Below are 72089 nucleotides of genomic sequence, written 5' to 3' on the forward strand. Positions count from 1 at the left end.
GACTGCTAGTGTATGTTAATTAAAAGTATAGTTTTGCTCATGTATCATCAAACAATGTCTCTGAGAAATTATGTTCATATGCTATAAAACAGCGCTCTGTTGGAAACATAATGGTGCAACATTACTGTAACAGAATTATATAATGTTGTTGCAAAGTCCATCCGTCCATTTTCTGAACCGCTTCATCCTTGTGAGGGTTGTGGGTCGTGCCAAAGCCTTATCCTTTTCCCTATGGGGAAGGTGGAGTACACCCCGGACAGGTTGCCAGTTCATCGCAGGATTGACATATACAGATGAACAACCATCCACTCTCACTGCTCCCTAAATGAAAATGAAAATTGTTGTCAGACATAGTATTGTGTTCCATCAAAATTTCAAGAAGAATTCATAAATTTTTAGAATCAAGACCTGATATCTCATCATCATAACTTACAAAGTGAGACCATCCCCCCCCCCCTTTTTTTTTTTTTGTTAAATGATGTTTGATTATATATCAGATATACAAAAATGGATGTTGAGAAGTATTCAAGTCACTATTATTCATATTGTCTGTCAGTTATTATTATGTTATGTTATGTACTTTCACAGCTGTTTAAAAAATTCAGAGGTGGTCATGGGGGGGGTGGTTCTGTGGATTTGTGTTCAGGAGAGACTCACGCAATTATGTCAATTCATGTCGGAAAATATATGTAATGTGTTAATACCTTAATAAAGACGTGTTAAAAACAAACAAACAAAAAAACTTCAAGGAGAAGTTCGCAGTTATGGGTTGCTGTAATAATAAAAGCACTTCTAGTCTCCAGTTGTTCTTTGTTTTTCCTCCTCTAGCCCTCTCTCTTTAACCCCAACTGGTCAAGGCAGACATCCATCCTCCTGTGTCGGGGTCTGCTCCAGGTTTCTACCTGTTAAAAGAAAGTTTTTCCTCACTGCTGTCGCCAAGTTTTGCTCCTGGAGGATTCTGTTGGGTGTCTGTGAATCGGCTTAAGAGTCTGATTTAGACCTGCTCTAAATGGAATGTGTCATGAGATAACTTTTGTTTTGGTTTTCCGCTGTATTAATAAAACTTGATTGATTGATTGATTTGATTGAAGCTACTTTATATTATCTACTGGGTTTGACAATAATGTTTTCAATGTATGGTTAAGTTTAGGTAAAAAATACCAGAGCTTGGATTTATACAGAAAAAATGTGCCTTGAAATGTCAAACTCTGGTCTCAGGCGAGAAAGTTTTGGGTTTTAATAATTCACCATTCACCCCACCTACCTCCTATTCATCTAGGAAAGGCGAAACTCACTGATCCTTTAATGAATAATGAGATTTCCTTGCAAAAAAAAAAAAAAAAAAATCAAGCCACAGATTGTGTTTATTACAAAATGTAATTGGATGGATTGCGATTTAGTCTCACATTTCTGTCACAAGGTATTGCTATGTCTGTCCTTGTGCATTTATCCCTTTGTATCCCTGTTGAACATGTCGCTATATTGTTCTGTTCTTTGCAGACACACACAAAAGGTAATTGCGTTACACATGAAGCAGTGTATAAGCCGAATTCTCTGTGGATTTATACAAGCATCCTCTTTCATATTAATTATGTCATTTGATCCATTGTTGATATAAAAGAGAGATGGGGAATAACATCTACAAAAAGTCCCTAAAAAGGTAGTCAGACTGGAGACTGAGCTTTTCAGACATTCATACACCTAAAACATTTCGAGGGTAACATTTCATATATTGATAATTTTTTGACTTTTTTTTTTTTAATTCATTGCTAATGTGGTTCAGATAAGGTTGTACACTATCAGTTTGGCAACATTAGCCCACAAAGACCCTGTGCTACATTTTGTGGCAGTTTCCAATTTTTTTTTTTTTTTCTCTCTATTTAACCTTTTGTTAAGTAATTTATCACCATTTATTGTAATGTTATTCTCTGTATTTTGCATATTTTCAGTGAGAATATTAATATAAATATATTTAATTTTACTGATAATATAGATGTTCACAAAAGCTCAGAGTAAATTCAAAGATTATTAGATGAAATCAGACAAAAATGAAGAAATTTGACTTTTTCAACAAAATTTAACACTAACTGAACACGAACCACTGTCACTGATCCAACTCCATGGGTTTTACTGGTGAATCAATGCTGTAGAAGATGACAGTGTTTCCATGTTCACTATGGAGCCTCTGAACGTCCAAATGGGTCATATCTGATGACCAATGGAAACATGACAAACTGCATTTTATACACCAGTTATTTACATGTATTGATAGGATTAATGGATCAACAGGTATTAAACAGTTTAGATCAGTAGATGGTTTTAGTTGTCAGTAGTTGTTTGGGTCTTTTTGGGTTGATATCATCAGTGTGATAAATATTTTAATTGTAGAGTGTTTTTTGTTTATTATTGTAGATTTCACAACATCAAACTGGCAGAACAAATCAAACTTTCTGCTCAATGTGCCTCAAAGCAAATCACTTAAACACCACAGATACCACTGTAATTATAGCGAGTGGTTTCCAAGAGTGGATGACATTTCTACTGCGTGTTATTTTTTCATAACTGTGATCATTATAGCGTCAGATCAGAGGTGATTGGTGAGGTAGCAGGAAATGACTTCACCGTCTAATCACGGTTTTAAGAATTATACTGAATCTCGATGCATGTTCCTCAAAAAACATGCAAAACGCCAACAGATATCACATAGTGCAGTTGGCTTCTGCAGCACATTGATGTTACTTAGAAGCTGTTTTTTTTTTAGTTTGGGCTGTATTCTTTTGTGAGAACACAGACAGCAGGGAAAAACTGAGTCAAATTCTCAGTGTACACATATTTTTGACCCTTAAAACAGATCTAGAGTCAGATAATTGGCTTTTTAATTTGTGAAAAATCCAACCCCATCACTTCTGTTTTCTTCCAAAATACTGTGATGATCAGATAACTACAGTATAGAATGAGTTCATTTATCAACACAGGTATATTTTTGTATTTAATCCATGCATGGTCTTTTTTTTACCCTTTTATTTACTGACAGGAGGAAGAAGAAGAAAGGAATGCATGGAGGACAGTTTCACGGCAGAATCAAACCATGATGCGCTGTTATCATTTGGCTACACAGAAATACAAATAGGAGACAAATGAAGTGAAAAACCAACATGAAGTGATGTGGAAAGTCTGTTAACTCTAAAAGGAAGAAAGAAGAGCTTGAAGCTATTTCCCCATTTGGAGTTTTGATGATGTAGATGACCTTGAAGGCCAATGCACATGACGTCAAAGCAAAAGTGGAAGTAAACACAACACACTTGGTCGACAACAGCGGAATCAAAACCACTGCGAAAAACTCTGTAAAGAAATGTCATGTTTGTCCACTTTTGTTATTCATTTTTGCAACTAAGGTGTCGGTGAGGACCTGCAGCTCTCAGCTCTTGCATATGCTCACAATAAATGTTGCTTACAGTACACACGGCTGCAGAAGACAGGTCAAATTAAATAAAATAAAACTCATGCAGAGAAAAAGCAAAACAAAACCTGACATGCTGGTGTTTATGTTGTCCTGCTCTGACTCTTGTGACACTACATCTGACTAAACAAGCACTTATCTGACGTCTAAATGCAAGTCTTCTCTGCGACTAAATGTGGGCCTCCTTGAAAGTGGAGTGTTGCTTTTAACAACAAACATCCTAGGTGTAAGTTAAGGTTATAAGAAACATTCCAGCATTTTTAGTTTGTGTTTCCAGTCTCTGAACTTACAGTATAAACACCTGCAAGTTGCACCCCTCAATAATGATCAATGTGTCACTGTTTAAAGCGCAGTTTAACCGGTTCAGTTTTAATTAGATGATGGTGATAAGTCAAAAGATGCCGTGGGACATCTTTGCAGAAATAACAAATGCTCATGTTTTAACAAGACTTTATTATAAAGACACGAATGTACATCTTTCAAATTTCAATGGAATACTGACATTACGTGTCTAATTCACATTTTTATTTTCTCTCCTCTGCAAAGAACAAATAACAAAATCTTTCACCTTATAAACAAGTGCTGCAATTTAATCTCCAAAATACAACACCCACGGTCTGGACGATGAAGTTCTGAACAAGTTTCAAGTTGGAAATCAGATAGAAATGAACGTTAGCAACCTGAAAATCATAGCAGCATCATGTTTCTGAAAAAGTTCTTAGAAAAGCCTTCTCAAAGTGTCATTTTTTCGTATTATTTCAGGCAAATTTTATCTTTGTTTTTTGTTTTTTTTGTTTTGTTTTGCTGAATAATCCCCGAAGTCGAAATTCACAGATTAGTCACCAAGCCTCGGAGAATCTGCAGAAATTCAGATTCTATTAAAGGCCTTCAAAAAAAATGTGAATGGGTCAGTGTCTATCGAGTTCTGAAGTAGAAAATAATCCAGGATGAGCCGATCTGCTGGAAAGGAGCGAATGATCTGTGCATGAGTTTGTTCACAAATAAACTTTTTAAAAATGTCTCTACTATTAGTTTAATCTTCAAAAATAAACCACCAACAACAAAAAGAATACTTCTTTGAAAGCTGAGAGGAAAAAACAACACAGGAAGTCACAGCACTTGGAAACGCCATGATGCCTGGTCTTTGTAGTCCAAACAGTCGGAGGTGTTGAAGTTGAGTTTCCAGGCCGACGCCGCCGTCTGCTCTTTGTAATCCAGACAGTCCGTGGAGTTGAAGGCGAGGCCTGGCGCGCTGTAAGCCTGATGGTGGTGCGACGGGTGGTGGTGATGGTGGTGGTGCCCTGATGTCTGGCCAATGTGGTGGTGCGGGTGTCCCGACATGGAGCTGCCTGTCATGGGGCTGAGCTGGTGCGGGTGGTGATGGGAGTGCATGGGCAGGTATGAGCCACACTCCACACCGCCGAAGTATGAGCCCGATGCTGAGGTGGGGTAGCCCTGACTGTACGCTGCTGCTGTTTGGCTGTAGGACACCGGGTAGGAGGGCGTCCCACCGGTGGCAGAGGACGACACGGAGCGTTGCATGCAGGAGGCGCTGGTGGGGGCGACGGGGTCGGGTAGCGTGGCCGGAGCCAGGGCCGGAGAGACGGGCGCCGGGCTCCAGATGGATGACACCGGGGCCGTGACAGAGGTAGAGGTGCTGATGAGACCAGGACCACCGAGGCTGGAGGAGACAGAGGAAGAAGAGGAGGAGGAGGATGAAGAGGAGGAGGCTGAGGAGGAGGCTGAGGAGGAGGAACTGGACACGGCCGGAGGGGTGAACTGGCCACTGCTCTCTGAACCGGTGCTCTCTCTGGTCGGAGACGACTTCTTCTTCATGGGTTTGACCTTAGCGCTGCTGCTGCTCTGCTGCTGCTGCCTGCACTTCGCTCGCCGGTTCTTAAACCACACCTGAGGAGGAAGCAGAGGTCAAAGGTCACGTCACACATTGACTCAGTCAGAAATGAAAAAAACTGCAACACCTGAGCAAGGTGGCATGAACTCCTTCTGCAGAGTTTTCTCAACACTCACTCTCACATGATGGTTCTGACCTTTGACCTTTGAGCTGTATGTAAGAATGTTACCGAGTCTGGTACATGACTAAAGGTGAACAGATGGAACTCAGAGGTGTACTCTTATTTACCAGGACAGTTCATCAGAATTATAAGATATTTTCTTAAACTCCAACTATTTATTGTAAATAGTTACTGCTTTATTTGTCATAAATGTGATATTTCTGCACATTAGATTTCTTCGTACAACAATGAATAAAAACAATAAAAATAACAAGTAACAAAGTTATTCTGACATATTGCTGAAATAAGTAATTAAAAACTGATGAGTTGGCAGTTTACACTTGAGGATAGCTTATTTATTATGGTAAATGTAGGTGTTTAATTTCCACTTGGAATTTTTCACCTTATTGTTGTAGTTTTGAGGCAGAAATATCACACAGAGATATTAAAAACCAAAACTCTCCTCATGACACATAAGACATGAAAGAGGTACAAATGTGTGTATAAATTGACCTTTAACCTTTTAAGAATGATCTTTTAACAAGTCAAACTTCCATAATGTGGATCACATAATAAAATGTCTACCTGAATAAATTATTATATATAATATTCATTTTTAGGATGTGAATGTGTTATTAAGAAACTGCAACCAGTCGTTTATTTTCTTTGGATTTTCTCCTTTAAACTGACTTTTTGACTGATCAGCTTCTCTAGTTCTGGAGTTTCCTATTTTTTCTCTAGTTTACTTGAACAGAAATCAATAAAAAACTAATAGGAAAATGTGTATTTATTTGTCTTCTGTTTTTACACTCAATGTAAGGAACTACTGAGGCTTGTTTTCCTTTTCTTTTTGCTTTAACAACTTTCCAATTTATCTTTGGGGATATTTTCTTCCAGTTTATATTTGTAATTTTTCTTTGTTCTGACCTAAAAAAGACAAAGGCAATGGAAAGTCGATCCACCTCTGATATGTTGTATTTAATAAACACACCAAACACAAAATACACAAAGAAATTAAATATCACAAAAGTATAAACGGAAAGAATAAAAAACACACACATCTACTCTACTTGTTCATGCGTCAGTAAAAGGAAACAGAAGAAATGTGCTTGTAGACATTAGTAAAAGTCCGCGGGCCTGTTGGGGTAAAGCAGCCGCAGAAAGCAGAGAAGCAGCGGCCATAATAGCTGCGTTAAGCCCAGTAGAGGGCCGCTAAAGCCGGGGATGGACACTCTTTAAAGCCTTTTTCTAAAGACGGTTTACCGCAAATAAAGCTGGTCCTTCTGTGTGCCGGAGAGCTGCCAAACTCTCCCCTTTCACTCGGGACTTGTCTGTACTTGATCAATAATGGCTGAGCGGTTAAATCAAGCGGCTGCTGCTAACCATGCAGATAAACTCAGGTGAGGAAAAAGAAAAAGTCCAACAGTCTCAGGGGGAAAATGTTTCGGTGTGCGTAAACCGCCTATAGGCTACTGTCCGAGCGCACACCAGTAAAACCAAATGAACCTCGAAATGCGTCCTGGTCTCCACAGAAATGTAACTGGCACTTTTTTTTTCTTTATTGCCTTTCAAATTTTGTAATATGCTTGAAAAAACTTAAAGTCTTTGACTCAGTGAGAGAGTAAAAAACGATCATTAAAATAAAAACAAAGCTGAAATGGTTTTAACGTAAGGATAGAATGTATTTTGTGATGTTTATTTTCTACTTAATGACCTCAAGTTGCGTTCTAATTTCACTCCTGACACTGAAAATGCAGCCTGGTGGAGTTTCTGACCTGCACTCTGGACTCGGGCAGGTTGATTTTCAGCGCCACCTCCTCCCTCATGAAGATGTCCGGGTAGCGCGTCTTGGCGAACAGCGACTCCAGAATGTCCAGCTGCGTCCGGGTGAAGGTGGTCCGCTCCCTGCGCTGCTTCCGCGGGTTGGCTGTGGATTCACACCAGTGTTTATCAGTTAGAACTCTGGAGAAAACCGAGCCACACGACTTTTGAAAAAAGAAAAAAAAAAAGTTTCTGAAAACGCGTATATGCGCGCGCTCCGAGCCAGTGCGCATTCAGGCCAAAGTTTGTTTGGTTCTGTTAGAGAATACGTGCTTTTTAATTTGTAGTTTTTTAGCCCAAATTTTCATTCATTTCAATAGTGAGAATCTCGCTGAAATAAAACATTAACTGAAAACTTGATTTGGGTTTTAATATTTTCGTTTTAATATTTCTGCACATATGCAACATACGAAACGAAATTATGTAGCTATCAGAGTGACTTCTAACTGGAAAACTTCTCAGATTGAAGTGTGAAAAATAAAATCTTGCCTTATGTTTCATTTAGGACTGAGGAGGAATATTTGTTTTTCAGCTAAGCGTTTTGCTTGAACAAAATTCACCAAATGTCACTGTTGTAAGTTTTGCGTAAATCCAAGCAATAATTACTAATCAAAGTTATTGTTGAATGTTTTTTGAATTTCCTTTTTTTCTTTCTCTCTTTATCAACTTTTTATTTATTTATTTATTTAGGACAGCCAGTTAGGCTAAATCACTTCTACCTAATATTCCAATATTATTATAAAATAGACTGTCACTAAAAGACGCACAGACACATTCAAGTTTATCATGTTTACAAAAGACACAAGGCGATTCTCTGTTGGATTTTGTACTTTTAAAACTCTAAAAACGCGCTCTTCAGACACATAAATAAAAGACTAGCACTAAGTAGTTAGAAAACACCTATATTTCTCCACAGATATGAGGTTAAGACTGTTAAAATCCGTGCGTCGTGGACTGAAATACTGGCGTGATCCGTACCGGGGTAGCCCACAGACGGGTGCAGCAGGTCCATGGCGGCTCCGCTCAGGCCCAGTCCGTTCATCCCGTACGGGGCCTGTTTGAGATAAGACATCATGCTAGAAGCACGGAGGGGAGACCGGAGTCTGGACGGACGGAAAGGTGCGGATCTCCAAGGATTCGAATGCCACAGATCGAGTCCTGACAGAGACAAGGAGAAAATATAAAACAGATCCAATCAAATTTTATAACTCGAAAAACTCCACTTGTCAAATGCAAAACACGATTTTCTATTATTTAATTGATGAAAGTTCTCAGAAATTCAACTAGGCCTATTTATCATAATAATTTGAATTACCCCCCATAAACCACGAGTAATGTCTCTGCCACGGTCCTATATGAGCTCTTCACGCCACATTTCACAGTAGTACAAAAAAGTAAATAGAATATAAATGAAGAGATGAAATCGTGACTTTTACACGAACTTGATTTCACAATTTTTGCAGCTGTGTAAACGATAGATTCTGATTGAAATGGGTATTTTTCAATTCAACAATTCATGGCCTTTATAATAGTCTCGAATGAAATTGACTAAAAAGTGAATTAAGAAAATTATCAGTGAAATGCAAACAAGATTCTTATAATCGAAATGAGAATGGCTGAAGTTGAGACGAATACTTCCAGTCCAATTGAAAGCTGGAAAACTCCCAATAGCAGCAGTTTAATTATGTAACGTCAGCTTTATCAACGAGAGACTGATAAGAGGTAACACCAGGTACGAAATAATAAAAGATTTAAAATGTTTGGACTCCTTCTCATTCCATGGGAGAAAATTAAAAAAACGAGGCCCAACGTGACGCGGAACTGAACCATAAAGTTAAACCTATATATATTTTTTAAAAAAAAACTCCCTTCGATGATCCAGCAGCTCGTTTAATATCTTAAATAGCTTTCTGAGCTTCATTAATTAATTCAACAATCTCACAATTAAATCGAGCTGCCACGGATGCACGTGTGGATCACAGGCCGAGGCGCGTTTCTGCAGCGAACTAAAGTTTCGACTGCAATTTCAAAACACATGCAATATTATTATTTTTTTCTGTCTGGATTTACCTGTAAAAAAAAACAAAAAAACAATTAAATCACAAAGCGTTGAAACACAGGTCGGTCCTTGCATTTTCTCCCTCCTCTCATTTTTTGCACATGATATTTGCGCACACATTTACGTTTCTAATTACATTTGCCGTAAGTGAAATGTGCATTTATGCATTGACACAGTGATTGTAAAATAGCCTAGATTAATCTTCAGGGATTGAATTTAATGTATTTGTTAGCAATTTAAAAATAAAAAAAATAAAAAAAAAAAAAGCTGTAAGAAATGCACTTCCTCGCTGTCAAAAGTCCAATTTCAACCTGACATGAAATTTTATTCCAATTAAAAATCTTTCAAACCACGAAGTCAGAAATAACAGCCGTAAAAATCACCTACACCCAGTTTTTCCCATCTGACTAAACTGCCCCTAATTGTTAACATTTAGTATCAGTGTAAGACAATGTATTTATGTAAGGATTTCCATAATCCACGGGGTCCTTTTAGCAGGTAGAAGCTCTAATTTGGGACAAACAGCAGACTTCTGTGGTTTGAAAGGACCTCCTGATGGAGCTGAACTGAGACATTAACACTTAACATAAACCTCCACTATTTCCATAACCGCAGGAAGAAGCCGAACCACGCAATGTAAATGCGTCAAAACTGTGTGCAAATTAACTCCATTACAATTTAGATTAGATCTACAGGGAGACAATTAGCAGAAGGACTCTTATCAGGAAACTAAGTGAACTGAGCCCAGAAGGAAACACACCTAAAAATAAGAGTCATCTAATTAAAATAAACCTAACTAGGCTACATATTATCTTTTATTATGCAACGCCTTTAAAGAGTGCAGTTTGCAAAGGTAATTAGCCTCTTTTGTCCTCATAGGTTTGACTCACTTAGAGTACAAAATCAATTGCCAACGTTACACTTTATTATTTATTTTTATTTTTAAGAAAAATACTGGTTTGCAGAGGCAATCTTTCAAGACACTGCGAATTAAAGTTGATGAAGTACATTTTAACAACCTTTGCATTCGCGCAAACTAGTGTCTTTACGGCTTGTATATTAGCTATTTTTAAAAGAGTAAACCTTTAGCCGTTTCCTTACGTCATTGCATCTTTACTCTATTTTTTGGTTCTACTGTGATTTTATCTTTTTTGGTGTCGTAACTGAATGTAATTTTAAGAACAACATTATTTATCATTGATAAACTGACTGAAAATACATTCAATTGTATCTCACCTTCCTCAGAATCCTTTAAAATTCCTGTTAAATGTTAAACCAATCAGATCCAGAGTTAAATATCCACATGGAGGAAACTTTATTCTCGGAGATAACGTAGATCAGAGTTGTTTGTCAGCTAAAAAAAAAACAAAACAATATTTCACCAATAAAATAAAAATAAAAAACCACGTTGTTTTGTGGATCGGCTGTGTTCCGTCTGGTCCCTGCTGTCTGCTGTCGCTGTTGACGGATGGAGATTGATTCTTGTCTCGGCGGCTCGCGCCTCTATGAGTCAAGGGTTGTTGGGTTCTCAGCCAATCATGTCACTGTGTGGCATTACGGGCGACGCAGACGGCCAATCACATCCCGAGCTGGTCACTTAAAGTCCCGCCTTCCCCATTCCTAATACAACGCACCTCACGTGACTGAAGGGAAAAGTTTGGGTCATAAATTGGCGGAAGATCAACAAACATGTTAAACATTTAAGATGAAACTGGGAAAATATAGGCCCATGTTTTATGAGATATGGTGACATCAGAGTGATGACGTAATTAAATTTAAAGTCTTTATATTTCAAACTGTAAAAAAAAATGACTTTAAAAGACTGTTTAGATTTGTTCCTTCATCGTGGTTTAATTATTAGCTTAAAGTTACAATAAAGTAAATGTATGGGTCTGTTTGGATTTTAGGGTCATGTATGTCTTCTTTTTGCTTAATGTGTTGCCTTTCCCTCCTCTCCTGCATATAATAATGTAAATAGTTAAATAGGCTGTAGAAAAATACTTTAAAAAAGAATATGATCTTAAAATATGTGGAAAAATTCAATAAAGTTTCTGACTCGTTGCTAGCAGGTCAGTTTTAGTGTTTTTGTTTTTTTGTGCAGTTCCTGATTATTTTTTGTTCCATACAGGCTACATAATTGCTGAAATATTGTCACAAGAACAATTCTGTTAACTCATGCAAAAATATTTATGTCCTCAAACTGCAGAAGAAACTAGGCCTATTATAACATTTACCAGGTGATTCTGTTCATAGGCTAAAAGCAAATGAGTAAAAGCTGCTATACACGTCGTTGTCATTGTTTTTACAACCCTTAACCTTAATAAACACATTAATTAGGCCTACCCAATTATCTCTCAATCTTCTTTCATGCTGTCCTGCACATGCTGGCTACATAGGCTAATGATATCTTGAACTACTCATTTGGGTAATTTTACGACATACAGGCATAGACTCTAACTGAAATAAAAAGGGTTTAAAAAAAAAAAAAACACAAGTCATCATATGTATATCCCTTCTTTCTCTAATAATTCATTTAGAAGACATGCAGAGATTTCATTTCATTAAAGTGGACCAGACCACTGAGGCAGGATTTTAAAAAAAAATAAAGTCTTGAGTAAGGAGATGAATGTTGCTGAAGTCATTTCCTCTGTGCGTCCTTTTGGTTGTGGCCGGCAGCAACAAAGCCAGTGATTGATCACAAGTATCAAGATATCAAATGGACGGAGTCATTGTTGTTGTGAGGGTTTTTGGGGTCTAATCCCAAATTGCAGGAGTATTTTCTTAATACTAAGCTCGTAAATCCAGGGATCAGGAAGCCTAAAGCGGTGTGTGTGTGTGTGTGTGTGTGTGTGTGTGTGTGTGTGTGTGTGTGTGTGTGTGTGTGTGTAATGGAGGTGGTGGGGGTTAAGTTTGGAGAGGTTTCTTGTCTGTGTTGTCGGCGCTTATTAAAAGCATGATGCATAAAATCCCAGGTTGTCAGAAAGCATGCAGGAGGCTCTGGCCAGGCTGCTGCACAGACATTAGAACTTTATGGGGAAAAAAAAGGAAAACACAAAACCTGCCGTGCAGTCAGAGAACAGGGAAGAAAAACCCAGAATATCAGCTGACAGAAGTGAGTTTGGCTGCAGGCTGGAGGAAAAGTGCAGCAGCCAGGTGAAGAACAAACATACTTCTGTACTGTGTCTATCTTTTTGGACAATTTGTACAATTAAGATTTGGGTTTGACAAAAGGAAAAAGCCTCTACTGAGACTCCCAGGTAAGGACATTTCCTTTTCTTTTTATATTTTTGTCAGGTTAAAAGTAGCTATTGTGCAAGATGTTAAAAGGCAAAACTGTATTTGTTATTTTTAATATGTTAGGACAACATTTGTGGTGATAAAAAATATGGCTGAAATATTTTGTTGGATGACTATATTTTAATTGTATTCTGTTGGTGCATTTCCATATGTGTTTTTTTGAAAAGTAATTTAAATCCACATTTCATAATTGAGCTGAATATGTTATTAATGGACACTGATTAGTTGGGAGGTGCAAAATGTTAATGGGGGAGTTTCTTTCTTTCTTTCTTTCTTTTACATAGGCCTATATTTATTTAGGAAATCATGCAAAACACAGTTGACTTCTTGTATTGTCAGTACAAAAAAGAAATTAGTTAGTAAATAAATAAATGAAAATGAAAAGATGGAAGTAAGGCTGTATGTGATTATGTAACACACTGACCTGTAGAATTAGCAAATCAAAAGTTAGAAAAACTCTTATCTTTAGACAAAAATGACCATAATCATCGACAGTTATCATATTAATCATCCATAAACTCTGTAATTTAAGTTAAAATGAATACAAATCTGTATGAAAAAGTAACTGCAATGCAAAGTGGGTTGAAATCCCCTGGAACAAGTATGACATAATACATATTATAATGCTCTTCAGGTGTTAAAAATTAAATCATTTAAAATAGTAACAAATTATGGTGTTAAACACACTCGCAGATTTTAATTTGACCTGCTCTGATGTGTTGTTAAAGGGTTAAAGAGTGTTGAAGGAGATTCATGACTGGCCTGTACTTCAGATTTGAATCAAAAATGGCTCATTCTATGTCGGTTGGTCTGCAGAGTCAGTCTGTTTATCTACAGTGACAGGGTAGTGAGTAGATGAGGTTGTGTATTTCAGCATAAACAACTCCCATTAAAACAGTTCTGTGTTGACTTTAATTGTTGGCTGTCAACAGAAGAAAAAACATCACAACTTCAGACATTTTCATTTTCAAGTTGTGCATTCAGACCCTTACTTAAGTAGAAGTATAAGTTCAAGTATTTCTATTCTGAGAAGTCAAAGTGGACATTATGTAATATGATGGTCCCTGTAGGTGTATTACTCTTTTTTTTCTTCTTCTTCTTCTTCTTTTTTTTTTTTTAAACTTGTCTTGTTCAGCATCATAACAGCAGAATGGTAGTCTGGCTGCCTTTTGGTGCTGAACAAATTTGCTTTGCCAAGGGAAACTGCATAAAGTAAATGAAGCTTCCACTGATATTCTACTGTCTTTAGTATGAGTTTTCAGGTGTCTTACTCTTATATTTGATGGTTTGTTTTTTTTCTATAATATTCTTTCTGCATCAACATATGTGATATATTTTACTGCTATGCATGTTTTAGATTAAGGTCATTTGACCTACATCATAAACTCTTGTTAGTTTAATCTACAGCAGTGCATCATATTCTGTAATATCATATGTTTGTTGCATTGCTTTCCTGTATGAACAATGTATCTCCAAAGTCAACTTTCCTTCAGAACAACAGGTCTGTTTTCAGTTTTGTGACACTGCAATTTCTGTCTAATGTGATAGAGTTCTGAAAAAGTTTATTTAGTTAAAGGAGAACATTTTTCAGCACATGCAGAAAAAAACATGCTGCAGTTTATCACAGACAATTGGCAAAATAAAGTTTTTAGTTATCCACAAAAGAAAGTAAAGCTGATATTTAGGTGGAATAAAAAGTTCAATATTTACCTGTGAGATGTTTGAAACTGCAGAAAATATCCAAGTAGAGTACTGAGAGCTTGTACTTAAATAAGGTGCTTTTATTAGAAGTACTTAGTTACAGTCTCCCAAGTTAAAACTAAACTTTCTATATCATCTTCTCTGCTCATTTGCTTCTAGTTTTCAAGTTTTTGTATTTCAACATATGCTGTTGAGGGATTGAAAAACAAAAAAGTAAAAAAAAAAAAAAATCATCCTTTTAAAATTGTTGTTTTATTTATTTAACAGTTTAGCTTATTCAAAAACTTGTATTTTCACACTCCACAATCCTTCCACATGCGCAGACAGTGTGAATTATTTACAGTGTAAATGATCTGGATCAGCCGTAGACCTGCAGGTACTGTATGATGAGCGCCATGTGAACACGGCTGATAGGGAGGCGTTACTCTCTCTTTGCCGTGACATTTATGGAGTGGAGTGTACAGTCACTTGAACCTGCTACCTCATTCACCATCTCAGTAATGATGAGGTTTACTCAGTGGAGCAGATGGAGGAGATAACAGCAGCTTGCTCACATGGATGCTACAGATAGGAAAAACAACTTCAACATGAGCTGAAGTGGTTGAAAAAACACATGCAATAAGCAGGTGAAAAGGAGCCAAAAAACACATCATTGGTGCAATTATAGGACAAACCTGAAAAAAGATTGGGTTTATCTAGTTACCCTTAAAGTTCGACACACACATGTCCATCTAGTGTCTTCTCAAACTAAATAAATGCTTGAGCTTGGTCTGAAGAAAGAGGCAACAACTATGACTTGAAGTTAAAGTTAATGTGGAAGTATCTTAACCCATAAAGACCCAGTGCTACTTTTGTGGCAGTTTCTGAATGAATTTTTCTCTAGATTTAACCTTTCTTACGTGCTTTATTTCCATTTATTATAATATTATTCTTTAAATGTTGTGTTTTTTCAGTGAAAATCAGGTATTTTCCCATATTTAATTCACTGATCATGTAGATGTTCATAAAAGCTCAGAGTAGAGTTGAGGGTTATTATATCAGAAAGAGAGAAAACTGAAGAAAGAGTGACTTTTTCAGCAAAGATATCAATAACTGAATATAAAAACAAGCATCTCCATCCACTGTCATTTATCAAACTACATAGGATTTTACTGGTGAATCAATGTTGTAGAAGATGACAGTGTTTCCACAGTAACTATGGAGCCTCTGAACGTCCAAATGGGTCAAATCTGATGACCATGAAAGATGACAAACTGCATTTTACACCAGTTATTTACATGGATTGATAGGATTAATGGATCAACAGGTACTGAACATTTTAGATCAGTAGATGGTTTTAGTTGTCAGTAGTTGTTTGGGTCTTTTTGGGTTAAAGTACAATATCACTGATGTCTCCATTCTGGTCTGATCCATTTCATTTGGAGCCTCTAATGAAGTCCTTCTATAAATTGTTCCTTCAGGACATTTTTAAGGCTCTGATGTCCATGTTGGGCTTGGACTGGCAGGTGAGTCTGACTTCTCTTCACAGAATAAAAACATATTTTCTGTTGACAGATAGCTCTAAGTAATGATTTTGTTTTACAGGTTTGATGTTTTACAGTCAAAACCTTTGCACACCAAGTCTGTATTTTTGTACAAAATTGTTGCATGTTTCTAAAAATACAACCTTAACTGCAGAATGTATACATCCCATTTACACACTGACTCTAAAACTTTGGTCTGTCATTAAACTTTTCAGACCAGGTTGTGTTTTTCTTGAATTTTCACCTCATTCAGACCTGTTTGATCAATTAGACTGCATTCAAACAGCCTACTTTGACAAGACAAGACAAGACAAGACAAGACAAGACAAGACAAGACAAGATAAGATAAGATAAGATAAGATAAGATAAGATAAGATAAGATAAGATAAGATAAGATAAGATAAGATAAGATAAGATAAGATAAGATAAGATAAGATAAGATAAGATAAGATAAGATAAGATAAGATAAGATAAGCCTTTATTCGGTCTGGTCAAGTTCCTCTTGATGTGTTTTCCTCTTCATCTTGCTTAGTTTCAGAGAAAATAAACAAATGATTTTTTTAAAAAAAAGTTACTAAAAGTGAGATGAAGATTGCTCTGTCCTCCAGCTCATTAGGTCCATCTGAAGCACAATGAGACAGTAAACACAGAAAAAAAAGGTTGTGAAGAACATACAGTCTGCTCAAACATGAAGATGACAATGGATTCTGTAACTAATCATTTTAACCAGTTATGAAGAGATTGAGGACATAAAATTAACTGTCCTCGTTCTGTCGTCTCCTACTTTTGTACAGGATTTAAATGTGACAAACATGAATAATTCCAAATATAAGGAGAGTGGGCTGTTTTATTCACACACAGATCCACCACTTTACATTTTAAGATAATATCCCCCATTTATTAAGCATTTAATAAGTAACAATACCAACACAGAGTACAAACATAAAGGATAGATGATATTCTCAGTGACCTTTTCCACTCAACATCACACTGCTCCTCTTTAGTTCTGTGTTTTGTTTTGTTTTTTCATATGATTATTGTGTAATGAAAAAGTAATTAATTTTTCTAGTGATACCAGAAAAAAGGGTTTGGTTTAAGCTTTTACTTTATTCTCATAATCAATAAGCTTCCATTTGCAACTACTTTAATTACATATACTGTACATTTAGACAATTAATTCAATCTTCACAACAATTGCTTTCTCTCTCACACACACATGCACACACACACACACGGACGCACACACACACACACACACACACACACACACACACACACACACGAACGAACAAACAAACAACTTTACAAGTAAAGACAATTGAAAGTATTACTGAAAGTAGATGCCAGTAAGGCTTTAAAGTCTCTTGATTTGCTGAGCATTGCAGTTTCATTAATGAAATGTATAGTGGAAACCCAACACGTCCTCAAACCCAAACAATGGTATATGCAAGAAATTAAACAAAATAGCATTTAGAGCATTATAAATACTTGTTTAAATATTACACATATGTAAATGTTGTTTTAGGCTGTGACTATGTCATGGCAAAGGTTTGGTTAGGTTTAGGTTCAAAAACAGTATGATTAAGATTATGGAAAAGGTTGGAGAAACAGATAAAATAAGAAAGGGAAAAAATAAACAGAAATATACACACCATTTAAGTATGTTCATTTTGACATTTAGCACACACACTGTGTTGAAGTCCTCCATGGTTGTTGTTCCACCATATCTGTCCTTAACTGCCTTTTTATGTGGATTGAGTCTAATTAGCCATGTTAGCTTTCACCTTTTCTTCTTCACTTATTTATACAACTGCAAGAGGTGCAAAAACATGGGTCATTTTATGCCCTTTCAGAAATGACTCACAGTTCCATTTGTTTGGAACCCAGTGTGAAGAACTTGAAGCCAGTCTGTTCTTGATCTGAATATTTGACACTACTGAGGACACTCAGTGCAGCAATTATTACAATTATTACATCTGTGGAAAAGTAGAGCATTTGACCAGCGGTAATAAGAATGAAACTCTATCATCAGTAGTGGAACACTTGTCTTCTCAGCTGGTGTATTTTTACAGTTCCATTACCAAACCTTCAAGTGTGTCAGCTGCAACAGCGGCTGTGAGTGATGGACACCTGAGGAGGCCAGGTACAAACAGGAAATGAAAAACGACTCGTCACTGAGCGTCAAGTACAGTACAGACAGCAGCGAGTCTTCACAGAGACACAGTGAAGAGCTCTGAGAGGGGGAGCTGTCAATCACTTGCCCTGTGGCCCCGCCCCTCTCATTAGGAAGGCAAACAATGAAGAGGAGGAGGAGGAGGGTGAGGATGAGGAGGGAGAAATCAGACACCAGAGCCATGAAACCAACTGACCCCATCCAGTACCCATCACCCCCTGAAACACAGAGGTGTGTGTGTGAAGGGAATTACTCAGATGTGTGTATGGTGTTGGTGGTGAGGGGGGGGTTAACTTCCAATCCTTTTAGGATTATGCCCCCCCTCTCCTCTCCACTCTCTCTGGCTCTGTTCTTCACTCTTTCACTCTGCTGCCCCTCGGGCAATCACGTTAAAACTTGCATGGCCAGCGCTCATTCAGATATCTCTAACAATGCGTAGCAGCGGTAACCATGTGAGCACTGGCAAAGCTCACAGGAATGCACAGATTCAGGTCTCCGTCACCCTCCCAGTACACAGACCCGGAACATATCAAAGACGATAAAACATTTCCCAGATGCCCGGGAGGAAAATGGCAGTTTTTAAAGGACAATTAGGAAAGAAGCTTTTGGTAAAAAACACAGTCACGTGGTTGAAGTCACATGAATTCAGTCAGTTTCATGCCCTGTTCACACTGATATGATATTTTTCTAAACACATATATAGTTTTACACTATCCACACAATCTTCTTTGAGAAAAAAAATCTCGATAAACACTAGAGTGCAACAATGACTACAGACACTGCAGATGTAGACGTAGCAGATGCAGAGGCTTAAGTCATAAAGTTGAGCAGCAACAAAGTTACCTACTTTGAGTTAAATTAAAAATGACAGTTCAGGTCTTTCAGGTGTTTCCTTTTCACCATAACACCGGTACACTTGTACGTCTCTCATATGTGTGTATGCTGACCCTGTCTACAGCAGGTCATACACAGACTTATGCACCTGTTACCTGTGTTTGATGTTTCAGGTGCATGTTCATTATACGATAAGCAGCAACAAATTCAAGTTTGACACCGTTATTTTTTAGTCTCTTTTTTCCTACAAGTGAGGTTTTTAGCTGTAATTACATCGTAGAACATGGCTTATGCGTGAATAAGAGGTCCAAAAGTAGATTAGTGTGGGCAGTGAATTAATATGTTGAAAAATGTCTGCATTCTAATTTGAAAGATAGTGTTTGGATGTAATGTTAACATTTTCATATATTTAGAGACATATATTTAAATAAGGTCAGGAAACAAGTAGTATCATATCATATCATAGGTGAAAGGTAACTTAATACTTAGTTTCTGCTACTTGACTTGTGCTCTTCTAAACATCGCACTTTTTACTCCACTATATTTGTCTTACTTAACTTATTAGTTATGTATTAAATGAACATTATATATATATATATATATATATATATATATATATATATATATATATATATATATATATATATATATATATAACATAAATATTACTGTAACATAAATTTTAAAAGCTACCAAAATAAAACACATTGTCAAACATAATAGTCATCTGGTGTCTTACAAAAAGCAGTGTGTCCTATATTTCAGTCAACTCTAAAATTCAATTAGTTCATTAAAAGAAGATGACAGACAGGTCTATGTCATGCCAGAGGAACAATATTTACTCACTCATATTTTGCTCATTGCTTTTTAACAGTTGAGGTGTTTAACAATCCTTAAATCTTCCAGAATCTCCAACAATAAGGTAGTCTGAAACCCAGAGCAGCATCCTGTCACATAATGTTAAATTCACCCCGGACAAACATGCAGAAAGAATTGATTTATTCTAACCAGACAGAAACGATCGGATTAAGTGTTTACATGGTTATTAGGCGCTAATATTTTCCTATTGAACGGATAATCAAAGGTTTAAACCACCCGTCTGTATCACGTTGAAAATTTCTCCTGATTGGACCAGCCTCCTCTGATGTTTGATGTTTTGACACACAAATGAAAAGAAACATGATTTTTTTTTCTCATTAATTTCCTTCTATACTTTTTCTTATTCCTCTGTAAAGTCCCCAGGGATAGTACTATTCACAAGATGCCATACATCATCAAATGATTGAAGTCTTACTAAGTATTAATTTATGTTAATATTTAATTCACAAGTGGACTGGAAACTTTTTACAACTAATGAGTAAAACATTTCCATCATGCAACCACCAAATAATCAGCTATTTTGTATGGAATAATGTCACTGAAAAAAAAAACAAAAAAAAAAACAATACCAGATGACAATAACCATGAGATCAATGGACGGATGAGAAATGTAAAAGGTTTTATTTAAATCATGAGGATAATCTAAATGCTTTATAGAAGTTTACAAAGTGCAGCTATTAACCCTCTGGTATCCAGGTGGGCATGTTATGCACACCAAAGTGAGTAAAAAATGTGCATTGACACATTTTAGAACATTTGACCAAGCACAAAAAACAATAATACACATTAACCAATATTTCGGTTAATCATTGACATATGCCAGGCTGCAAAAATATATTTTCCAAATTTTATGTAGTATGTAGTTTTTGTGTAGTATACTGAACTTTTTTTTTTGTTTGTTTGTTTTTTTGTTTTGTTTTTTTTTTTTTTGGGGGGGGGGGGGGGTTTGCATTACATACATGGCACTTAAAGGGTTAAAAATTATGAGAATTTGGTATTTTTGTTTACAGCTCTCGTTGATGAAATATGACATTTTTTTAAAAAGTTCAACAACAACAACAACAACAACAAATCACATATTTAACCCCCTACCTGTCTGAAAGTGTGGATGTATGGCTGTGATTTCTATTTTGTGTAACTTTTGCTGCTGCTGTCTTGGCCAGAACACTCTTGAAAAGGAGATTTTTAATCTCAATGAGCTTTTTTCCTGGTTAAATTAAGGTTAAATTAAAGAAATAAACAAACTAGAAAAGCAGTCGGAGAGCGCAGACCTCTGCCAAGGCAGACTGCAGATTAGTTCCTTGTGCTAGTATCAACATTTCCTGAAAATTTCACCCAAATCCTTCCATAACTTTTTGAGTTATCTTACCAACAGACAGATAAAAAAACAACCCCCCCACACACACACAATCACCACCAAAATGTAATCATTTGTTCCTTGTGCCAGTATCAACATTTCCTGAAAATTTCCTGAAAATCCATCCATAACTTTTTGAGTTATCTTGCTAACTAACAAACAAACAAACAAACAAACAAACAAACAAACAAACAGACAAATCCCGATGAAATCATAAGCTCTTTGGTGGAGGTAAAAATACTGGTTATTAGACCAGATTTGCATCATGGGGTAGATATTTTACAACCTGAGAACACAAACAAGTCTTATGACCTCTTCAAAGGCATGAATGCCAAATGTGACACTACAACACCTTCAAGCACCACAGGTTTAATCAAAAGTATATGAGAATCATCATCAAAACATATTAAAGCCTATTATTTTTATTTACTTTCATTGTTTTGTTTTGGGTTTTTTTGTGAAACAAGCCTGTTTTTCATTTTACAGTTGTGAACTTTGTAGCTTGGATTTCGATACATGCTCTATGAATAAAGATTATCATTAAATGGAAAAAAAGAAAAGTTCAAAACAAATTGTATGGAAAATGTTTTGACATTACTTTGGCACGGCACAGGTTATCCGCCCTCAGTGGATATGAAGGGCTGGTCTGGGCCTGATACCAGAGAGTTAAATAATCTAATAACCTGTTCTGGAAACTTTGAAACTGCTTAGAATCACTTTAAGAAATGGCAACTTCTTGAATTTTCTGCATTTATCAGCTGTTTTTACACAGCATGTCTACAGAATAACACAGCTTCCTGGAGTGAAGCAGGGATAACAGAGTTTTACAGCTTGACCTGAAGATGGAATCTCAACCATGAAAATAAACTTCAACATAATGAAAAGTTTATGATGCCAACATGTTTTTTCAGTAACTTAAACTTTTGAAATGAAAACCACTTTTAAGATTTTTGAGGCATAAAAGCCAACTGCAAAAATGAAACATTAGTCTATAAATGACAATCACAAAGTTAAAATCACCTGTGATAAGTTTTCAACTTGTCATTTGGTGACATGTTCAATTCTAGTACAAAATCGGATCTGACTACTGAATTCAATGTAACAGGGCTGTAAAGGTGAGTAGATAAGGTTCTGAGTCAGGTGTGATGACATTGAAAAACTTCTGTGGTCCCATTTAGACACAGCATGAAAGATTCAAAATTAATTACCTGAGCCAAGGTTATGTTTTCATCTGGGTTCGTTTGACTGTTTGTTTGTCTGTTAGCAAGAGAACTCAAAAAGTTAGGGACAGATTTGGATGATTTTTTCAGGAAATGTTGATACTGGCACAAGGAACAAATGATTATTAGATATTTAATTCTTAAGTAAGTTTCAGAATTGTCGAAACAAGTCCTTTTGTTGCGTTGTTTTTTTTTATTATATATTTTTAACCCAATTTAACTATAATGGTGTCTCCAGATACAAATTTGATTTTCAAGACAAGAAAAGCACTCGAAGAGCGCAGACCTCCGCCAAGACAGATCTGCCGCCCCCCCCAATCCATAACTTTTTGAGTTATCTTCCTAACAAACAAACACGCAAACACACGAAGCAAAGTGATCACAATACCTCCTGGTGGAGGTAAAAATGTTCATGTGATTATAAGGAGTGAAAACAAGCGAGAAAAAGTTTAAAACCTAAAGAAAAAATAAAGAAACCACATTAAACCATTGAATAGCAAGATAACTCAAAAAGTTATGGACGGATTCAGATGAAATTTCCTGGAAATGTTGATCCTGGCACAAGGAGCAAATGATTACATTTTGGTGGTGATCGTGTGTGTGTGTGTGTGTGGGTGGATGGGTGGGGGGCTGATCTGCCTTGTCGGAGGTTTGCGCTCTCTGAGTGCTTTTCTAGTTAATTGATTCATTCATTTTCTGAACCAATTATTCTTTAAGAGGTTATTCTAAATTCACCACTTCCTTACATGTATGTTTTATGTCATAGACAAGAACGTGAAAATCTCTTAGACCTTATTTCATGCATTTAGCAAAGCCCTTCAGAAACCCACTGACTTTGAAACAAGGGAACCTGTTTGTGATCTGAGGTGGAGTCTTACTGTAGAGGTGAACGTACAGCTCCTGATCCGGATGCTGTTCTGAGCCTCAGAGGAGCAGAGGCCGGAGACGAGCGCCTCCTCACTGCATCACGGCGTGTAGGAGGGAGGGAATTGCCACCCGGCCTTATCTCCAGGTCCAGTCAACTAGAGGTGCTGAGAGTTTGCTCCATCATCAGAGTCGTCCATTTGATAGGATTCTGGCACTGCAGCTAATCAATCTGCAGCACAGAGCTGCCAGAAGACCTGTAACAAAGCTCAAAGAGCCTCACAAATGGCCTAGTCCTGGGGATAAGCCCCTGCACAGGATTACATATTGATTTTGAACGTCTAAAAAAGCTTATCATATAAAACCGCCGCAGACTACAAAAGTAGCGGAGTCTATGCATGAATCTCTTTTAGAGAGGAGCATCAACTTTCAAATACAGAGACCCTGAGCATGAACCAAAACAGAAATAAATGGTGGAGAAATCAATAGTGGGGATGAGGTACGGTGGCACATTGTTAACAGGGGAATCACAATTCGGCCTCGTTTCTCCATTATTGGGGGTGGGGTGGATGCCTGTTTGCTTTTTAGCGTTGTCTTGATTTATTTATTTTTATGCTTAAAGTTCTTTTCACACAGCCCTTTTTAATGGAAATTCAATGGTTTAATGTGGTTTCTTTTTTTTTTTTCAGCTTTTAAACTTTTTCTCACTTGGTTTCACTCCTTATATTCACATGGACAACATTTTCTTGAAGATCAAATGTGTATCTGGAGACACCATTATGGTTAAATTGGGTTGAAAATATTAAAAAAATAAAGCAACAAAAGGACTTGTTTCAACAATTCTAAAGCCAGTCAACTTACTTAAGAATTAAATATCTAAACTAGAAAAGCACTTGGTGAGTGCAGACTTCCGCCAAGGCAGATGAGTTTTGCATCACAGTGAACAATTTCGAAGTGTCATCCACCATAAACAAACCATGTGTTTACAAACAGAGCCGGGAGGTAACACGGGCATCTTCGGAATTTTGTCATGACGTGTACTGTGGGAAATGGAGGTTCGCGTAGCTGCCTGGCAGCGGCAGCGGCAGTACAACCATATGATATTATATGGTTGCAACAAACACGACACAAAAACGGCTGAAACGCGGAAACGGCTGGAGGAATATGCATAGAGGGAAGGGAGCTCCTGCCATTTACAGATCGTGTCTGTAGCAGCTGCCGCTGCCAGGCAGCTGCGCAAACCTCCGTTTCCCACAGTGCACATCACGACAACATTCTGAAAATGCACAAGTTATCTCCCGGCTCTGTTTGTAAACACATGGTTTGTTTATGGTGGATGGCACTTTGAAATCGTTCACTGTGATGCAAGAGATTCAGGTGAGTAATCACAAAAAAACTTACAGATGAGGGATACTGAGGATATGACTGAGGTTTTACAAATTTGATGAAAAATTGGTCATGAAAGTCTCCCACAGCTTTAAATATAAAGCACAGATAAACCTTCATATATAAAGGCATGTAAAATCACTGGCCAATGTAGTAGCCACACTAAAAATGAAACCTATACAGCATAATACATAAATCCACATCAACACATAAAAATACCTATACAAACCCCATGGCCTCTAAAAAAAACCACCACATACCTCATCTGCCACATTCTATATGATGGCCTTGGCTGTGAATGTGTCTAATTTTAGATGTTCTAGAAGATTACTCCATGCCAAAGGTGCATTGTTGGAATTACCTAATTCTACCTCTGATTAATAACACAAAACAAAAAGAAGATGCAGGAGGTTTTGGTAGATAAAACCAACTGATCACAGCCGCATTTAAGAGGAGCTCACTCAAAATAAAGGCTCCTATTTTAGAGCATCTCCACTCTCTGAAAGTGCTCACTTCACTTAAATCAAAGATGTTCTCCTGGGAAGACACATCGTTCTCTCATTCACTGTTTTTAATTTACAAGCTCTTGGTAGCACTTTTGTGAGAGGTGGATCTTTAGCGGAGAACCATCTTTGAATTTAATTATGAAACAGAGCTTTGCCTCCTCCTCAGTATCTGCAGCTGTTGTTTACATCAAACTCTCTTCAGAACATACATCCAGTAATAGAATGTTACTTAACCAGATTGTTTCAAAATTAGGTCTAGATAAGCTTTTTCTTATATCTGCAGGATACAGAATAGAATAGAATAGAATAGAATAGAATAGAATAGAATAGAATAGAATAGAATAGGGATGTTAAGTAAAAAAGATAGTATGTGGTTGTGGTGGCTCTGTACGGTGGCAGACAAGGGCCAAACACATTGCAACGGCCCAATGCATTTCATATAGAGAAAACAGCTGCAAGTACAGAAACGATGCAAATTCACAAACTCAAACATAAGTCTAAACAAGGTACAAAAAGAGGAATGTGGTGCAAATGAAAAAAAGTGCTGCAAGACACAAAAACAAATGTATAATCATCAAATGCTTTGCAAATAGAGAAACGATACAAAGCACAAAACGATTCAAACCAAGAAAACGAAACGAACAACACTGCATAACCAGTCAGTACAACAGTACAATGTAATGTTTTCTCTAACTGAGACACACTGGGCCATTATAATGTGTTTGGCCCTTGTTGGCCACCGTAGCTATGTTCAAGTACCAAAGTTTGTTAACTTACACACACACACACACACACACACACACACACAGGTGTGTTTTTGTGTTTTCCTTTTGTCTTTTGTATTTTACTCCCTTCCCCTTCCCCGCCTTCAATCCTTTTCTAACGTTATCCAAGTTATTTTTTGCCTAAACCAAACCATACGCATGAAAACGTCCAGATGTCATTATCAGTAGCCCATGTGTGTAAAAAAAATATATACCTAATGCGTGCATCGATTAATTTAGCTGATTCTACTGAAAATGCTCTATAGAGCAGGGGTGTCAAACTTATTTTAGATTAGGGGCCACATTCAGCCCGTTATGATTAAAAGTGGGTTGGACCAGTAAAATAATAACAGTGAGAAAAGTTAAATTGCTTTATGAAAATGCTTACATCTGCAAAGTTTCCTTAAAAGTATTAATAGCATATTCACTGCCCTGTGATGAACTGGCGACTTGTCCAGGGTGTACCCCGACTTCACCCCTATGTAGCTGGGATAGGCTCCAAGCGACCCCCATGACCCTATTGAGGATAAAGCGGGTTCAGAAAATGAATGAATGAATGAATATTCACTCCTGTTCTATAAACAGTAGGCATCAGGTGATTCAATTTAAGACTGTCCACCGTCTCCATGACTCCAAAGTCAGGCTGAACCACATTTATCCCTCAGTCTCCCCAGTGTGTAACAAGTGTAAATTGTTGGAAAGGATCTTGTCTCATTCCTTTTGGTTCTGTTCCTCACTGACAGGTTTCTGGTCTAAAATATTTGACTGGTTCTCCAGGGCCTATAAAAGGCGTCTTCAGCCTGAACCTGGACTTACTGTTTTTGGCTGTTCTCAGACTGTCAGGAATATTGACCCTTTGCGCCGACGTCATAGTTATCACATGACTAGGGGTGCAGCGCCATGGTGGACCGCAAAAGCAACACAACAAACAAACAAATGAGTGAAGGATTATGTCTACCAGCAGTGAAAATAAAGTTTTGGAGTTGTCCTGTGAAGTGACTAACCTTACTGGATGGCAGAAAGAACACTACCTGGAGAAGCTAGCGATAGCAGGGCTAGCTACTGACCCATACCTTCTCCCTCCTGATGTGTTTACAGATCTAGCAAAATCCTCCAGTCTACTGGAGTTTAAAGCACACGATCTGTACCATTCTGTTCTAAATGGAGTGTCCCCACACACAGGTGGTGATCTAAAAGCATACAAAAGTCTAGATGATACCAGTTCTTAGTCTCAGGTTAGATTACCGAGTCGCGGTACTGCGCTCACGGCAGAGAAATGTATCTCACAATGGTAAAGGAAAGATACAGCTAACGTTAGCTAGCTAGCTGCGTATGTTTTTAACATGTTTCCCCCAGCATGCCATCAAAACTCAAATAGACTGTGACCAAAAGCAGCTCTAATTAACTAACATTGTGTAATAATTAGGGCTGAGCAAGTTAACGCATTATTACTGCGTTAACATATTCATTAAATAACGCCGACAATTTTTTTTATCTCACGTTAATGTCGTTTTATTATAACTCATATTCTTCTGCCCCTGCTTGTGTGCGTGTAGTGATTAGCTCGGCAGATAGACAACAGGTTTCCCAAGAAAAGCCGGACGCTGACAACTTCTCTCCAAATATTTTACTTGAGACTCACTGTAAAACTGCAACATACATATAAAATATGTTTCAGTTATGTTCATTGCCTTAGTACATTTACATGGCATTATACATTTAAATGAATGGGAAAAAGATCACTAGCTCGATGCTAACTTGAATGGGAAAATCCATAGACATGCTAATGATTAGCATTTACAGATTAACTGAAGATTTACAACGTCTTTTTATCCAGCAACAAAGGTTCACATCAGAGATATTTAATACTATTCATTCTTACAACAACTGAACATAAAATACTCACACGCAAACGTTTTTCGGGCCATACAGAGTGAAAGAAACGTGTCTGTTAGTTCCTTCTTATGTCCAAACTGGCTACGGGAACACCGCAAGTGCAAAACATACGTTAGTGCAACTTATTCCGACCACTAGAGGGCCCCCTTTGCTTGCTTTTAACAACTGAACATCACATATTATTGGGCTTATTAGTATTAATACTTATTAGTGGGCTTAAGACTCCTTTCAGTCACTCACAACCAGAAATAAACTGGTGTGGACATAAACATGGAGAATAGTACAGGTCTTTTCCATGGACATTTTCATTTTAAATGTCTTCAGATGGTGGGGTTGAGAAGGACACACTTGTTTGTACGCACTGCAATGTGGAATTATTTTTTATCACCGGAATACTTCAAGTCTGAAATATCCCTTGATGCCAGCAAACACCCCCCCCCCCAATATAACTATGCGATTAATCGTGATTAATCGCAGAAATCCACGCGATTAATTACAATTAAAAATTTTAATCGCTGCCCAGCACTAGTAATAATGTTAGTGGCTGTCATATGTAGCCTACAGTATTAGCTCTGTTATTGAAGTGTCTGCCTTTCTACTATCTACACACAGTAATATGTACAGTTCCACCACTAGAACATATGGCACAGCATAATGACAATAACAGTATTTCATAGAACATAGTGAAGCTGGTAAAACAAAAAAACAAAAAAAAAAGCCAGCCACTACAACAGAGCTAATATTGAAGGCTACTTATGACAGCCACTGGAACATAGTGGCTCATAGTAGATAACCCAGTCTAGCCATCTAGCTAGGGTTTGGTGGAGCTAATGTGCTATGGCCACAAACAGAGCCAGCTCTATCTGTAATATCAGGTCCATCAGATCCAGGCTCTGTCTGGAACCAGCTGAAACCATGGGTGTCTGTGAAGAAGGATGGAACTGTTGTGTGCGACCACTGTACGTGTAAAGCAGGGATAAAAACGAACAAAAACGAGAACGTTCGGATCAAATTCGATATTAGCCAGTTTGCCGTCCAGTGTGCAGTCCGGCACTTCCACCGTCCGTCATGGCGCTTGTTTGCGGCGCAAACAGAGTGTGATGTAACGTGCAAAGGGTCAATACCTGCGTCCACTGGAACTTGGAATGATAATCGCTAAGAGGCTGATATTAAAAGAATGGAAGTCTCCAAATCCTCCTCCTTTTTAAATGTGGGTCAGTGATGTTATTGATACAGATGGAAAAGCTCAGGTCTTTGTGGATATGTTCTGTAAACACTTTTTCAAGTGCTTGGACTCCGTTTCTTGCATATTTGGAGGAAGTTAGATTGGGTTAAGGTTTATATCTGTATACCTGTGACTGTCCTCTGCCTCTGCTCCTTTAAGTAAGGACTGGCTAGTTAATTAATTAACTAGTTATTAATCAGAGCCTTCGTTTTTGTGTTTTAACATAACTGAAAAGACTAAAAAAAAAAAAAGAATAAAAAAAAAATGAATTGCATGAAAGTCCTGAAATGTCCTAAGAAAAATAAGTTCAATTTTAACAATATTATACCTCAGCTTATCATTTAGACATGTGCATTAGAGGTTACAGATCACAGTGGATCTACAAATACATTTAGTAACAGGCAGAATATTGTTAAAAATGCACCTTTTCCTCTTAGGATATTTCAGGTTTATACTTGTTCAGGTTATTCATATTTTTGTGAAAGGATAGTTTTCTTGCCATTTTACCCTTTTACACTAAAACAAAGAGAAAAATTGGGGTTGTCATTATTTATAGGTTATTATAATAGTACTTTTCTGGTCTGACCAACTTGAAATTGAATTGGTTTGTATGTGGAACCTGAACTAAAATGTTTTGACACCCTTGATTGTAATATCTTCAGGGTAATTTTTGCATTTCACAAATTGAACTCAGGGGCCACATTGGACCCTTTGGCGGGCCAGTTTCAGAATACAGGCTGTATGTTTGACACCTGTGCTATAAAGGAACAGCTTGACTCTGTGACTATAGATTCCATCACTTTTACACATCAGACTGACACAAAACCTCTATCAGGAGACATTTGAGGGCATGTCTTCCTCAAAAAGACACAAAATGTTACACAGCCTCCAAGCAAACAGCAGCAAGGAAACAAAAACCCACATGTCCTTGATACAAGAGACAGCGGCAAATACAGGCGCTTTCCTTCCATCAATAATCCACACTTAATAATCAGGAGATTAACTGATATCAGGTGTGCAGATGACTAGAGGCTGAAAACAACTAAGGATGATGGGAAGGGAGAGGGAGGAGGGTGGACAGCGAGTCCCCTAAGCAAAGTGCGGCCGTCCTCTTCCCTCCAAACATAAAACTAATTAGAATTGATTTATTATGGATCAGGTACCTTATCAGGTGAGAGAGGGAATTACCATGGTGAGCCAAAAGGCTGCGGCAGGTCGCTGCTGAATGGTAAAATCAATCTGAGTTGACTGCGTCGCATCCCAAAGAGAGCGCTGCAGAAAACCTGCCTCCTCAACAATGCACCGTGTAATAATATAATCTTTTTTTCATGTAAATTTCATTGACCAGGTGCTAATTTAGCTCCAGCTGTAGTTGTTACAGAGGCGTCAAGTGTGCTCGGTGTCAAGTGAAATTTGCTCTGACAAGAACCTGCGCTTTAATAAACAGAAGAAACTTTGCATCAGTGAGTGGAACGCCTGCAGAGCTCTTCTTTTTTTTCTCTTCTACTTCTTCTTCTTCTTCTTCAGCCTCTTGTCGGCGGTGGCTGGCGTCAGTTCAGCTGCTCGTCGAAACCTCTCCAGCTCCGACTCCTTTTCTCTCCCTGGGCAACTTTGAAAACTTCATCAATATGTTAATGACTTAATCTTTAAACACTTAAAGAAACCATTAATAAACATTGATTTGAACACTTGCCACCAGTGACTCACATTAATCCAGTGCAAATAGCTGATACACAAACTGCAATGTGGGGCAATTTGTGGGGGATTACCGATAGAAAATGGACGGACGAGACATTGATCACATTTTCGGTGACAGAGATGAAACGAGGCTGAGTCAACCTGTCGAATTCAACAAACCTTTGAAAAGCCCAGTATATTAGCTGGTTTCATTCTTTCTCAGGCCACCCACAGTCAGCAGATACACACAGTATGGTTTAATGGTCCTTCAACCTGCACAGAAAACAGCAATTAAATTCTATTTCACACCAACATATCTGTCCCAAAGGTAGAGACAACAGAAGAAAGGTGGTTTTATTTACATTTAAGAGGCTAGAAGAGCTACTGTTACTCAAGCAGCTTTAATGAAAAGATGAGCACTTAGTTTATAGAAAGGTTCAAAGAAACTGTCTTTCCTTTTTAGTGTTTTTCTTCCCCAGCATTTAAAAAATATATATTAATAGATGTATTGCAGACAGAAAAGAATAAAAAGACAGAGAGGAGGACCAGGGTTGGATTGGAAGCAGGATTAAAGCTTTACCAGGTGAGGTAGTGAATCAAGCATAATCAACTGATAATACCAAATATTTATTACCTCCGCCAAGTGTAACGACAGAGGTTATGTTTTCATCGGGGTTTGTCTGTCTGTCTGTTTGTTTGTCTGTTAGCTAGATAACTCAAAAATTTATGGACGGATTTGGATGAAATTTTCAGGAAATGTTGATACTGGCACAAGGAACAAATGATTATTAAATTTTGGTGGTGGTTGGGGGGGGTGTCTGCGCTCTGTGAGTGCTTTTCTAGTTGTTATTGTCATTTTCAGATGCATTTAGAAAACCTTTCAACTCAATTATCCGTATCATTATGAAGCCAAGGAAATTGACACATTCTTTATTTCTCCAGGACTGTAAACCTTCCCCTAACCCTCTATAAGATGACAAAAATAAGAAATTACAAATGAGAAAATGTTCTTCTTGTTGATAGTTCTTTCTGGGACTGAAGTATGCTTCAACAGAGTGCAGCGGCTCATTGATAAACAAGAATATTTAGCGTCGTAACAACAGCAAATTTCTGACTACAAAGAAAACAAAACAGGACAAAAATACACTATGATGTCACACATTGGCACAATATTTTTTTGTGTAATTGCTCATGGATAAAGTCAGTGGCGGCTAGTGAAATTATGTTTTGGTGGGGAGCACTGTCCAAGTCACTTTTCAGCTGCATTATATTACACATATCAGACTAGGATACACCAAAGCACATGCACCACTATTTTAAAATATGAATTTAAATTCAAATAAAAATACACAGTATGTGTTTTCTGTCATTTATTTTTTTATATGTAAATTTCACCCGTCTATCCTTCATACATGCACATTTTTCTATGACCCTACTGTTAAAATCAGGCATGTCCCTGACAAGTGTCTTTTCCACTGATGATATGACCAGAGGTGAAGATAGTGTGAGTAGGGCTGCACGATATTGGAAAAAAGTTATGTTTCAACCTTTTTTAACCCTGAGATATGAAAAAATGCTCAGGAGTATATAGTAGCTGTGTGGTGTAAATGGTCAAACTAATTAGGTGTGTTACCTCTTGTTGTGGCAACAGGTGCAAGACACTATCAACACAGAACACGTGTTTAAATATCATTCTTCTTGTAGCCGAAATAATTCCAGATAACTGACGTTGCTTATTTTTTGGTGCCAAGTCTTCGTTTACAGTGATTTTCTCTGGTTTGATGCCCATTTTTCATTATTGTTACCAGTGACTCACTCAAAACTGATAAAGAATGATTGTGATTGGTGTGCAGTGTGTGTCAGGTACCCTTGAAATTAGATGAGAACACGTTGAGTTCATTTTCCTCCTACATTGCAGGATCTGTGACGTGACTATTGCGCACACATACATCGTGATGATGATGCTCAAACGATATATTGTGCAGCTCTAAGTGTGAGTAGATCACACGGCATCAAAAAAAATAGAAATTCAACATAAGGATAATAACCAGTGTTGTGTAAGTTACTTCCAAACTGCAATACATAACAGAATATTTGTTACTGTTATTTAAAAAGTAATTCCTGACCTTACAGTATTACTGTCTCAGAATTGTAATGCGTTATATGACTCCTGTATTACTTTTGAGTTACACACAGACTCTCGTCATAAAAGGGGCATGCATAGTAAAAACACCCCCCCCACACACACACACACACACACACACACACACACACACACACACACACGCACGCATACACACTTCACCTCCCTAGTGGCTGCTAATATGAAAGGCCCTTGTTATAGCTGGTGTTTGTTTTGTCTGGTATGGGCTTTTTATTCAAAGTGATATTAACTCTGGTCCACATGCAGATATAGCAGATGGTGCACCTTCATAGTGGACAGTATAGACTCTGTTTAGGTCTACTGATTTAGACGTTGAATAACTTTTGATCCACTGATCTCATTATTGCAGTTAAATAATACAACTAATATGCAGTTTTTCATCTTTTCATGGTCATCAGATATGACCCATTTGTACGTTCAGAGGCTCCATGGTGAACGTGGAAACACTGTCATCTTCTACAATATTGATTCACCAGTAAAACCCATGGAGTTGGACCAGTGACAGTGGTTGAGACATTTCTTTGCATTCAGTCAATGACATATTTTGCTGAATCACTTTTTCTTCAGTTTTATCTGTTTTTACTGTGAATTTTTATGAACATCTACATTGTAAGTGAATTAAACAAGGAAAAATATCACTTTTTTTCTTTTACCAAAAAAAGCAAAGTGCTGAGGATAATTTTATAAAATTGGTGTTAAATCACTTAAAAAAAAAAAAAAAATATATATATATATATATATATATATATATATATATATATATATATATATATAAAAGGAATACCTCCAAATACTTGTAGCGCTTTAAGGTTAAAGTAACCACAGTTTTTACAGTCGTAAGCAAATCGCATCAAAGCGTCCAAGTATTGTGTATTTTTTATAATCTTGTTGCTTACTTTTAATGCAGATACTATCAAGGATCTGCTTGGGCAGAAATGTACAAGTAGAGGCTGGAATATGACACTGAGTAAATAAAGAAGAATTTCTTTTATAACTCACTGAATGTTAACAACAGAACATCAGTCAAATTAAAAAGAATCAAGTAAAAACAATGACAACACAATACCATGATTACGGATTAAATTAGACCTCACATGAGGTTCAACAGGGAGTTGTCTGAGGCCAGCAAGAGATTTTATTAAAGTTACTACAGAGAATTTAGCAAAAGAGCAGACCAAACAACTTTCACCTAAATTTACCCACCATAGGAACATTTGTGAATTCTTGGTCCAAAGCCTTCCAGTCCAACATAAACTTTAATTTCCAATTATAGTACAGTGGTCTTTTCTTCTAGGTATGGTTTGATACTTATATTTGAAATAATATAGTTAACTTCTTTATTTTGTGGCCAGTAGAAACAGAACCATTACAGCTAGACAAGTTTAGCAAGGCAGGTTTATTTACATAGCACATTTCATGTACAAGACAATTTTAAGTGCTTTACATAAAATGTAAAAACATTACAGCGGGGGGGGTGGGGGGGGGGGGGGGTGGGGAGGGTCCAGTCAAAAAGAATAAACAAAGCAAAACCCCAGATAAAACAGAGAAACAGATAAAACTGATAAAATAGATAAACAGATAAAAACTTTAAGTTTAAAAGAAACAGTGCAGATCTGAACTTCTGAATACAAACTCTTTTCAAATCCAGCTGAGAACAGGTGGGTCTTATATAGAGCTAATATAGAGCTAATACAGAGCCATGAGCGTTTATTTATCCAAAGACATTATTCAAGGGGAGGGGGAGCCGTCTATTCATGTGCTCAGCCCATTTTTACAGGTACCCCACTTACCCCACTGGTCAAATACTGTGTAGATGTACAGGATTGGTTGTTTTTTGTTTTTTTTTTCTCAAGGCTTATTTAAATGCAGCTATATTTTTTGAAGACACCGGTGAGGGTATCAAGCCAAAACCTCTCAATCCAGCTTTAATAAAACTTGTCTATATTACAAGTGCTACAGAAGTTTTTGAGCTGGCAATACAATCTTGCACAATGTTATCTCGTATTTCCATCATATTGTTCAGGCCTAGTGCATAATGTATCTCCACCTTACTCCTAACTAAGTGTCAATGAAATTAAAAGCTACATACATGATCATTTTGCTACTGGCGTTCATGCGCATGTAGGGCTGTTATATCTAGTTATTTTAATGCCAGAACATGGATAAAAGGCCTTCTTCCTAACTGCCGGAGACGCCTCTGACAGACTAAACTGCTTGTAATCTAAATGGGATTAAATAAACTTCTACAACAGTTTATTAAACATATTTTGATCATTCCTTAAATGCTTCAGATGTATTGTGGTTTGTGAAAATCTTGTTGCAACAAAGAGCCTTTAGGACGTGTCAGAGCTCGGTGAAGACAGAACAGGATGAAAACAAAGGCTGGAGTTTTTATGGATTGAAGCAGAAACGGGCAGCTGGCCAAGAGATTTAGGCCGTTTCGTCTCTGAGGCCAGTCAACTCGGCCTCTTGAACCGCGACCCCGAGAAACAAACCCAAAAGCCATCGGCGAAAACAAGGCGCTGAATTTGTGGAGGCTCAGGATTTGTTCCCCAAAGGTCTTTGTGCTCGTCGGAGTGAACGAAGCCTCCGTAACCAAATAAGATTAAGATCACAATCTGAGCCAGCGTTACATTAAAAAGATAAGGCTAATGAGAGTGGCCCGCTCTCTCAACACTGTTACCTCTCATCGTCTGCTGATTAAAAACATTTTCTCAAAAGTCAGTGCATTTGTTTCTCTTCTTTTGTCATGCTCTATTTTTGTTATCAAGATTACAAATGATCTGGAAACACCTTTTGCACATATTAGCATTTATTTACATTCCTTCCAAAAGATATCGTAGGCTGTTTTTTTGCTTTTTGATAGAAAACAACCTCATAGCTACAAAGATGCAATGCTTTGAATATATTTGTCGTCATCCAGATTGTCCTTAAAGAGTCTTCTGTCACTGCTCCACTAAATATCTCAGGGATAACACCTTCGTACAAAGCTAAAATCTCACAGAAGCCCCACAGACATGGATTTAAAGCTCTCGTTGTGTTGTTATAGTACATTTTTCCTGTTTGCTTTAGATAACAAATCTTTAGTTGACCCCGAGGGTTAGGGGAGCATTACAAATTAATCCCAGTTTTAATAAGTCTGTCTTAAGCCTGGGATCTTTACGCGAAAAGAAAGAAAGAAAAGGGGGAGGGAGAGAAGAAAGGGATCGGAGAGGAAAAGAAATATATTAAACCCTGTGATCACAGGCAGCTTTTCTTGTTTGTTATCCCTCCGTTTTACCTTTAATCCAATACTTGCTAATCCAATTTGTCTTTTGGGCTCCGACCTTAAGTTCTCCTCATCTTACGGCTTTCTCTTAAATATGCCTGAGCCTCCAGAGTCACTGACCGCTACTCATTTTGCAGTCGAAGACCTGCTTGAGCAAATTCTGGGATGTATATATGATGAAAAAAAAAAAACCAAACAAACGAAAAAACTTGAAGGGGGATAAAAGAAGGAGGGGGAAAAAAGAAAGAAGAAAACTGGTGCATGTTGGCTGCTCATGTGACGTGAGTGTAAAAAGTAAAAGGTTGTTCAAGACAAGTTGTAGCTTTAGCCTGAATATGCATGAAGAGCCATAATCAGATCTTGGGCAGTCACCCACTGAAGGGGAATATTGGGGAACACAAAGGGATTGATTTAATTACTTGGAGTGGGCCTATGCTTTGGAGCCGCCTTGTTAGGAGGGAGTGAAAAGGCTGGCAGTATCCTTGTGCTATTTTTGCGAGGGGGTAAAGGAGAGGGGGGCAGTTGCAGATGGTGGGGGTACGGAGGTAGTCTAGCTTCTTAAGTCACCAAAACTAATCCCGAGTATAAAGCTCTCCTGACTGAAAGGGCCTGCATTGATTGCAAAATTTGGACATTCTCTTTTTAACGTCAATCTGGCCAACATTCATCCTGTTCAGTCACTTTACATCAGGGTGGAAATCATAACATGCAATCTGGCTTTTATTTAATGCATAAAGAGCTCATTGGTTGCCCTTTTCAGAGATATTTTCACATGGGGATCTTGCTAAAACTGAATAACTGTGACAAAATTAGGTTGTTTTTTTTTCAAGAGAGTCAACTCAATTTATGTCACATTTTATTCAAAATACGATAAATCTGAGTTTAAGAAATTATGGCACATTAGTTAACAAAGATTAGTAGACATGTTCAAGAAAAGAAAGGAGAAAATGCTTTTCTTTGCAACAAAAAAAAAATCATATATTTTGTCATTTATTCTCTATTAAGTACCATGTTGTGAAAGGAACTTTTAAATTTTTTAATTTTACAAATCCTGTGAAAACTGCAGAAATAAGATGATTTTGTTGAAAAGAGTCACATTTTAAATCTCAATAAAGATAAAATAAAAACATTTTTATATTATGAATTATTAAAAAAAAAACATGTAGGGACACTTACTTCACAGTTAATTGAACAAATTAAGAACAGAAGTGTTGAATTATTCAGTAAATTTCAGCTCTCTGCTTTCTTCTGTGGTGTTGATTTAAAACACTGAAAGAACTCATTCGATGTCCTTTTCATAGATATTTTCTCATGGGGATTTGGATGAAATGTGGAACAAAAGTAAGGAGAGGTTGGTTTGTTGGAGCAAAAAGCATTCACCTTAATGATTCTGTTTCTGTCTGGTGTTTTCTACTGAATATTGCACCATATTGTATTGTTTTGTGAAGGAAGTTAGTGCCCTACTAATCTATTTACCAAATAAAATAAATTTTATTGGAAGAAAGCTGAGGGTTTTCTTGACCCAGTTAAAATATTTTTTAAAGTATTTATGCAATATGAGTTCTTAAAACAAATAGTATCTAATATGTCTCTGCCACTGGGGGTCTCAACCAAACAAATATGAAATGACAATGAGATGTAGCAAGGGATCATGGGAGTCGTGACCCATGTACAATATATGTTTACAGATGAGATAATGTATTAAAGTTCATAAGATTTCTTAGAATTTGAACATTATTTCTCGCATTTGATATGATGTAATTCATGCCAAAAGTAAGAACAAACCAGAACACTGGCCATGTTGTGTTGAGATAATTGAATGTAGGAATGTTACATAATGTAGCATTAAATCTATTAAAAAAAACTTAATGCACAGTTAATCACACACACATTATTACAGGTGTGAGTACATATTTTCTTTACTCAAGGACCACTATCAACAAATTTCATCTCTGGGATCCCCTCTGAGGTGTTTGGCTTTGTCTGAACACGATGACAGATTCAATGGTCTTTAGAGGAAAACAAAGCTCTTGACATATCTTGAAGGGGGCGTAGATGTGAGCCTCCAAAGCAGAGCTCACCTGATCCCTGAGAGGTGTTTTCATCAAAAGCCTCCCTTTCTAACACATAGACTCAGACAATAAGGCCGGCAGAGTGGATTCTAGTGCCTTGTGCTCAACAGGCACCAGTGACAACGAAGCCCTTAATCATCTCATGACAAAAGCCAAAAGGCATCATCCTATTAAGCATTGTGCTTCGCCGCTAATATGAGCTGCTGCCCAGGAACCTTTCATGGGGCGCTGTGCTATTAAAGTGCTTCTGAACCAGCCAGCGGGAACCTAGGCACATTCACCTTTCATCTGGGAGCCTGTTGTTTGGCTGCTTTAGCCGAGGCCGGCTCAAGATGTTAGTGATCTCATTACAGCGGTTGTGAGAAACCAGCCTCCAAATTTGAGCATCTCCCTTCCCTTTTCTCTTCTCTCCTTCTAATCTCCGAACCTGCGATTCTTCCAGCAGCAAAGGCTTCGCCCTTGTGAAGCCATAAATTGATTATTACTTCAGGTTCGCAAATATGCCATTTTCCTGAAAACTTTACTCATCCACACCCCCTGCGGCACTCTCTTTCTTATCTTTTCTTTTCGGGGAGGTACACTGAATGGGCGGCCAGGTTGAAAAGCGAAGAGGCCCCCGGCGTCACAAAAAAACGTTCAGATTTCTCATTTAGTTGTCTTTATGCTGCTAGCGCCATGTGGTCCTTGAAGGTGTTGAAAACATGGGAAGCACCGGAGGGATCAGAGCAATCTCATTAGCATTCGCTCAGAATTGGAGTGGCCCGGCTGTATGGGCGAGTCCTCTGTCAGGCCCGAGACGGTCAGCTCTGCTGCTGCGCCCTACGTTCCTTTGTGCCATTGTGTTCTTTCAAGATTTTTTTTGTCGTGTCAGGCTGCTTTCTTAGGTGGGACCTTGCCAAAAGGATCATGGGAAAAGACAATATCATCGCTGTCGTGTACTGTGAGAGCAGACTGACAAGTTCACATCAACATAAAAGTGAAATTATACAATGACATCAGATGAAAGCCAGGGTTAGTATTGGCAACAGAGATGAGCATTAGCAATAAAAAATTATTTTGTTAGCAATTTTCAATTTTCACAAACAAAAAAACTAAATACAAACTACAACTAACAATGCATCAAGAACTAAAAAAAATCTAGCCATTAATTAAGTTCCAGGTATGGTGTGGGTTGATAATGGTTTATGGTTCCATAAGAATAAAACTACTTGGTATAACACAGGACCTTTAATAAACAACGCTGATGCTCTTTCATTGTACCATTTGCTGTTTCTACAAATCAACACTTTTCTCATTCCAAATGAAAAACTAACCCTAATCCTAAGAAAAATTAAAACTAAATGAAAACTTACCAAGTCTTGAATATTCAACATATAAAGTGAAAAACATGATGGTCTAAAATCATAACTCATATGAAGGGATATTTTACTGAGGAAAAATCTATAGGACTTGCAGTATTTCACCTGTAACAGAATTTAATACAAAGTTGGTTTGGTGATATACTCAGATAAATCGTTCTCTCATTCTGTCATGTAGTGGTAAATCATTTCTCCAATGTTAACGAGTGGTGCCAGGCACAACAAACCCTGCCCCGTACACGTATCTGGCCTATTATAATTAAATGGGAAGATTTTTTTAAAATCATAAAAAATTTTAACTTTGATCTGCCTTTCCCAAAATGTAATGAGATCACTGGCTATCAATAAACCCAATTTGGTATGAACCGTACTAATAGTTTTGCTGCTAAAGTGTTAACAAACAAACAAACAAACAAACAGAACCAAAAACAATATCCCTTGCCTCCCCTTCAGGGGGCAAAGGGGTAATAAGGGAAACACTTTTATGGGTCATATCTGCAGGCAAACCTCCTCAGAAAACAACAGTTCTGGTCAAATGTTTAAGGAAGTTTAACTATTGATATTTATGAGGTTATCTTGACTTAAATGCAAGTGAAACAAAGGAACAAGATAAAGAAACACTAGCCTGGTGACATAAAATGACAGTGTGTGCACTTTCAAAGGTTTTAGCGCTAATTACTGCCTTTTCCTGGTCCTAAGATGATTTTTGTGCCTCAACGTTGACATGAGATTTTATACGTTGAATATCATCCATGGTCTTTTGTGACTGCAAATTTATTTACATCACTGAGGTTAAAAGTTATTGTTAATCACCCTGTTGTAGTGTTTTGTCATAGGACAGTACAGAAGATGCAGATTCATTGGTTCCACCATAATTCAAGAGATAATCCTCACTTTCTAAACCAGATACACAATCATTTCTTAATTTTACTCAAGTGTTTTAGTTGCTTCACTGTTTATTTACTACTATCATTTCTGTCTTTGTCACTGATACTTTTGTTCCTTTTACAGAGCATGTACTGTTAAATCTAATGTGTAGTGCAAGTGAGCAGCACTATATTGAAATTTTTACAGTGTTTACATTGCACCAGACTCATGTTACTAAAGTGGGCTGACAATATGTGACTACAGGAACAGATTCTTTACAGATGTAAGTAGATGAAAACAGTAAAACGGTGTGATATTTGTTCGCTAAAAAGCTGGAGACTGTTTTTGCTGATCTTTTATTTTCCACAGATTAGAATTAAAACCAGTTATCACAGAAAGAAATAAAGCACTTTTTTTGAAGATCATTTCCTACATGTCGAAGAGGTTCGGCATAAAAAAAAAAAAACTGTTAGATTAAAAAAGGCATCATAAAAGATTTGTAAATATTCAGAGTGTCTTCTGAGTTCAATACATGTACATACAAGACTATGCTAATATTTTCATTTTTTACACTTCTGAAGTGCATTTTGTTGCCTTGTAAATGTAAATTATGCTGACTATAAAAGTAGTCTTTTCATTCTAACAACGTAACCATATTCTCACACATTCACATGTAACTTTTTATAGTGCCTGTTAATTTTTCCTATTTTTATCGTAAATACATGTCTCTGTTGCATGTATTCTGTTACTGCCTTCATTGCAGATCATTAAAAAATTATTACTCATGGACTGTAAAATATGCAGAATTAAACCAGTTTGCTTAAGTAGTCCCTTGGTTTAATTAATAAATGAATACTTAGTGTTATCTTTTGAAAGCTGTTGTGTAAAATGACCTGCTGATGGGTTTGTGTTGTCATTCCTCCAGGGCCTGTTGCGATGCACTTACCCACAGTGACACCACAGACCCACCCAGAAACACCACAACCTTCAATGTCACCTCTGCAGAAGCTGCTGACCGGCCGACACCACCATCCCTGCCTCTCCTGTGAGGAAGAATTACTTTTTGTTTAATTTCCAGACATCCTGATTTGCCCATTTTCAATATATAGTGTGGTTTGTTTCATGCATTTATAACTGAGTCTTTTCCCGTGTTTGTGTCGATGGATCCGGGGCTCTGCAGGCCGGCATTAAGTGGCTAACTGATGTAGTGAAATGTGTAATGGATGGCGGTCTCAGTGGAAGGATTTATCTGCTAAATCCCAGCAGTTGGCCCTGCAATCATGGACAATGACCCCAAAGAATGTCAACAGCTCCTTTCCACCAGAGCCGAGTTTATGTGTTTGTGTTGTGGGGACGGGGAGGTGCTGTATGTACGCTGCTGCTGCTGCCGTGATGAGATTGATACAAGGCCGACAAATCAGCCGCTCAAGGTTTTAGGTAAAAGATGCCGAGTCAAGTTAATTTAAACGACTACAAAATGCACCGCTGTTTAATGTTAATGTAATTCAACAAGAAAACCAAAGTGAAGAAAAAGCTTGAACATTCAGGGGCATTTTACAACTAAATATATTATAGGTTAATGATCTTTGTAGTGACATGCATGTAGATTTTCACACATTAGCTACATATAACCATAGAAAACACAGAAGGAGAGCAGAAACAATTAGCCGGTTGCAAAAATCTACCAAGTTTTTGTCTTTTTCATCCTACATTATAGTAAATTCTAAAAAAACAAACATTAAAAGTTCTAATCTTGGACTCTTGAGGACATTATAAATTAAAAAAAAAGATTTTTTGATGCTGTAGCCACATTTCTTTGCTGTTTAAAGCAATATTTCAGTCTAAATTTACAGTTTCATAAATTTGTTTGAGTAACTGCATGTTTTGTGTTCACTCAGTGTTTGTACACTGCAGTTTTTTGGAAATGATTGAATAAAGTCAAATCAGCAAATCATTCAATCGATTTTTTTGCTTCACTGTGACTTCTGCTCCTCAGCAAAGATTAAAGTCAGGGATCAGAGAGAGCATGAGCCAAGGACAGGAGAGTGAGCAAATCCAAAACACTTCAAAATTTGTCATTAGTGCGGCGCTACATTCTTTCATTACCGAGTTTATCAGAGCAACCAGCCATAAGGCGCAGGTTCATGCACCCTTGAGCACAAAGACTCAAGTTGTTCTACATTTACAGAATCATTTAACTTCTTTAATTATTCTTTAAATTACAATTGCAAATAAAGGCGCTGCCCGCGGTGGTTATGCATGGCCTGCAAAAAGAGCAACATTTTTAATGATTACTTCTCACATCGTACCAAACTAATCTCCCATGGACAAGAAATGAATGAAAAAGGGAAGATTTTCTCTGCCATTCTACTTTAATGGAGGGAGCATCAGTCATCAGGCACAGTGACGGTTCTGGACCAGATGTTGCAGAACTAACCAACAATTGGGCTGAAAATAGAAAAGGAGCAGGGGCGGGGAGGTTGGAATAAATTAATTGCTAATTTCTCAGTCTTTGATGGAATTAGGCTCACTTCTTTCCCCCTATGTGTTGTGTGAATGTCCATGCGTTAAACGTTTTTTCTTCTCTCGCCTCCCCCTCTCCCCTCTTTGCTTTCCTGACGGTTAAGGGCCACCCAGAGGAGAGTGAGTGATGCAAAACCGAGGAGTAATCCCTCTGTTTATCTCGGCTTCGAGGCTCGGCCCCAACCTCTGCCTCTATTATCCAGAGGATTTAAGGCAAACTTTCATTTATTGGCCGGCCTCCGTTCTCTATCCGGGCTCCTGAGCTCAGGATACCCCCTCCCCAAGCCTCTGTCCCAGTGTGAGCGGATTTGCATAGAGCAACAATGCATGTTGCCGGGGCAGTGGCCAGTCAGCGGTGGGACAGGCCTGCTCTGAAGCGCCGTTTGCTCAGGCAGCACATGGCTATAGAAGAATGTGGCCTTCAGGGGGGAAGGAGCAGCACCTGCGTGGTGTGGCGGCCAGGCCTCACCACGCCGCCGAAAACAGCAGATGTACCGCAATCTGGACATCGGACCCCTTTCGCCTCATTCACACAGATGAACACACAAAGCAGGAAATGCTCTCGGCAAAAAATACCCACAAAATGTTTTTGAAAGAGGGGTTCAGCCTCCGAGATCACCTGCAGAACTGGTCTACCTGCTACCGTGGGTGTTTGTAGACTGGGAGGGACACCACCCCACTCACACTCTGATCATCTTTTACGTTCCAATTTGTGCACTTTCTGCCTCAGATTATGGTGGAAATCTCTGCACATGTAAAGGAAATGAGAAAATTAATAAAATTCAGGCAGAAGCTGACAATTGAGAAATGTAGTGGTTCAAACATCCTGTATTTATTTCTCATTTAATATGGTACTGCTTTTTTTCTCTTTAAATATCAGAATCAGAAGCAGCTTTAATAATTTGACTCTTGGCTTAACCTTAGCTCTCATGTTTTAGAATAAGTATATGTAAAAAAAATAAAAAAATAAAATAGGTATAGGTAAGAATAAGAATTAGAAAAAAAAAAGTTTAGATACTTTGACACCAAACAGTAAATAGAACAATAGTACAAGAATAAAATCCACCAGTATGAAAGGACAATAGTGCATATAACACCAACTCACATCACTGTTCATTTACTTACATGTAAAGTCCAGATTATCAAACAAAACTTTCTGTACATGGAAAATACATTGTATCGTATATATGTGTTTTGATTTTTCAGATTTACATCTCAGCTGTGATAATGAGATTAAGCTTTCTGGGAAAAATTACCATAAGATTTGATAACAACACAACACTAAAAGTAAACTCACACTTTCAGTTTTTAGACTTTTTGATGTAAAAAACTATCCTTGTATCAGTTCCCCTCCTCCTCTTCCCTTGTGGGTCTTTATGCTTTTTTTGTGTTAATGATTATATGAGCTCGATATTCATATTATTGGAATAAAGTTAGAAAAAGAAGAATGTTGTGCCTCTCAGAAACATTTCCATAAGCCCTCCTTCCATGTAGACATATTTACCTCAATCTTCTGCTACTCACTAGTGTTTGCAGATCAGATCTATGGTTTGTAAAATGTTCCAGATTTTGTACTATAAGTTTCAACAACAGCAGGTACTCGAATAAATCTTAAATATAGGAGAATAAGTGTACCTTTTATGGATTGGCCAATAAAATCAGTTTCTACAGACTGTCACTCAGATTGATTCAAGGTATGTTATCTTGTGGTTAAATGCTGTTTAATGTGGAAATCTGCAATGCTGTAGTATAAGTCTAAAAAAATATATCCTTTTCAAGATGGAAACAGTTGAAATTGTGAGAGTTAATCTGTAACATTAGAAAAAAGACATTGGAACAGGAACAGATGATCATTATCAGTGACATCAAACAGAAACATGCTTCAACAATATGACTTTCTAAAATTTTTATTGAAATATTTCGGTCAAATTATACACACTGGGAATCATTCACTAATATATGGGTACAAATGTTTTTTTATTATGCAAACAATGTAAGTGCACTCCTCCTCCTTCTGACAGTTCCTGTCAGATTCATGATACTGGTCTTTTCATTCAGTCCAAGCATCTACTTCCTATTTGTAGTCTGCATTCTGCCGTGAACCCATTTCTCCATATTAGGAGGAGAGTGTTCAGTTGCAGATTAATCAGAATCTGTTACATAACCTGCATGTCCAGAAATATTCCAATTAATTCTCTGTTTAACAGTAAACAATAGATAAATATTCACAAATTCATGGAGTGGGAAATAAGCCTGTCACACTTATAACTGTTATTTTTTATGTGTAGTTTTGACCTTGTTTTGATCTCCTTGATATGGAACAAATATCTGATATGTGATTTAAATAAAATTCTGGACTGGATTTTTGTATAATATAGACTAGTTTTGAGCAGCTTTATTTGGGATTAAATAGAAATCTTGGCTCGCTTATTCAAGCACAGACTATTATAATAAAATCTGAATCATCCATCCCCAATTTAATGTACTGTTGTGTAATGTGCCCCTCTGTATCTTTTGGCAATATTTTTATTGTTAGTAATCGTGTTAATTTTGACAGCTCTAGTTTATACATATATTTTATATATAAAAATTGTTACACTGTATGTGAAGACTTTTCTGAATTTGTCTTAAACATATTATAAAAACATGTTTCCTCTTTTTTCTGACAACACATTTCATATTTTCACATTTCATATTTTCACACTTTTGTAAGATGATGTAACACCAGTGGATTTTGGGTATTTAATGCTCAAAGACGTAAACAGCAAAAAAGCAATAAAAAGCAACATTTTCAAGATAAAATGCACTGACACCTAGGCAGCTTTTCCTGTCCACTTTTGGTCCTATTTTTGGCCAATATTTGATCAAAAATTCATTAATTTTGGGATGGCTCAGAGCAAGATTATGACTTTTTTTTTTTTTGCATTTATCCGAGGCCATCTTTAGGTACATCCTGGGGGGATATATGCCTAAATTTCTCTTTTATTATTGGGTCTAAAAAAGCTGGCAAATTGCCAGGTACCAAAATGAACCCAGATTCATAGAAGCACCCATTTGGAGATTGCCACAAGAGAAGTTCTTGGTCTATAAGGGTTAAGATGGCGTTTCTATGTAGATTTTCTCAGACTTCTGAAGTGGAGCAATGCTGTTCAAAAATGTTATGGTTGGAATAAATATTTGTATGGCAGCTACACTGGTGTGCCTATTTTTTATTTTATTTTTTTAATCTTTTGTCTTGTTCGTTTTTTTTTTATTTTAGTATCCAGCACTTACCTATGAGGATACACGTATTTGTACTTTACCCACAGAAAAAAGTAAAGAAATGCATTTTAGCGCCAGAAATCATCACATTTGGTGCCATTTAGGATGATTTTCTCTGGTTTCTAAACTACATAAACCATCCCATAAATCACTGTTTTTCAACTTTGGGGTCGGGACCCTATGTGGGGTCACCTGGAATTCAAATGGGGTCGCCTGAAATTTCTAGTAATTGATTCAAAGAAAAACAACTTACTAATAAAAAATATATGGTGAGTTGAGAGAGACAATCACAATCCATAAAAGACATGACAAACTGTGAAGCTGAAACTGAAGCACTGTGGTACTGTTTATCTGTCAAATGTTCATTGTGGTCAGTTTCAGATGCTGCAGCTCTTTCATAATTCATAGTTTGAGTTATTCTTTGTTCAGTATTAATTGTCATCCTTGTGAATACAAGCTGGACTGACTGTACATATCCTGACCAAGGAAAATAAAATTCTCACTTTGTGCAGTAATTTACACCTGGCTTTTCTGCCTCCGTCCATAATAATATACATTATATAGACTAAATGTCATCTAAAACTAACTTTTATTTGCAACATTGTATAGCAAACTATTACATGATCAAAAACAAATCAATTTTAGCAAAAAACATGTCTCCGTTTTGAATGTCTGAGGTCACCAGAAACTTGTGATGTTAAAATGGGGTCAAGAGCCAAAAAAGGTTGGGAACCACTGCCATAAAGATTCCAGTCAGGTGGATCTTTTTAATTACCCCCAGACCAGGCCGTAGAGTTGGGTTTAATGCCTCCATGTGAATGTGAACATGCACATGGACCATATGTTCCTCAGAGGCCTGTTGACTCGGCGGTGCTCAGGATGAGTGTTGACGCAGCAGCGGGGGGACATGATGTAAAGCGGTGGCCTGCAGGGAGCTGAAAGCCCCTTCAGCTACAGGTAAATAAGACCACCCACCCGCACATCCACAACAACAGGCCTTATCTCCACCCGCCGCAGACGCCGCTTCCCTCCTCTCAGATGGGAGATAAAACCGGGAGAGGAGGGATAAAGAAAGAGAAATCTGTGCTTTACCTCAAACCAAAATGTCGATTTTTCACTCCGTATCTGCCTCGCCTCCTCCAAAGTGACCACTCACTAATCTCTGAGGAGAAATATTTGTAGTTGATGCAGGTATTTTTCTTTTCTCGATAGGTAGTGACCACCAGCCTGCAGCTGAATTTCAATACAGATCATTCAAACCCACATCTACATCTATTCTTTCTGATAAAAATATCTTATATGTAGACTATAGCAACACAAAGGCCCACAACAAAACCTTTTGTTTCTGAAAACTAAATAATATTTTCCCTCTGTAATCAAAAAAATGTCCCCAATGTTACTGTACTGTTTTCAGGATTGTTGCTTCTTTCAGTCCAGTTCATTGGGAAGGAAACAAATGTAATAACTTTTATTATTTTAAAGGATGTAAAATGGTGGGTTTTCTTTTTAACAAGAAAATCTACAGTAACAATCACGACTCTGATAATTTAAAAAAGTCAAAAAAGCTGAAAAGTCTTGCATTAGAAGATAAGGTGAGATATTATGGCCTAAAGTTTTGGGACACTTTTATTTTTCAGTTTTATTACAATGTAATCAGCACGCATAAAGGTAAGCAGTACATTGAAAATATAGGTTAATGAACACTAAAAAATATTGTATATGTTTTTATCAGGGAACAAGTAATGTGTAAAGACCTCAATACTTTTCTGCAACAAGGTGTCCTGACCTCATAAAGCGTCTGTATAAATGCAGTGTTGAGACGCTTTCATACCTGTATCATTAGTTCTGAACTTTTGGACTTTCCACTTTGATTCAAATCAAGTTTACAGGCATGAAATTGATCCTTAACTACAGTGCAGACCAAACAGCCAGTCTTTGGTCCGACCAAAAGAGAAGGTCTCTGTCCAGATCAAACTGGACCATAGTTCAGTTCATGTATGGTATGAAAATAAACTTTTTAGACTATATGAACTTTCAGACCAATTGCAATAGGTTAGTTTATTGTCCTGAAAAACTTCCCTAAATGAAAAAATAGAAGATAGAAGTAGTTAAAAAGCAGAATTAACAATATGCTGAATTGTTTATAAAAGGAGATGCAGCACAGGGAGAATTTTTTTTTTTTTTTACCTTTATTTAACTGGGTAGAACAATTTACAATGACAACCTGGTCAAGAGGTAGCATATGACACAAATTGAAAACAATAAGGACATAAAGAAAAAACATAGAAACAAATAATACATGTCATATCAGTCCTGAAAGAGGGTAATGTTTACAGTGTATACAGTGACATATGGGACAGCCGTGGCCTGGAGGGTTGGAGAATGGGGCCTATGGCTAAAGGGTTGCCAGTTTGTTTCCCTGGTCCAACAGAGAAGTCGTTGTCCGATAATCCCTTGAGCAAGGCACCAAACCCCCTATTTGCTCCCCAGGTGCCTGACATGCTGTGGTGTTCCTGCATGTTTCAGCCAGTGATGGAATAAATGCAGAGGAGGAATTTCAGTGTGTGTTGCATGTCTGCTGTAAAAATAGACTGACAAATAAAGATTCTTAATATGTTAGCGAGCACACGGCTAAAAGCAAGCACAGTGGTCTTGTACAAAATGATGTTATGCTTCAATCACAATCATCAATTACAGTGTCGAAGCAAAACTAACCAAATATATTTACTGTCACAAAAACATGAACCTTGTGTGAAAACACCCTAAGACTGCATTAAAACAGATTTTGAGATGTTATTTGGACTGTATTTTCCCAGAGGAAGTAGTATATTGTTACTAGCGCATTGACCCGTGAGGAACAGGGGTCATATTAATTCCGATATCTAGGGACTGAAGTCAGTAAATGTGTCGTTCCTGTTTTTAACTTGACTTCCCATCATGCAGCGTGGCACTGCACTTCTGTGACTGTAAGGTAATTGTATTCCAAAATGACTAATATCTCCAAAAAATAGTGGTCCTATTAACTTGCAGAGATATTTAACCCATAAAGACCCAAACATCCACCAGTGGCCAAAACCATCTACTGATCTGAAATGTTTAATACTTGTTGATCCACTAATCCTATCAATACATGTAAATAATTGGTGTAAAATACAGTTTGTCATCTTTTCATGGTCATCAGATATGACCCATTTGGACGTTCAAAGGCTCCATAGCGAACATGGAAACACCATCATCTTCTACAACAATCATTCACCAGTAAAACCTATGGAGTTGGATCCATGACAGTGGATGGAGACACTTGGTTTATGTTCAGTTAATGTAATATTTTACTGAAAGTCACTTTTTCTTCAATTTTCTCTTTTTCTGATATAATAACCCTCAACTTTAATCTGAGCCTTAATGATAAGCTACATGATCAGTAAATTAAATATAGAAAAACGTGTGATTTTCACTGAAAAAATGACAAATACAGAGGATAATATTATAATACATGGTGATACATCACTCAAGAAAGGTTAAAAAGAAAGAAAAATTCATTTGGGAACTGTCACAACAGTAGCACTGGGTCTTTATGGGTTAATGTGGAGATGGGACTATTCCTCAAATGTAGGTACTAAACTGGCCAGTTAAAAATGTCTCAATTTGTCAGAATCATGCCAACACACACACACGCACGCTCGAAGACCTTCCAGTATTCTGATATAGATGATGTAGATTAAACGGCCAACAAAAAGGATTGAGGTGTCCTTAAATTTTGGACCAGAAGTATAAATAATAATTCAATAATTTCCCCTAGGATTAATAAATTATTCTGATTCTGATATGATGTGAAACCATCATTAAAATATATCTGAAAACTACACTCCAATGCTTTGTAAAAAAGAAATAAGACATGTGCTTCCTGTGTCATAAAATCATTAGTACTTCATGTGTAAGTGAGTAGAAATATAAAATCTCAAAAAAAAAAAAACTATTGAATTCACTGAATATGAGGTCAAAATGTACTGAATCAGACTAGTTGGACATGTCTTCACTGATAAAACAATACCATTTTAAAGAGTGATCAGTCATACTTTTAATTAGCAGCTATTTTTATTACTTAAATACACTAAGCTCTGTTTAAATGGTTCATTAAGTCATCCTTTTCTTATCAAACTGAGCGGGGAGTTTGTTGTGTTTGTGGAGGCGGGGAAGGGGGGGGCTGATAGCTCACACATATCGCCCTGGTATTTGTTGACAGTCAGCTCTTCTCTGCATAATTGGCTCCACCTACCCCATTAGCAGAAGCTCTGTTTGGCTCCCCAGGGCATGTGTTAGAACAAATTTGAGGAGTGTCATATTGCGCGCATTTCAACAGGGCCAACAGGGTTAGACTCACATTAGCGTAATGAATCAATCTGCTAGGCTAATGGCTGAACTAACTCCATTAGGTCTGAGCCCAAGCATTCCTGCAGGGGGCCAATATTTCAGCTCAGGAATCACAACCATGAATTAATAAAAACTTGAAAATAAATATGGCAAACCGGTTTAATATACTGCAGAATCACAAAAAAGCTAAATAAGCACATTAAAAGTCTTGCAATATGTTCATTTTCCTGCATTTTCTTACATTAAATTGGTTAGTTTTACTAAAGGGACATACTGTTTTTATGATCTGATGTTAATTCTTTTCACATTCTTTAAAAAAAAATTGCCTTGAGTTTAAAATTATTTAGGAATATTGAATTGAGATGGTAGATATGTTTTTGTTGTTAATTTTTTTTTTATGGTGTGAATGCTCGATGCTGTACACATTTAAGTGGATGTAAGCAGTGTATTAGGTAAAAAGGATAGGCAAAAAAATAAGGTTTTGCTTCTAGCCTATTCTATTTTTGGTTTTTATGTTTGTTACGATTAATGTACAAAGTGCAATGATTGATGTACAAATCAAAACAAATTCATTCATTCATTTATTTATTCATTCATTCACTGTGGTGACTACTTTCCACTTTCTGAGTCACTAGTCAGTTTTCCATTGACCCCCAAATGCGCAACTATAACTTGCGCATAAAAATTTACCTAATGGAAAAACGACACTTTTGCCAGAAGTCTCATTTTTCAATTAAAAGTTTTTGCACTGGCAAGAGGTGGTTTTTCGGGCGTAGCGCAAATGGTATATCATACAAAACTGCAATGGAGAGACCTTTTTTCGCAACTAGAGTCGGGTGAATAAAAAAAAACATGGATGTTGACATTACATTACAACAAGTGAAGAAGAGGAAGGAACATGTCGTGGTATGTGTGGACACACCAGGAAACCCAATCATTTTTTAATTTAGTATGAGATAGAGGGGTAATATATGATAATAATGAATATATCTGAAAATCAACAACATATTAACGTTTGTCGCCATGTTTATGGGATGACTTCTTGTGTCATCTCGCGATAATATATAAACAAATCATTGCATTTGTAATTTAAAGGAAAAAACGGCATTACGCACTTCTGGTTTTTTGACATTTAGTAAATATCGGTTTTGCGCAGATGTCCAACGGAAAAACGACTACTGTCTGATATTATTCATTCAGAGGAATACACATCAGCAAACATCAATCTAATTCTATCCTTTAATGCCTTATTAACATAGGAAGCATGTGTCATTACAGAGGATGACGCCCTTTTCCTCTGACTTTACTCTGAAGAAATTAAAGCTCTGAATGGTTGAAAACATTAAAAATCCAATCAAAATAACACATTATCTCAACCTGCTGTTTAAACCTGTAAAAGGTCATGTTAAGCCACTCTGCTGTTAAATGAAAACTCTTTTCCTCTGTCGTTCACCCATCAGTTTGTCAGATGCGTTACAATTCCTGGCATGTGGACGTTTTGCAACAAATAGGCATTAAAGACAAAAGTAAATAACAACTGCTTAAGTAAAGGGGTGGCTGCTTTAGCAAATGAATGGAGGCCGATGATGGGAGAGATTGAGCCGGTGCTAATTAAGTGATATGAGCATCTGAATGGAAGCCCGAACAGGCTGATGATGAAAACCACCTGCTGATCCATCAAGAGACAACAACACCTCACACAGGTGGTTAATGAGGAGGATCAGCTCTGAGAACCATGAGGAGACACAGTGATCAGAGCTTTGGGACAGAATCTACTGGAAACCACGCGTTTAGAATTGATTACGATGAATATTCTCAGAGACCTAAAAGCCGTCAGCAACCAAAAGCATCTTCTGACCTAAAACGCTGAATAGCTTCTGAACCACTAATCCTATCAACACAGTTAAATGTTTCTGGTAAAATGCAGTTTCTCATCTTTTCATGGTCATCAGATATGACCAGTGTTCAGAGGCTCCGTAGTTACCATGGAAACACTGTCATCTTCTACAACACTGATTCACCTGTAAAACCCATAAAGTTGGATCAATGACAGTGGTTGTCGATGCTTGTTTTTACATTTATTTAATGATATAATTTGCTGAGAATGTCTCTTTTTCTTCAGTTTAAACCCATAAAGACCCAAACAACCACTGGCGACCAAAATCATCTACCAATATAAAATGTTTAACAACTTTCGATCCACTAATCCTGTTAATACATGTATATAATTGGTGTAAAATGCAGTAAGTCATCTTTCCATGGTCATCAGATATGACCCATCTGGATGTTCAGAGGCTCTGTAGTTACCGTGGAAACACAGTTATCTTCTACAACATTGATTTGCCAGTAAAACCCATACAGTTGGATCAATGACCGTGGTTGTAGATGCTTGTTTTTACATTTATTTAATGATATTTGTTGACAATGTCTCTTTTTCTTTAGTTTTAACTCATAAAGACCCAAACAACCACTGGCGACCAAAAGCATTTACTGACATAACATATTTAATACCTGTTGATCCACTAATCCTATCAATCCATGTAAATAATTGGTGTAAAATACAGTTTGTCATTTTTCATGGTCATCAGATATGACCCATTTGGACATTCAGAGGCTCCGCAGTTCCAATGGAAACACTGTCATCTTCTACAACATTAATTCACCAGTAAAACCCATGGAGTTGGATCAATGACAGTGGATGGAGACACTAAGTTTATGTTCAGTTAATATATTTTGTTGAATAAGTCACATTTTCTTAATTCTTCTCTGTTTCTGATATTATGACAATTCACTTTATTCTGAGCTTTTATGAACATCCACATGATCAGTCAATTAAATTTGGGAAAATACCAAATTTTTATTGAAGAAACAAAACATTTAAAGGATAATATTATAATCAATAGTGATAAATTGCTTAAGAAAGGTTAAATAAAGAGAAAAATTCATTTGGAAACTACTGGAAAAGGACCACTGGGTCTTTATGGGTTAATATTTGAATTTTCTCCTTTACTACATCAACATGGTCATACAGTAAAATACAAGATTTTGGCTGAAAAATACAAAATGTAGAGGATAACATTATTTAAAACAAGACAAATCACTTAAGAAAGGTTAAGTATAGAGAAAAATTCATTTGGGAGCACCTACATAAACAGAGGTCTTTAAAGGTCAAATAATTTACCAAGGAAGTACAGCAAGGAAGCCAGGAAGGAAAAGATTGATTGCAGGAGCAGATCAATTTCCCCTGATCAACGATAATTTGTTCATCAATACTGTACATGTGTTGATTCACTGATCAATTCACACAGTGTCCTTATCTTCACTCAGCTGTTCAATAAAGATTATTACTGCAAATGAAATATCCACAAGTGATAATTGCAGCTTAAAATTCTCTCATGATCAGGATGTTAATGTCCACTGATACAATCAATACGACCAACAGCTGTTAAATTATAATTCTGTTCAAGTGTTAAGGGTGATATTTGGAGATTTGGGGGTTTAAAGGGTTTGTATAAGATTCAACAAGACGAACAGACACAAACAATGAAAAAATAAGAAAATGAAGACCTACATGATGTGGATAAAATGGAACACAGTAAGTTGAGATGTTTTATTGTTAAAAGAATAATAATGACAAAGGTTATAATTTTATTCTATAATTATGCGATGAATATCATTACAATATATATTTTTTGTCTTTTGGGTGAATTTCATCTTTGTGTACTTATTTCTACTCAATGCTGGCTTTTTAAAAATCTGAATTATTGTTGTAATTGTAGATTTCTAAACCATTTGTCATTTTCTGACAATGAACAATCATTTTTAACCACAACTAACCAATTGCTTTCTCTAATTTTCACTCAGGGAGAAACATCAGCCTATGAACTTCGAAATATTGATGTGACATTTATCATAGTAATTACTAACATGAGAGTTTTTATCATGGTAATATTTCAAAAACGGAAAGTCCTACAAGCTGAAGGTGTGACGTGTCCAAATATTTATTCCAATATTGATTTAGTTCTTCTGGGTTTCACAACATTAAATAAAAATACATAAAATAAAAATAATCGGAGTTATTAATCAACAGTTTACATAATTTTACAAGACAGATATTTGTGGTTTCAAACTCTCATTTATAGTCTACTACTTATTACTACTACTATCACTAATAATAATAATAATAGTAATCATGAAGAGGAGGAGGAGGAGGAGGAGAAGTAAACAAAACAAAACACACAGGCAAAAGAAAAAAACTAAATTTATTTAAATAAAAAAAAACATCATTATGCAAAAGTTTGCCTTTTACAGATAAAAATATTTGCAGCTCTTATTTTGATATTATAAAGGAAATCCTCCACTTATGTACAAAATAAAAGCAGGTAATCAATTGTTATCGCATACTAATCAGGATGCATCACATCCACAACCAGATCCTTTCATTGTGACACCCAACAGCAGCTGACCGACCGCTAACACCTGCCCCCAGATCCTCTAGCTCCACCTCCTCCCTCCCTGCCCCCACCCCACCAAATCAAAACCAAACCAATGCTTTTTTTTTTTTTTTATCTGCAGATTCTCAGACAATGCCTGGAGGATCCCGTAGCCTAATCTCCCACAATCCTCCCCCCTGTCCCTTTATCCCACTGTTAAAGAATGTTTGAAAGGGCGACACCGAAAACTCACAAAAAAAGGAGACCAATGGGGTTTGAGTTGGGGGTTGTAACATCTGGGATAGTATATCAGTTGGGAGGGGTAGGAATTAATAAGGGAAAAAGTTTTTAAATTTTACAGATGTAAAAAGATTCAGATATGGGTAATATTTCACCTTCTGTTTCCTGTAAATCCACAATTATCTTCTTTGAAATTAAGAAAAATTGTCCTGAAAATGTCAGAAACTTACATTACTTTTTGACTCTTCCTGAACAAGAACATGATTATTTAACATTTACCCAAAAAATCCATCACATAGTGTTAAAAATAACCATAAAGCATTGCACATTTGCCCCTATCTGGGTCATTTCACAGCTAAACAGGAATGTGTAATCATCTTTTTTTGGTCAATCCTGTTGTAAAAACAAAGGATAAAAAGTCAAGGTTGATAAAATGACAAAGTTGGCGTGTCAGCACAGCACTTGAACGCCACACAGGCCCACTCAGAGTTCGGAAGGGTATTATGTTTAAAACACTTTATTCCTCCCTTCCCTCTGAAAGATTATACTAGTTATCCCATCAAAGTTGAGTAAAAATGCCATTCTTGTGTCTTTAAGCTCTTGCATAGGAGGTCAATAAGACGCTGCCTCTGCTTACAAGCCTGGGCCGGGTGTAATCTCGCTGAAGTTACATTAATTAAATGGTAAGCTCCTTTAGCAATACGTTCCTAAAAGAACTTGGCTGATAATATACTTAAAGCGTTTGCGGGCTGTTTGTTTCAAAGCCAGCAGACGTTTAGCCATGCGGCTCACGTACGGCGGCTTAAAACCTTCAGCTGGAGCCACAATGAGCGAGCAGCGGCTGGCAGCAGAAGTGAAATTCAACTTATCAAAGGAAAACATATTTGTCTCAGTGCGCTTGCTTCACACTTAAAGACTCCTGCGAATGTGGAAAACTTCGGTAGTGATTTTATTTTTGAGTCGGCAGAGCTGAAACAGAACATTTTCTTGAGTGAGGTCAGTGAGGAAAAAATAAACAATGAGAAAATAATGTGCATTTATAACATCTTTAACGTGGCATGAGATGGCTCTTTGCTATTTACATACCACTACATAAAAATGCTAAAAAGTATCAGAAGGAAAACAAATACATTCGGAAATTGTTACATACATTTGTGTATAAGTGTCGTTTGGTGGAGTCCTTTTGTGTTCCTCTAACTGATTTATTTGTAAAGATGTAGTATTTATACTTTCAAGTATTAGAAAAATCACCTAAAATTATCACAAGACAGTTTAGAATTATGAGCTCTGAAGTTCTGCCAAAGATGCAAATGTATTAGATTATAGAGATATGAACTGAATTTATTTACATCGATGGGCCGGGGGATTTATGTGACCACTAGAGGGAGTACTGAGTCACTCTGCCGGTCTACCGTGGTGAGGAAAACTAGTGCCACAGGATCTGGGACCAGAGCTTCAGAAAGTGACTAGACTGGATGAAAACCACTTAGAAACAACTCATAGTCAAAGAAAGTGACAAATCACTGTTGTTGTTTTCCCCACTGGACACGGCTGTAAATGAAAAGAACGGAATGAAATGTCACTGTTTCTCCTACATGGTTGAGTTTGATTCTGAGGCTTATGAAGGTATAAATAACATTATAAATGTTATGTTTTGTATTAAGAAAACCGACAGTTATGCAGTCAAAAGAATCTAGTATTCTGGAAACATTAGTAGTATTAAACAGAACGTGCGCGTGATTGAAAACCTTCGGTCTGACTTATCAGGTGCACTACTGCCCCCAGTGGCCTGATTTATCAGTGCATGTCAAAGTTTTTGGACAGACAGACGGACGGACGACCAACTGATGACAATACCCTGCAGCCAGTGTAAAAACTATATTGTGGTCTGAAGCTATAAAGAACTAAAATACAAAGACAGAGGGTGACTTTTCATTGTATTTGTAAAAGAAAAAAAAATAATGCATGCATATACGGTTTTATGACCATAGCAGGATTTCTCATATTCAAAGCTTGAGGTTTTACAGAATTAACCATCTTTAATTGGAGAATCACCTCATTACAAATCAGCTAATTTAACTATTAGCCATCACTAATGAATACAAGGGAGAACACAGCAATAATAAATACTTAGGGACTGTTTAATTATGCAAACAGTGACAATTAATCCTTCAAACTTACATTTTAATCCTCATTTTGTTCTCTTTTTCTGCAAAATGTAAGATATAGTGAAAGTCTTCTGGGAGGAAAGCGCACATTTTTCTGCAGGAGTTTGTGTGTCTGTGTCTGCCCCCCCAGCGTCCATCAAATATCAGCCCTCACAAATCAATTTTACACATGATCGCAACCCCGCGCCCTCCTGCCTGTCAGCCCCTCCCCTCCAATTAAGCCTCCCCATTAGCATATATATGATATCAGTGGTAAACATCACTCGGCTGATAATTCCCAAACGCTCCTAGATAATAGGAGGGTTGAACACCTATTAACCCCAGGCCAGCAGCACTGAGGCAGGCTGGGAAATTCCCAATTCTTCTCCCCGAGGAGGGGGCGGAGTCAATGGGAGGCTTTGATGAACAGAGGGACAATTTATGAAGGAAGTAGAGGGATGTCACTGCTATCACAGAGCAGAAATCTGAGCAAAGGAGAGGGAGCGTGAGCAGAGGCAGAGCCAAGAAATAGCTGTTTGTGATAGGCTGAGATATATGCCAATCGAGAGGCATCATCCTGATGATTACAAAACTTTGTATAAATGTATAAATGTGTGATTTGTATAAATGTGGCTGCGTTTGGAATTACATACTTGATAAAGCATGCCATTTTCAACAGCTGTGTACAGAATGAAGCTTGTCACTATGGAAACTATGACCTGTTGTTACATGTTAGTGGATATTTCCAGAAGATTTGCATTTATTTTTCTATATAAATCTCAGTGAAATCATTCAATATAAAAGAGCTTGCCCATATTAATTGCTGACGTCCCATCGTAAACTACCAGTAACTTCTTATAACTTCATTTGTCTGTTTTCAAGCTATAACACTAAGCAAGTTTTGGCCATAAATAATCATTTGTATGAAGACATATTACACATAACAGTTCTATGTACTTATAAACCTGTAGTCACTCGTCTCCTCTGCATCGCAGGGCCAATTTAGCCTACATTAGTCATATATCTTTAGTTAAAGTTGTTCTATTAGTATTCCAAATTCTCAACAACAGAGGGAAGTCATGTACCAGCAGGGTGCGATTTGTTGGGGGGATAACCCGACAACCAACCATTTGAAATAACAGGCAGGTTATGACTGACTTTTCTTACAATTATATCCTACATTATTGGCACTAATGTTCACCTGAACCAAACTGTCAGCAGTCTCAGAATTCGCCAGCGTCTCCATGCACTGGGGTATAATAAAGGAATAGAAACTGGGAGAGGGACGTTGAAAGTATGCAGTTTCACTTTTGTTTCATACCAGCGTTAGTTATGGACCACACCCCCACGTATATAACTGCTGCCCCTTCCCCCCCATGTCCCCCACACCAGAACACACTCAGGACCAAAACCACCAATGACTCAACCCTACATATCCACAGACTGTAGACCCTTTTATACAGTACTTGTGTTCCGGTAATATTTTGCTTCTAATCCAGAACGACATCTGTGTAAATGAAATGGTGGGATCATTTGGTCCCACCTATATCGTGTCTTTGTAATGCCTCTGGAGATAGTAACAGAGCCGTGGTAAAGGTGGAATCATAATTCTGGAACGCTATGTAAAAGGAACACCTCTCGTTCCGCAACCAAGGTGTGACGCTTTGATGACATATTGCATGTGTGAGCCCTGCGCTGGGGGGGTATTGAAAAATGAGTGCAGGCCGTGTACAGTAAAGAAGCATATCAACGCAACCAGAAAGATGTCGAACTGGGGAGACGCCGAGACAAATGTGTCCATCTACTGATCCAACTCCATGGGTTTTACTGGGGAATCCATGTTGTAGAGGATGACTGTTTCCACGTTCACTGCGGAGCCTCTGAACGTTCAAATGGGTCATAAATGATGACCATGAAAAGATGACAAATTGTATTTTGGACCAATTACTGACATGGATTGATAGGATAAATGGATCAACAGGTATTAAACAGTTTGCACCAGTGGCTGTTTGGATCTTTATGGGTTAAATATAGTCCCTTCAAATAAAAAAGGATAGATTTGAGGGCAGTTCCTCAAATAGGTATCAACATTTTATAACTAACACATCTTCATTTTAAACATATACTGAATATTGTAACTCACTGCGGTCGTGTCGAGCTGCTGTTCTGACATCAGCAGCTGTTTTTTCAGCTGTACATTGTTGATTCCCTCAGGCTGCTAATTAGCAAAAAGGCTACATGTTGTCTCTTCACAACAAACTGACAGGAAACCCGCTGACCTGTCACCTCCGTCACCTCCCTCCATTGTGTCGTAGTGACTTCAACACACTGAATGTTCATCGTTAACGTCCCATCGCTCTCCTTTGTCTCTGTTGTGTTTTCACTGTGACTCCAAACACCAGCTCTCACTCTCATTGTTAGGGTCGCATCTAAAAACAATACCTCTTTAGGAGTGAAGTGAGAAAGAAAAAGACTCCACTTGTGGCTTTTTTTTTTTTTGCATCAGTTTGAAAAAGAAAAACTGCCAGAGCGCAGACCTCCGCCAAGGCAGATCAGTTCAGATCATTTGTTCCTCGTGCCAGCATCAACATTCCCTGTAAATTTCATCAAAATCCTTCCATAAGTTTTTGAGTTATCATGCTAACAGACAGATAAACAAACAAACTGGCAGAAAATAAACTTTTCTTTGTCAAAGTACAATGTAGTTTGTCATTTTCTGCTCTTTAATTGTGTATTTATATCCACATACTTTGACTTACTTCACTTTTTCAATGTTTTGGGAACAAGTGATGGGTTTAAATGAGCAATTCTGCTGAACTCCAGCATGTTTACACCTTTTATTTTCTGCTGATGATCATTAAAGTGCTGTGTCGAGATAAAATAAACTAATAAAATAAAAAGAAAGAATCCTAAAACATCAGTCATGGGTATTGGTGGAACACTGAAACATAATTATTCCTCCTGTTCTTAGAGGACAATAAAAATCCTTCACTAATACACTTTAATGCTCTAAAAGATGGTTAAATATCTGCTTTTGTTTTTACTTATCCCAAACTTTCTCTAAGAGTTATTTGAGGCTTTGCTCATAAGAGGCAAACAAAGATAAGGATATCTGGATGCTTTCAGAGGAAAGACAGACATTAAATCCAAAATAAAACACTGGAAATGTGGAAGTTTTCATATGATTTAACTCTTAACTGCTTAATGATGTTAGTGCTGGAATAACTAATAACAACCTAAGTAAATTCTATTTAAATCTCTGTCAGTTTTACATTTTTGTAGTAATTTTTATAAAATATATTGTAATAGTGTTTATTGAACGTGAGATGTTTTTGTTAAACTCAGGTAAGTCAGAAACATTTCAGCATGTTTTATTATGAATTAAGAAATTAAAATCACAGTTAAGAAGAAGTTTGATCAGGACTTGACTGTATGAAGCCCACCCCATCCCTAAACTCTGCTCTGTTTTTTTTTTGTTTGTTTGTTTCCCCACCCCCCGAAGGGGAGGCAAGGGGTATTGTTTTTGGTTCAGTTTGTTTGTTTGTTAATACTCTAGCAGCAAGACAATTGGTTGAATTCATATTAACTTTAGTTTATACACTGACAGTGACCCAGAATAGATGTCATTATATTTTGGGAAAAGTAGGTCAATGTTCAAATTTTTTATGAATTTTTAAAATCTTTTTTCTTCTCCCATTTACTTATAATGGGAGAAATTTCAAATGTCTAAAAACATCAATTTTGTTTCAATTTACTTCAAACTTGGCACATATATAGAGGCAATTGATATGCTGACATCAGCACACACATAGACATGATGACATCAGCTGGATCGATGCCAAAATAAGCTACAATATGTGAGGGGCGGAGTTTGTTGTGCCTGGAACCAATTGTTTTTGATTTGTTTGGGGGTTTTTTGTATTATTTTCTTTCCTTCTTCTTTTTAAGCCTCTCCTTGAGGTATTAGTGAGTATTTTGTTTCTAAGCTGTACCGTTGGACTGTCCAAAACCAACAGCTGTTCCCCTTCCTCTACTGGATGGTTTTATTTCATGAAAGAGGCAGCGATGCCTTGCTCTCATCTTGAACAAACTTGCGAGTCAAGCAATTTTCCATACGTATTGACATAAAACACTCCAGATCCCTGCAGGATTCATATCTGCGTCCTCACACTCCAACTACACATGGACTCTGGGGACGTAAAACAAACAGGTTTTGTTTGAGTGGCCTCTGACACCCAAGTGTTTGTGTGATGGTTTGATCTAATGTTGCGACGAGTGACATCCACTGAAGCTGCGGTGTATATTATGGTTTTGGATTAAAGATTTAAGTCTAGTAAAGCCTATGAACAGGCCTAATCCTGCTCTTCAGTGCAGCTCAGCAGTCGCCATGTGAACACAGTGTAGGTGCTGATCCACAATCAGCTTAGGAGGAAAAACCTGCTGCACATCACAGTCTATTAGTTGAGATGCAACTCCATAATGACTTAAAGATCCACAAACAAGCACACACTTATAATATCTGGATTATTTGTACTTGATATAATTTGGTCAAGAATATTATTGACAGTTTATCTTCACCACATCACGCTGGTTTTACAATGAACTAAAGATTAACTGGGACTATGCTTCCACTCTAACTGACCAGCAGCAGCAGCAGTGACTAAATGTAATGTAAATGACAATGGATCCTTCGGTTTTTAATTATCAACCTGGTGATGTTATATGTTTGCCTGTAAATCAGCGCAAATAGCAATGTTTGATTTATTATATTTGTCTGTGCTGTTGAGCAAGCTTTCCCAACTGTGGACTGTGATCCATAAGTGGATGATGCATTCTGAGTGGGTCACAGATTTGTCAGAAAAAATAAAAACTTGATAGATGCATTGTGTTACTGACTTTGACAGGTGACAGACCAAAAATACAGGCTATGGGCAAAAGTATTGGACCAACACCTCTTAAAGTGTAAAATGGTGACAAAGTTAGAAACACTTAGAAATGAGATGGAGGTGATCAGTGTCTAACTGTCCATGTGTGGATGTGAGACAGGAGGGATTCAGGATCCATATGAAGCCCTGAAAAGGTTTAGTTTGACTTTTAAAACTGTTTTTATCACCTGAGAAAGGCCCACCTAAAAATAAATAGTGATTTATTGGCACACTATAAATAGAATATTTTCACGGCTTTTTCTCAGCATCATAAGGTCTTTCCCACATAGAACTCAAGCCCTGAGCTGCTGTTAAATCTACCAGAATTCCCCAAGAAAAAGTACACTTCTACAGTGCATGTTGTTGTGTCTTTTAACCCTTTAGAGTCCGTGGATGCACCCGCGCATCTAAATCACAAACTGATTTAACCCATAAAGACCCAAACAGCCACCGGTGATACAAACCATCTACTGATGTAAACTGTTTAATACCTGTTGATCCACTAATCCTTTCAATACATGTAAATAATTGGTGTAAAATGCAGTTTCTCATCTTCTCATTGTCATCAGATATGACCCATTTGGACGTTCAGAGGCTCCGTAGTTACTGTGGAAACACTGTCATCTCCTACAAAATTAATACATCAGTAAAACCCATGGAGTTGGATCAGTGGATGGACACACAATATCCTTGATGAAAAAGTAACTTTTTCTTAATTTTCCTCTTTTTTGATATAATTAACTTTGAATTTACTCTGAGTTTTCATGAACATCTACATGATCAGTGAATTGAATAAAGGAAAATACATGATTTACACCAAAAAATGCAAAATACAGAGGATTATATGTATATATATATATATTTTTTTTTTAAATGGTGATAAATCAGTTAAGAAAGGTAGAAATAGAGAAAAATTCCTTTGGGATAACTGCCACAAAAGTAGCACTGGGTCTTTATGGGTTAAGATGACATATCAGAAGACGGAGCCTCTCTGAGTCTTCATTTGAACTTGTGGAAAGTGCAGATGTCAAAGTAAAACTCTGAAGTCAGTTGTACTGAAAGGCCAAGTAAAGCCAGACTTATTACACACAATAAAAACTGAATTTTCACCAATATTGTCATCAGGTGTGGTGGGCATTAGGTGCAGGAAGAGACAATAAAAACGGATTTGTTTTGGAAGTGCTTGCAAGAAATAAACCATGTCACTGCATTTGGTGGAACTGCAATACTACAATCAGATGTATGGCATCTGATTGTTATAAATCGTTGTATATAGTTTTCTGAGTTGTAAAAATGGTTCATTGAACATGTTTGTCCATCATATTGTGACACCAGATTGTTCTGGAAACGGTTGTTTGTTTTCCTAAAAAACATTTGAGGCATTATCTGAATTTTTATGTATGTGGTTATTTGCTAGATTTGTATTTTTCTTTTTCAAGTTTTCAAGCCATACACTCATTCAAAGTTATAAAAATGGTTCGTTCAACATGTTTATGATGAAAAACAGTAAAGAATCTAACATTTTCCTATTCAGGTTTCATGTTTTTAGTGTAATTTTAGGTTCAGTGTATTAATATAGCACGTCAAATGAAAAAAATAACTGTGAAGTTACACAAGTGAGGTTGTGCTGCAAAAAATTATACAAAAACAAGGCAAGATAAACCATTTTTATTGAGAAATATATAGGCAAAATAAAAGTATTCATAAACAAGCTGAATATACTTCACTGCACTGTCACTGCAAAATCAGTGTCTTCATGTGCTTCAGTTCAACCAACTGGAAATGAACAAGAATTGGTCAAATGTTAGTGAAGAACTGGTGGGTAGAGCACGATTAGAGCCAGCGACACCAATTCAAAATAGTAAAAGTACGACTCTACATTAGGGGTGGGGGGAAGGCTCAAAAATATTTTAAAACAAGGACCGTTCAGCTGTTTTTGGCAAGTTCAACATGTAGATTTGTCTATTTTATGCACATGATTATGTGTATTTATGCTCTGTATTACATTTGAGTCATATGATTCAATTTATAGCTCAAAAAAATCCATTAGTTTTTGGTACCACTTAAATTATCGAAGTCAGAGGTTTCATACTGTCCCATGATCCTAAGTACCTTGTCATTCAGTCTGCCATTCCTATTATTTGTAAAAGAATGAGTCATTTCAGAGACCTCACTGAACCCTAATGCGGTACTGTAATATTGCAGCAAATCAGCTTGTGACATTTCTTTGTGTTGAGATATTCCACTATCAACTGTAAGTGGCATTATTGCAAAGTGTGTTTACAAACCACAGCAACTCCTAATGTAAAAGTTAAAGAATGCCACGTACTAAAGAACATGTAGCTGGTGTTCCTCTATTTAATAACTAATAACACTGGTTGGATTCTTTGTTGAGGCAACAGCTGTGGCTTATGGGAGTTGTAGTATATTGTGGCAGGATGTTTTCTTCTGTTCACAGTCTTTGAAATAAACTGAGCTAGCCAGCAGCTAGTGCACAACAGACTGGAGTTGTTTGTGATTTCTCGATTGAGATGTCAACAAGTGCTTGAGATCAAAAATATATTTCCTGCTGAATTCCCAGAATCCAGTGCAGAGCTGCTGCTGCTGAGGGTTTTCAGACCTCATGCAGGTGGATCCAAAAGCAATTTAGCTCCATCTTTATTGTGTTTAACAAAACCAGCAGAGAAACTAATTAGGTACATTTCAGCCATTTCCATGTTAATTATTTGTTTGGTGCCATTGTTTGAGGAGACAATAGGCAGAGATGCTAATGGGAGAGTCCTAATAACAGTGTCCTAATGGGAGTCCATTCACAGATGTTAACCCAGACCCCACTCCCACCCCCATCCCTCAGGCTGATCTGAAGGCTTGAAGAAGGGACAGGTTACAACACATGAAGGAAAACCTTCAAGTGACAGATTAAGCTTTTGGTACCTTGAGAAGACTGGCGACACAGTAGTATTGTGTGTGTTCTTCTTCTGGATGAATGTATACTTGACACAAAAAAAAAACAAAGTGGTGTATTCAAAGGTATTGTTTGAAAAGCGACTGTGGAAGAAAACAGTGAAGAAGAACCTGGAAGTAAACAATAGTTAGTATTCTTCACTTCATTCAATTATTCATCATCAAAATAAAATCAATCAACCTGCCCGAAATGATCAATACGTGATTTATATCCCTCTTCAGATTCAGTCCATCACAACATCCATACAGGTAGTTGGATTTTAAGTGTGGTTAGCTTTATGCCCTAAAATATAATTTCATTTTATTTTATTTTGCTCATCACCAAAGACATGGTATGGAGCACAAACATCATGTCATAATTGAAAAAATAATAGTATATAATAATATATTGCTTAAAGTTAACAAAAAAACCCAGTTACAGTTCAGATATAATGGCTGTCATCATGCTTTGGTTTTATTGCACACAGTAAAAATCAAAGACAAACTAGAAGCACTCGGAGAGCGCAGACCTCCGCCAAGGCTGATCAGTGGCCCCCCCCGTGGGCCCCCCCACGCCAAGGAGGTTATGTTTTTGCCAGGGTTTGTTTGTTTGTTTGTCTGTCTGTCTGTCTGTCTGTTTGTCTGTCTGTTACTGTGCAACATAACTCAAAAAGTTATGGACAGATTTTGAAGAAATTTTCTGGTCTGCGCCCCCCCCGTGGGCCCCCCCACCCCCGATCACCACCAAAATTTAATCATTTCTTCCTTATCCCATTTCCAACAAACCCTGAAAATTTCATCAAAATCTGTCCATAACTTTTTGAGTTATGTTGCACACTAACGGACAGACAAACAGACAGACAGACAGACAAACAAACAAACCCTGGCAAAAACATAACCTCCTTGGCGGACGTAATAAATGCATCAAAATAATACTACAATAGAACATTTACTTGGCAGTAATGTACTACCAAAAAACAGCAAAACAGGTAATGTGCCTCAAGAAAACTACTTACATAGACTACTACCACTTGTACCATCCATAAAAAAACTAGAAGCACTCGGAGAGCGCAGACCTCTGCCAAGGCTGATCAGTGGCCCCCCCCCGTGGGCCCCCCCACGCCAAGGAGGTTATGTTTTTGCCAGGGTTTGTTTGTTTGTTTGTCTGTCTGTTTGTCTGTCTGTTAGTGTGCAACATAACTCAAAAAGTTATGGACAGATTTTGATGAAATTTTCAGGGTTTGTTGGAAATGGGCCCCCCTGTGGGCCCCCCCACCCCCGATCACCACCAAAATTTAATCATTTCTTCCTTATCCCATTTCCAACAAACCCTGAAAATTTCATCAAAATCTGTCCATAACTTTTTGAGTTATGTTGCACACTAACGGACAGACAAACAGACAGACAAACAAACAAACAAACCCTGGCAAAAACATAACCTCCTTGGCGGAGGTAATAATGTACCGCATAGCGCCAAACCACGAACCACACATAGCAAGTCTGGCAGAATCATGGTTGCATCACCAGCCCACTTCTCCAAACCTCAATCAACATGATGCGGGTGCGCCTGTGGGGCATCTCTCCTAGCTAATGCTTTGGTCCAATTGAAATTGCAAATTAAGGGGTAATGCAACCCAGAATTTAACCAGACTCAAAACAACAGGTGTGACAACAACCTCAACCTCAATAAAGTGTGCACAAAGAACTTTTTACAACATAGCAGAAGGTCCAAGAGTTGCCGCCTACCTTTATAAGAGCACTAGATGAACTAGTGCCTCTACAGGGAATTGGTGAAATGACATAGAAATCTGACATTACAATAGCAGAAAAGCAAAACCTCCAATTTGGAAAAATGCACTTTTTTGAGAAAATGTAAAATATCTTGTTTTCTTGCAGAATGGCATTTGGAAAATTAAATATGGTCCAAAAACAGTGTATTATTTATTCGTTTTCATTACCAAATAGCAGAAAGAAAGAAAGAAAGAAAGAAAGAAAGAAAGAAAGAAAGAAAGAAAAGAAAGAAAGAAAGAAAGAAAGAAAGAAAGAAAGAAAGAAAGAAAGAAAGAAAGAAAGAAAGAAAGAAAGAAAGAAAGAAAGAAAGAAAGAAAGAAAGAAAGAAAGAAAGAAAGAAAGAAAGAAAGAAAGAAAGAAAGAAAGAAAGAAAGAAAGAAAGAAAGAAAGAAAGAAAGAAAGAAAGAAGTTTCTTTTAGTTTTCTCAACAATGTGCATTTTTCAGATAGGAGGTTTTGTTTTTCAGGCATTAAAAATTTGATGAAAGCAAAACTCAGTATGGTTAGGTTTGGTCATGCGTAGGGAAAGACTGTAGTCAGCTTTAGACTAATTTAAGGATAACGGTCATCATGGTTACAATGATAATAAACACACGGTCATGAAACAGCCAATAAAATTAAATCGCCATTTAGGTCTGAAAACAACAACCGCTAGAGATAAGTTAACAACAAACTTAACTCCAAACTGCACGAAGGACCAACAGGCAGAGGCGTCAAAAGTATTCCCATTCATTCCTCAGGTAGAAGTACAGATACTAGGGTTTAAACAGACTTCTGTAGAAGCTGAAGTATAAACGAAAGCTTTTTACTCAAACAAAAGTGTAAAACTACTGGTTTCACAGCTACTTAACTTCAACTTTATTTATCCTTAGGAAAGGAAATTCAGTGTGCAGCAGGGATCATAAACACATAAGCACACACACAAAAACACATACACAGAAAAGTATAAAAGTAAATGTAAGGGGGAAAAAATGCCATTAGGACAAAAGCTTAGGCAGCGCCACAGGGGAGGGGCCTATAGTGCACTACCCACCTCCCCAAAAAACATTTATCTAAAGGTCATAATGACTATAATGTTATATTAAAATGTTAATGTTGAAAATTTAGATGCACTAGTTTACCTGTTTCAGCTGCATATATGCCCATTGAAAATTAACACATTTTAGTCCAATGCAAATGTATTAAAGAACCATATATGTGCACTACTGAGCATTAACACGTGTTTATGGAGAAGATATGAGGACTAGTTGAATATAAATATTGGAACAGTGCAAAAAGTCAGGTGCGATGGATCGTGTACAAACCAATAGGGTGTCAGCATGGTATATGTTTATACTTCTCATCCCATTCACTCTTTCTGGATGGTGTGATTTATCTGGATATTTTTTTATTATTTGAACGATGACAAGCCGGAATGAAAACAAGCCAAAATGAAATAGGATTAACGAGGCTATTTTTAAAATGTAAGGAGTAGAAAGTACAGATAATTGTGTGAAAATGTAAAGAGTAGAGGTAAAAAGTCAGGTGAAAAATAATTACTCCAGTAAAGTATAGATAACCAAAATGTATACTTAAGTAAGGAAATCAAGCCTGGTGTGACATACAATAACCAAGGTCCTCCACAAAATCAATGTAGCAGTATTGACGTTAGTAGAAATAAAGATGAATAGATGAGGCACAACTGGCACATCTAGCGCAAATGTTGGAAATTTGCCTCACACCTTTCAGACTATCCAAACAGCTCTCCTGTTTGAGTGTTTACTGGTCTTTAGTCTGTCAGGCGTCGAGGTGTCAGCCTTGTTAAAAAAGGCAGAGGCTGTGGAGCTAATAAGGTGCTAATCCCAAACTGCTGCACACACACATACACACCGTACAGAGGCCGAACACACTGGGTGAGCTGAAGAGAGACACACACACGTGGCTTATCACTGCTCTCCAGACAGCCGCCCCAGATCAGTCAACGCACCGCGCGATCGATGCATCTGATAAGGAATTAAGACAGAAAATAAACTGTACGTGTTATCGGGGAACTCGGTACATGGCCTAATTATGATGCGGTGTGTGTGCGAGAGGATGATATGGTGGGACTGGAGTGGTGTGAGGCTGCAGGAGGCCCAGGCCATGCACACAAAGACAGCAGACACAAAATCACCAAGCGGTTTGGATGATGGGGCCTTGAATGGCATTGACATGCAGCAGCTTAAAAATGTGGACTACAATACCCAGAAATCCTCAGTACTGATGTCAGAAAAACAGATTCACGTTGATCCCACTGATATGTAGAAAAAACAAAATGCTGCCCCAATAAGGAGAATGCTTTAAAATTGATTCCTAGTAATGTCTGCTGAAACATTTAAGGTTCTAATATCAAAATATACATTTAAAATAATTAAATCTCAAACAAAATAGGAGATAAATACCCAATGAACCAGATCAAGTTGCCTTGAAGACAAAGAGCACATTTCCATGCACACTAAAACTCTGATCTCTAACTGGTTCCTGGAGTTATCAGATTATTCAAGTGATCATGTAAACAGCATAACATGATATAATTTATCAGATAAGAACAGTAATCTGATTATGTGAGATTGGATTAAAACATCTGGATTTCTCCCCTGTATTACAAGTCTTCATATATGTATACGCATTATTCTTTTACATCTGCACATGTGTAATAAATAAATAAATTAATTAATTAATAAAAAAAAAAAAACAGAAGTGATGTGGTTAAACATGAGGTAAGGATAATAATATAGGAGGTTTGAGTCTACAGACATACAAACTCAGAAATCAGATAATGAACTGAAACGTCTAAACCAGTGGTTCTTAACCTTGTTAGAGGTACTGAACCCCACCAGTTTCATATGCGCATTCACCGAACCCTTCTTTATTAAAAAATAAAATATGATTTTTTTCAAATTCAAGACACAGGTATATGTTTTACTGGTGCACAAAATGAACCGTGCATTAACATCACTGTGTTCAAAGAACAAAACCAATACAGTGCATGAACTCACAACACATTACATACCTTTTCACAAAGACATGACCTTTTTTAATACTACCACACTGAAATGGTTTTAATTTTTAACCTTATATATTCCAATAATGAACTTATTGTATTTATGCTATTTATCATTTTTAACATTTTAACATACACCCGTCACCTAATTTCCATCAGGCTACAATAATAATGAATATTTACTGCAAATCAGTGTGACTGAGGGCTTTAGCGTAATACGATTTCTCCATCCGCGACGGTGCGTCAGTCATCACATGATTGTAACTGACCAGTGCGGTGACCGAAAAATGTAAACAAACGCTACACATGGCTGCCTCCGTGGTTAACAGGAAGTAGCAAAAGTCATAACAACGATGTGGAAAATACTCAAATAATTCATCGTCAGACGAGTGGAAGAGATTATAAACACTTCCAGATGTGTTGTAGTGCGACAAGCAACAACAATACACCGCGTATATTGGATGTCAATCAGAGAAAGAGTCTCCGAAGCCGTTTGTTTACATACACGGACCTAGCCCGACACACACACCCGACTAATGAGTCGAGTGTGTGTCTTGACCTCCGCCGAACCCCTGAGACTGAGTCACCGAACCCCTAGGGTTCGATCGAACCCAGGTTAAGAACCACTGGTCTAAACTAATGTTTTTTTGATCATCACATTTCTTAAGTGCGTATAAATTTCAATTATCTGGTTACTTCCAGTCATCTCATGTAAACAGGCTCAGCAGGTCATTTGCTCTGGCAGATCAGTCTGCCACTACTTTCTTTAAAAACACTTTCCAGTCCGCCACAACCGGGCCGAGTCAATCACAACTTTGATTTGAGGCAGGTTTAATATGATCTGAGATTTTTCAGGTAGATCGTTTGTTGTTGTCTGTGCACCCTATAGGAGGCGCTGTTGTGCTTTGTTACATTTAAAAGTACGCCAGAAGAAGTAAAATCGCTCAAATCACTGCAGGGGTTTGACTGGGGTTGATGACATGTTTAAAACATCAAAATATGGGAAAGTGTTTCAGTATAATCCTGCCTACACATGCTACGAGAATTATAGTAAATACTAGTAACAAACTGGAAAAGAGGACATGAACGCCCCCTCAAGTTGTATTATAGCTGATAGCAGATGAATTAACATGTCCAAAACTGTTTTACCCAAGTAGAAGGTCATGGTTAATTGTGTAACGGCCATTTTTTCATTTCGCTACAACAACAAAAGCACTTGAACACAACACACTTGTAATTTCTAATTCACCAGTGTAAAGGATAATCTTCCCACTAGCATGTGAAGGCAGCATAAGTAACAACTAACACTAGTATTGTGACTTGTCTTATGTGATGTCTTTTTGTTATTAGTATGTTTTGCTTAAATTTCAGATGTGGTAAAGACTCAGTACGTTGCCACAAGTTAAAGACACAACTTGCTGGTCTGGTCTCTCATCTCTTTACAGGTGATTGGTGGGTGGGGCCTCCACTGAGCACCTGATTACCTTCTTAAGTGGTTTTGCTTTACTGTGTTTTAGGGTCAAAACAGGGTGGAAAAACAGAAAAAGTCAAAAAGAGGAATTTAAGTTTTAAAGGTTTTTACTAAATAAGGCACTCAGAATGTACATCAATAAGAGATGTAGTATGTTCAACATGAACTGTGAACTGAAACACACTGAACAATGATAAGTGTTTGAGTTTTGGCCCAATAGTTCGTGTTTTGTTTTGTTTTTTTAATCAGTCCAGTTGATTTTTATCACCTGGTTGAATTCCAAAAAGCTGTTACACAGTCAAAACTCGGTAAAACACAGTAAAAATTATAAACAAAATCACAAAAACACTGTAAACAACAGTAAAAATAAAAAAAGACTAGGAAAACTGTTTTAAAAAAAAAAAAAAAAAAAAAAAGGCCAAATTGTCTATTTTTATAGTAAGGTGGTCTCACTCACTGCTCTGTGTTTTGTCCCCCATGTGCACTGAGCATGCTCAGACGTCTTGGAAAGGCCAAGGTCTATTCTATCAGCACCTTTTCAAATTTTTCTTATTGAGCAAATGGTTGAATTTTTTTGAAT

At 37.2% G+C, this 72089-nt stretch overlaps 1 protein-coding gene and 1 long non-coding RNA gene across 2 annotated transcripts; one reads left to right on the forward strand and one right to left on the reverse strand.

Moving 5' to 3' along the window:
• Positions 1-3893: 3893 nt before the first annotated feature.
• On the reverse strand, positions 3894-10808 carry LOC115422367 (homeobox protein OTX1 B). Its single transcript, XM_030138707.1, has 4 exons — positions 10589-10808; positions 8272-8451; positions 7248-7399; positions 3894-5368 (listed from the first exon to the last, which is right to left on the reverse strand). Exons 2-4 carry the CDS (start codon positions 8366-8368, stop codon positions 4571-4573), a joined length of 1047 nt encoding a protein of 348 aa, XP_029994567.1. The 5' UTR covers positions 8369-8451; positions 10589-10808; the 3' UTR covers positions 3894-4570.
• A 1684-nt stretch (positions 10809-12492) lies between these two features.
• Positions 12493-42452, forward strand: LOC115427550 (uncharacterized). Its single transcript, XR_003936504.1, has 3 exons — positions 12493-12609; positions 41309-41428; positions 41564-42452. It is a non-coding gene; the product is annotated as an uncharacterized LOC115427550 (long non-coding RNA).
• Positions 42453-72089: the final 29637 nt, after the last annotated feature.

This window comes from Sphaeramia orbicularis, chromosome 1 (genome assembly GCF_902148855.1).
Source record: "Sphaeramia orbicularis chromosome 1, fSphaOr1.1, whole genome shotgun sequence".
In the NCBI taxonomy this organism is placed as follows: domain Eukaryota; kingdom Metazoa; phylum Chordata; class Actinopteri; order Kurtiformes; family Apogonidae; genus Sphaeramia; species Sphaeramia orbicularis.

Bases quoted from the DNA above. Each gene is read 5' to 3' on its own strand.
- LOC115422367 (XM_030138707.1), bottom strand. From the start codon at position 8,368: ATGATGTCTTATCTCAAACAGGCCCCGTACGGGATGAACGGACTGGGC. The intron at 7,400-8,271 runs GTACGGATCACG...GTGAATCCACAG, and splicing joins CCCGTCTGTGGGCTACCCCG to CCAACCCGCGGAAGCAGCGC. The intron at 5,369-7,247 runs GTCAGAAACTCC...CTTCCTCCTCAG, and splicing joins TGCCCGAGTCCAGAGTGCAG to GTGTGGTTTAAGAACCGGCG.